At 38.1% G+C, this 72,089-nt stretch overlaps 1 protein-coding gene across 1 annotated transcript; it reads right to left on the reverse strand.

The window, feature by feature from the left end:
* Positions 1 to 4,042: 4,042 nt before the first annotated feature.
* Positions 4,043 to 43,006, reverse strand: LOC119823686 (retinal dehydrogenase 1-like). The gene is made up of 13 exons (XM_038343769.1): positions 42,874 to 43,006; positions 38,573 to 38,677; positions 34,196 to 34,336; positions 32,003 to 32,132; positions 30,065 to 30,126; positions 28,317 to 28,445; positions 27,055 to 27,168; positions 22,167 to 22,269; positions 20,372 to 20,556; positions 13,373 to 13,537; positions 10,838 to 10,995; positions 7,540 to 7,614; positions 4,043 to 4,861 (listed from the first exon to the last, which is right to left on the reverse strand). Exons 1-13 carry the CDS (start codon positions 42,937 to 42,939, stop codon positions 4,789 to 4,791), a joined length of 1,506 nt encoding a protein of 501 aa, XP_038199697.1. The 5' UTR covers positions 42,940 to 43,006; the 3' UTR covers positions 4,043 to 4,788.
* Positions 43,007 to 72,089: the final 29,083 nt, after the last annotated feature.

A 72,089-nucleotide genomic window follows, 5' to 3' on the forward strand; every position in this document is an offset into this window, starting at 1 on the left:
AGGGGAAATGCTGGGCAGAGTCCCTAAAGGTAAAAACACAGAGTCCTGGTGCTATGAGAGGGTCACACTCTAAAGGCTATGAGTAAGCAAGGGCACCCTGACATGGCATGCTATTGCCTTGGCTGTGCTAGAAAATCCTTCACACTGCTATACCCTAAAGATGAATATTTATTTTCTCTACATTCTAGAGGTAAAAGGTAAATGGACAATTATTTTTGTCATGTTTGTAAAACTCCCTCATCAAGTTGTAGAAGAAGAATATTAATTTTTAGAGTTTCCCTAAAATCTACTGAGTCTTTTTCCCATGTGTATGAATTTTCCTTTTTTTTAATATGTTCTTTGAAAGGCATCTGCTGCACTATATTAAAACCTACTTACATGACTTTGTTTTAAATTTGATTATTTCATTTTAAATGGGAATTTAACACGAGGTCTAACACATATTAAGCAAGTCATTTATCTCTCATCATATTTATAGTTTCTTTCCCTCTTTAAATTTGAGTGTTTGGGAAAACAGTTAAGTTCATTGTCATGCTGGATTTGGAAAATGCATGTAACAGTGCTCATGAGCATAGTTATGCTAGATCCATTCAATCAAAGAAGAGTGACTTGTATTATTGTTGTAATAAGACAAAAGTTCTGGCATAAAGAATGTTCATGTTACATAGTGTATTGATGGTATAAAAACATCAGCAATAGAAGTATCTGAAGAACAAAGAAAAAGTATCATCAAGAGAACTCAAAGTGCTCAAGGAAAGAAGACAAGAATACAAACCCTCTGAGAACTTTCACAACCACCAACTACTTCTTGCCCTTCCACCCCAGACTAAAGAATGAAAAATATGCTCAAGCAACTGGTAGATGATGAAGGCGTGGGTTATCCAAGAAAGGTGAACGAAGAAAACGTCATTCTTGATTGTACCAGTTAATCATTTTTGTATCACAGAAGCTCCCATCTGATCATGACAAATAGTGGCCAGGAAGTAAATTCTGAAACATTCCAGAGTTTTAATTATGATTCTTGGTGTGTCCTTGATATAATTAATGAAATATATAATCCTGTCCAGTGACTCAGGACCAGACAATGTAAAGCAGAAAGTTCTTGTTTAATCCTGTAATGACTTATTTATACAAAGAAGATTTAATTTTTAAATGATCAAACTCCTTCTGGATTTTGTCTTATTCCATGCTAAGCCTTCTCTGTGATATGAGAAATGATCTTATGGAGTACTTTGTCACAATATTTATGTGTCTGTTGGTTGGCATGTTTATACATGGTTCAAACACATCTTGTAAAAATATAGGTACTCTTTGGGTTTCAGAATACTATCCACCTCTATATATGCATATTTTTCATTCTCAGTTACAAAACATCTTTCAGGTCTTTGACAGACTTCCATTTCTTCAGCTTTCAAAATGTCAGTAATTTTGTTCTGTCTTAAAAGGCAGTCAAATTGCAAATCTTCTAAGTTTATGCAAGCTTAACGAAACTTGAAGTGGGAGTTGCAATGACTTCAGGAGCTGCTGACTTCATTCATTCTCACGTTGCTCTGTGTGATGGTAGCATCTGTTAGAATGCTGCAATATCACTGTCACATGGCGTCTATTATTTAGAAATGATAAGCTGTTTTATTACAAAATCTGAGTTTGTAAACTGTTTTTCTAAAGATTCAAAACCATAAGTTTTAATTCATCAAACTTTGCCTCAATTGTCCTGACTCACAGACAGGAAGTGGCTCTGCCCGAAAACTCACCCAGAAGAGGAGCTTGAATGTCTGACAAGAAAAGAACAGCGCTTGCAGAAACCAGCACACAGCCTATCCTGCGCTGGGCCTGGGAGATGCTGTAGCAGATCTGTCATGGACACAGAAGCGACATCCAAGTCCGGTGTTTCAATTTCTAATATTTTCACTCAACTCTGTTCCCCCTACAACATCAGCTGTAGCAAGATAACACTGTTCCCTCTGGTTCACACCTTTCTCTGATGTGTGCTGTCTCTCTACCATCTCTTCTTTCTTTTCTCTTATCACATTTCTTATCTTATTTCCTCTTAGTATTACATCTTCTAAAACCCAGAATGAACCTTGTTTATGATACCTAGATATAGATCTTACCCTCCTTTCAGCCTACTCCTAGCTAACATGCCAGTACATTAACTCTACCTTTTCCTTGGCCTCTCTTATTTCGACTTCTACATGTCTCTGTCTCCTATCCTTTCCATCTAACAAACTAATACTGCTCCCAAGTCTTACCTAGATTGCTTACCTCCTTTTCATTTCTTTTCCACTCATTCCCACAATATCTAACATTGTCAAGACTGTCATCTACTCACAGTGCCATGAAGATCCCTTTACTCATTTGTAAACTCAGTACTTCACAGGAAGCTGGTTATTGTCACAACCTGCCCCTCTGTTAATCAGAGTGGGGTAAGAGCTGGATAGTGACTTTTGCCGAAGACAATACTCAGCTCACTGAAGTTAGCTATAGACAAAACCTGCTACCTGGAGCAACATGGTAACAGAGGAAAACATAAGTAGAGCTCTCTCACAACCTAATCTCTTCTAAACACTATAAACTCCTGCACTGAAAGAAGAGAAACCATCCAAATAGAAATAACAATAACAAAAAAAAAACTGAAACAGTGATCTAACTCTAGATGGGCAGATCCCAATGCAAAATACTGGTAACAAGAAATACTAAAATAATTTTTTGCTCAGAAAATTATCAATCATGCACTAATGCCCCTAACAACTTAGATAAAATCCTAGATAATAAATTCAAAAAAATAACTATAAATAGGATCAAGGGGCTAGAGAGATGGCTCAGTGGTTCAAAGCACTGCTTGCTCTTCCAAAGGTCCTGAGTTCAATTCCCAGCAACCACATGGTGGCTCAAAACCATCTGTAATGAGATCTGGTGCCCTCTTCTGGCCTGCAGGGATACATGCAGACAGAACACTGTATACAAATAAATAAATAAATAAATAAATAAATAAATAAATAAATAAAATACGATAAAAAAAATCTGCTATACTCATAGGTTAGCACCTTGCTCAGCTGTTATCAGAGAAGCTTCTTCCTGTAACAGATAGGATCAAATACAGAGACCCACAGCCAGAAGTAGGCAAAGAGAGATAGACCTTGGAGCACTCAGCCCTAAATGGGATGTGTCCATCAAATCTTCCCCCAAATTGTCTTCATCACTGGTCAAGGCATCAAGCTGGTACTGCCTTAGAAACCTTCTACCTACTCTCATGCTTTCAAAGTAGCAGAAGGTGCTATGTACATGGTGTGAATCATGTGAGCCACAACAACAAACTAAAAGGATAGAGTATCAAACTTCCCCTAAAGACTTGTATCTTTGCACATATATTATTGCAAGTCTCTCTAGACACGTTGCTTTTTTAGGGAAGGATGAATAACATAGAGATTCACACCAGGCTAAAATGCAGAGAACAAATATTTGTGGAATGCTCAGCAATCAATGGGATTTCCCTGTTAGCATCACTCTCTCCAAGGCCCAGGGGACATCATGAAAGAGAGGTAAAAATGTTATAAGGTCCAGGGATCAGGAAAGATTGCTAAAAAAAAAAAAAAATAGTGCCTCCAGGCATGACAGGTCATTGTACTCATGGACTCATGGTGGTTGTGGTTAACTACATGAGACCTGCACAAGAAAAAGCCAGTCAACATTACAGCATGAATGCAGGAGCACAGAAGTCACCTTTATAAGAGGAGCTATTAGCAGCTGATGCTTGCTGATAGAAGGGAAGTCAGTTTTCTCCAGAGGTAGATTGGCTCCTGATAGATTGACTGTGTCCCCAGTGAATGGCTCCACACTTGTGTGCATATGGGCAGCATTAACTGGATTCAGTGAGGCACAATAAATTCAAAAGTACATAGAACTGAGAGGAGGATGTACATGGATGCAGATCTGGGGGGCAATAGGGGAGAGAAGGTTTGAATACGATCCTAACATACTGTACATATATATGAAATTTTCAAAGGATAAACATTTATTTTAAAAACAAGTTAAACAAAAATCATGTGAGATTGCCTTTATTAAGCTGCACATTCTAATTCCAACTAGGCATTCTAGAAAACATTTCACATCACTCAGAGGGGATAACCATAGGAAACAGAACAACATACTTTGTAGCAATTAGGCATAATTCAAGGCATCAAGCTGGTACTGCCTTAGAAACCTTCTACCTACTCTCATGCTTTCAAAGTAGCAGAAGGTGCTATGTACATGGTGTGAATCATGTGAGCCACAACAACAAACTAAAAGGATAGAGTATCAAACTTCCCCTAAAGACTTGTATCTTTGCACATATATTATTGCAAGTCTCTCTAGACACGTTGCTTTTTTAGGGAAGGATGAATAACATAGAGATTCACACCAGGCTAAAATGCAGAGAACAAATATTTGATGCCTTGAATAATTCTGTCACTGAGGGACAGAACTTAAATCACTACTGGTCCCCCTTACCAAGTAAATATTCTAAACAAGTATCTAACTGGAAAAGACCTGATCATAACAGAGCCACAAGGAGCATGTCCCAAAATCAATCCTTTTCATATGGAGCAGGAATTGGAGTCACATATTAGAAGGCTAGTGATTCTTTCAGATCAAGCTACATGTTTTCTATGTGTGACACTAATACTGATGAATCACTTATGTTTAAAAAGTCAGTAGAAGAACGAGTTAAAGGAGAACACCACTGTATTGGTGACTATAGGAGATGTGTCCAATTGCTGAAGGGTCTCTCCTCATCCTGTGGCTTCTCTATGAGTTCTTCTGAGATATTTTCATTGCGACTGTCTTGAGCTCAGTGTATTCATACATGCCATGCTCACCCCTACAGAGGAAAGAAAATTGCATATAAACATGATTGTACATGAAAATAATTTGGTACAAGTTTTTTTTGCTTATCTGAGTAAGAACAATATAAAATATTTTCTGAATACAGAATAGTTCATATAGTTGCTAGCAGATTATTAGGTTTAAGGCTAAACATAAATTCTCCAATGGAGAAAAATATTCTTAACCATGTCTTTTATTTGAAATAATTATGTGCTTGGCTTATTTTCAGATATCTGCTGTTTACATTACTTTATTTGGCCATATGACTAACTAGTACATAATTCAATCTGATTATATTTTATTGGCCCAACAAATAAGGAGGCGTACGCATCGCACTGTACTGTCACTGAAAAGAAACAGAATAAACAACCAGCTTCACTTGAGCCTGCATTCACAATCTGCATTGTCACAGAAAAGGTGAGCAGGTAGAAAAAGACGCAGATCCTCCTCCATTCAGCGTTCTGTTCTTCTGAAGCTGTAGTTTTAACAGGAACTTTTTAATCTGGGCCAAACAACCCCTAATCTTCATAGGTCATATTTTTGTTTCTTTGTTTAATTTTTTTATTTTGTTTTTGGATCACTTGTATTTCCTCCTAAGGAGGAAAGAAACTGAAGATTGGCTTGATGCAGGCTTTTCAGATTTTAGCAGATGTTGGTTTTCTCTATTATTCAATGTTAACAATACACTTCAAAATTATCAAGTCAATCTCAAGAGATCAGAAGCTAAGTTGAGTCCATGTGTAGATGCCACAGTAATTATTAGGGTTCTACCTGTATCCAATTTTGGAAATACATAATTTCTTTTTTTGATGGATGGTTTAATTTATAAAGACTACACTCAGTTGTGATCTGCATTGTTTGGAAGAGAATACATTGCATGTATATAGGAATATTCCCAGGATCATGAAACCTATACACACACAGGTTTGCTGGTTTCTGATACTTCTCTACCTACTCTGCTCCAGATTCAGTTTTGTATATAGACAATGTCTTATTCTCCTGAGCTATCAATAATGCTGTATATTGGAAGTTTCTGTGGATAATTTAAACTTTTGGAACTAGCTCTTAAAAACCTCAAAAGCATATTTTTCAACATAATTAAATGGCTTGACCCAGCTGTCTAAAATCCACTAAAATGTAGAGTTTTAATAAGTAGTTCATATCAAAGAGGCAGATAACTTAGTCCATAATTTTGATAAAGTTGCTTTCCATTGTATTTAGGGTTACTGGGACACGGGACACTCAAAGAATTCTGTGTATTGTCACACTGAGGTTGACCTGAGTCACCTTCCTCAGAAATGCCATATAAATAATTTTAATGAAGACCACAAGAGCATCTACCTCCTTAAATTTCTTCTTAGCTAAGAAAAATCTACATTACTGTCTCTGACTTCTAAGTCTTCTGCATTCTAATCATCCCCTTGGCTGGTCGTCACATGTTGATTCGGACTGAGCAGATCTGAGTGATCTCTAGTAAGCCTGCACATAACAGTCCTGCTTCTCATGACAGACCACCCAATACATAAAACAGTATGAGACTAAGTTGCGTCTGTTTCATTCCCGGCGTGAAGAGATGAGCCTTAATGAAGGTTCAGGGAAACATTTGCTAAGCTGATTTGACAAATACAATCAAGAAAATAAAAATTCATCTGAGTTCACTATTTGCGATTCTTTGGAATCCCTGTTTTCAAATTCATTAATATTGCTTTTCTGCCTTTGAGAACAACCCATAACTCTTGAAAGGAGTCTGGTGCAGGAGGTCCTTTTGTTTGTTTGTTGCTTTCATTGGCTAATGAATAAAGAAACTGCTTTGGGCCTGATAGGGCAGAACTTAAGTAGGTGGAGAAGACAGAACTGATTGCTGGGAAGAAGAGCAGAGTGAGAGACACCATGGATCTCCTGCCTGAGATGGATGCTGGTTAGAATCTTGCCAGTAAGCCACAGTCCCGTGGCGATAAGCAGATTAATAGAAATGGGTTAAATTAAGATAAAAGTATTAGCCATTACTGCTAATGGACCAAGCAGTAATTTAACAAATACAGTTTGTGTGTGTATTTCAGGTGTAAACTAGCCAGGCAGCCGGGATGACAAGCAGCCCGCTCAGGCTGTCACTGGAGTCATTCTAGGTAATGGTCTCAGTAATTCTCTGGGGACATTTTGCAGCAAATGCTTTATTTAACAGCTGCATCATAGTTATTAGCTAGACTTCACCAGAAGCATATAAGCTTAAAATGAGGCAGCTTTACATTATTTAAAAGGTATATTGAAATATCTTGAGTGTTTATTCAAATATCTTGAGTGTATATTCAAATATCTTGAATGTTTCAATATTTATTTTCATATATCTCACTGTTACCAGTTTACCATTTTGCTTGCTTTCTGAAAATAGCTTCTATTTACATATACCATAAGAAATCCTAAAAACAGGCAAAATTTATTTGCCAAGGTGCTGTAATTACCATGGCACTGAATGGGTAGGAGGAGCTTAATTAAGTATATTACACCTGCTATCTCTTTTCTTCACTTAGGAAGTACTTCCAACATCTAAAAAAATTATTTGATACTAAATATAGGTGAAGTTTACCCCCAAAGTAGTGAAAACAGAACAGTTTCCTGGGAGTGGCAATTCTTATCACAAAATGTGTATGTATTGTAATATAAAGTTTAGCTTACAGTTCTCGCCCATTTCCAGACATCTTGAATCCACCAAAAGGACACTGGGCAGCCAGAGCCAAATAGCAGTTCACCCTAAAACAAAGAAGAGGTAGCTACTGTAGATAATACTTAACACATCCCATAATTTCTAAGCAGGAAATTTAAAAATTCAGCAATCTCCCTAAGAACGCCTTTGTTTTGATCAAGCATGATCACTGAGATTAAAAGTTGCACTATAATCTAAAATGCAGAAAGTATCCATATGTATTACCTAGAAATAAATGATACAACTATGAGCATGAATTTGTGTGCGTGCATGTGTGCACATGTGACACACATGCACATACTGTTAATTTGAATCATAACAGAAGGAAGAATGAATATGCCATAAAAGGAAGTGTCAGAGGCTGCGATTGAATGGTGTCCTTTAATAGCTTATATGCATGAAGCTTTGTGGTAATCTTGAAGTTTATATATTTAGCAGTTTAATCAACTCTCTTCAGCAATTATTATATGTGTCAATACTTATTTGTTTATTCATTGATAAATAGACAGTTTAAACAGAAGTGGTGGCAGGAATCGGGCCCATTGATCAGTCTGGTAACCAGTTTTTATCAATATTTTGAAGATGTTTCTAACAAACACAGTAGAAAGTATGACTATAGGGGGCTGGAGAGATGGCTCAGAGGTTAAAAGCACCAGCTGCTCTTCCAGAGGTCCTGAGTTCAATTCCCAGCAACCACATGGTGGTTCACAACCATCTGTACTGAGATCTGGCGCCCTTCTCTGGCGTGCGGGCATACATCAAAGGAGAATGTTGTATACATAATAAATAAATAAATCTTTAAAAAAAAAAGAAAGTGTGACTATAACTAGAGAGGAGGTCATTGTAGATCAAGGCGATGGGAGAGGGCAATTGGAGCGCAGGTCTGCAGGCCGTGAACAATTATTTTAATACGAGTGCAGAGAGAATAATGTTCAATATTTGATAGAGCTGCTATTGTCCTCTGACAGATGATTTTTAAAACTGCATGTGACACAGTAAGACTTTAGCAAATATAGAATATGACAATATATAAGTTAGTAATGCTGAATTTACTAGTTCTTTTATCATAGAAAAATCTATGTTGATCATTGGTTATACTAACTAGATGGTACTTTGATTAATTTCCTTTAAAAAAAACTTTGGGGAAATGCCACGATAAGGAAAAAACAGGCGTTTGAGCTCCTGGGCTTAATGCTGATTGTATATTAAGATTTTATAGCAGTTTTAACATGTTTCATTGAGGAAACCCTGGAGACATAGTGATTGGGATGTCTCAACCGCATCCCTCGTTTGGTTGTTTATATAAATTTTTCATTCATCTAATGTGTGTGCATGAGTGTGTATGTATACACATGTGTGTGTCTGTTTGTGTGTGTGTGTGTGTGTGCATGCGTGCGTGTGCACCTGCACATGTTGTGCACACATGGGGAAGATACGTGGAGGCCAGAGAAGAGCGAAAGATAAAGTGTTCTTTTTTTCCTTTTACCAATTCCTCTTCTATCTTTCAGGCACACCAATTTTGCTAAATTGCCTAGTCAATGAAGTTCAGGGATTCTTCTGTCTCAGAGCACAGTGATAAACTTCCAAACACAGACCACCATATCTTGCTTTTACAAAGAAGCCAGGATGAAACTCAGTTTCTTACACTTGCACATCAAGTACAATCCTTGTTGAGCCATCTCTCTAGCCCCATGTTATATGTACTTAAGCTCTCAATGATACAGGCTTTGTATTTCTTCCCCAAAATTCAGGGGATCAGAAGTATTTCAGTTTGAGGGGTTTTTTTTTTGTCTCAATCACATTGACTTTACTGATTGAAAATCCATATTTGGAAATACAAAATTTGAAATACCCAAAAATACAAACAGTCTTGACATTATGCTGGCATATTTCACAGCATTTTGGATTTGTCATTTTAGTGTGAAGCTGGCTAAACTCACACTAATACAGACACATGTGGAGAAGGATGTTTTAGAGCGTATAGCGCTCACTCTGCTATTTGTTGTATGCTCTTGATATGTTGCTAAATCTCAGCAAGCTCCCGGTTTTGATCACAGACAAGGTTAGAGATAACAAAGAGTAGATGTTGAGTGAGATAAAATGAGGAGTGGAAGGAATACATTACAATTTCGAGTCAATAATTAGATGATGACTCTCACTTTCATAGGAGGAAAAGGTATTTCAGGTGAATAAGAGGGTCAAGAACTGCCTCCTTGTGTCCCTTAGGATGCTTCTCAGTGTCTAGCTTTCTTTAACTGGACTAGGGGAGAGAACGAAAAAACAGCTTGTGCTGTTTCCAGGACTGAGGGAAGGGAGGCTTGATGAGGAAAAAGTTGCTGAGGAAACAGTTCATTGAAAGGAGATGATGGGCAAAGATTTACGGTGAGAGGGACAGCCTGAGAATTTGTATTAAAGTTAAATTACAAAAACCAAAGAACAACCTAACTCAAAAGCTAAAGAAAAGGCTGGAGAGATGGATCAGTGTTAACTGTCCTTGCTGCTCTAACAGGACTTGAGCTGGGTCCCAGGAACCATATCCTATGGATTACAACTGTCTATGACTCTAGTTCCAACAGATCGGGTACAAGCTTCTGGCTTCTGTATGCACCTGGCACTCACATGGTGCACAAACATACATGCAAGCAAAATACACATTCACATATATTAATTTAAAAAATAATTAAGAAGCACCAAGTCTATGAATGTAGACCTGTGATCCCAGCCTCTCAGAAGTTTTGCAGGAGGATGAGAAGTCCAAGACTGGTGTGGGCCTCAGAGTGAGTTCAAGGTCAGACTGAGAAACTGAGCTCTTAACTTTTATTAAAAAGTATAAATCAGACTAGGCTAGAGCTCACAGGTGGAGCATATGCTCAGCTACCGTAACACCTTGGTTTGATTTCAAATATGGTAAATGATAGTAACAACAATAATGTCTAATGCATATAAGGTACCAATATACATTATCTAATACATAGTTGATTATAATTGAATTTAATTTTCATCATCATGTTTATATAGCAGAGTACCAAGTGCCCTGGCATTATCTAACAATACATAATTGTATAAATCAAACAGCTTACAATGGTCAATAGTCTACATAAGTAACTTGCAAAGCTGAAAGACAATAATTTGTTCTTAATTTTTATTTATAGAAATTATCTTTCTAGCAGGTCCTATAATTTCTAGGAAAGTTCAAGTCTACAGGTGGTCAACTCAGCCTGACCATTAGGCTAATACAGGAAGGGCACAGCTTACTTCAGATGCACTTACCACACTACCCCGGCCTGCAGAGCAGAAGACACAGTGACAGCCTTGTCCAGGTCTTTTGTGAAGACTCCAGCTGCCAGGCCATAGGAAGTATTGTTCGCTCTCTTGATCACATCATCTGTAGATTTAAACTTCATGATTTGTTGCACAGGTCCAAATATCTACACAAGAATGACACAAACACAGGTTAACACTATACACACTGCATATGCTTTAACAACATTTCCTATGCTTTCTTAGAAGCCATTCTCCATGGACTAAGATGCTGTCTCTCTCTGCAGACCTATGGGTAAGGATAAAAGCAGATAGCCATTCATGTGAACCCAGAAACATGCTCTGATCGTTTCTTTTCTCTATGGAGCAGACAGCAGTCTTCATGGCTGTGTTTATTCTTACACGATGTGGCTGAGCTTCCCAAAATGTAAGGACCGAAGAACAAATCAGGAAATGCATGATTTCCTTGCAAATGTTTTAAATCCTAAGCCTAGTTTTCTTCAAGTTCCTGAACAAGACAAGACCAAGAAAGCAGTGCTTTTCTCTCAGAGTAACAAAGAGACAATTATTGAAAACGATGTTTATGCCTTGAACACTGGCGTGACATTGATTTAAGTATCATCCATTTTATTATATTTGGATACTTTTATAATGATAAAGCAAAGAAAACCAGCCTACAAACCACAATCCCAGAGAACTTAGACAACAATGAGCACCCTAAGAGAGACTTACATAGATCTAATCTACACGGAAAGGAAAGTAGAAAAAAGACAAGATCTCCCAAGTAAATTGGGAGCATGGGGACCTTGGGGGAGGGTTAAAGGCTGAAGGGGAGAGGCAAGGAGGGGAGCAGAGACAATTGATGTAGAGCTCAATAAAAATCAATTAAAAAATTGTTAAAAGAACACAAAATTTTTATCCAGATTCTACTAGTTACCATATTCAAAATTACCAAAAAGCATATAAGGATTTATTGCTGGAACCCTAACTCCAGATCCTATCTATGCTAACCAAAACCTCTGGAGGTGGCTCGAGTTACAGGACAGGGAATGAGAGTCACAACTTGTCTAATCCAGGATAAGCCAGTATTTCATTTCTACTGGAAATGGTTAGTAAAACCCACACACAACTCAGTCTGTACCTCATGCCCCTCCAAAGTAATAGGAAACACCTGGATTTTCACATGGATTCAAAACTACTATATTTTTATAAAGTGTTTATGAAAATTACATAACAGGCTTTTCTGAATGCTAGTACAACTTCCTGAGAAATGTGGACATGGGTTTGCAAAAATCCTCAAGCATCAAATGGTTTTCTGGTTCCAAGTCAATTTGAGTGTCGTGGGGGAGTTAGAGGCCACTCCCTGAAGGGTAGGGGCAGACCTTGGGGCTCTAAATTCTCTCATGACTCTATAACTAGGAAGCATAGCAATGCAAACACTGTCAGTGGGAGCAGGTGGAGCAGGAAGACAGGGATTTGCTCAGAGCTGCAGTAACTCAGCTGACTCAGTAAGGGCTCCAGGATCCTATTCTGAAGCACCAAATGGATATTCCAGTGAGCACACTGCAGGAACACAATAAATGTTTCTTTAAATGAAGATTATTTTCTGCTTTGTTGTCCTTTGTAGAAATGTTAACCAAAATCCATAAGAGCAATAAATCTGATCGAAGAAGCATTGACCAATAAGTGCAGAAATGCAAATGCAGTTGAGTACTGAATTGATCCAGATGTCCTAAGTGTGTTGCATGGTCCACATACATTTGATTTTTATTTCTTCTCTTTATTTCATTTCCCTGAAAAGCTGGATATTCCCCCTTTCTCTTTATTTGTTCACATTATGGAGGTAAAGAACATAAACTCTCAGATCCTGTGCTATATCAGGGACATGTGTATCGATACACTGAATGTTGAAATTATGAATGAATGCCTTTGAGTCACTGTATCTTCCTATTTTAGTGTAGTACAAGACATTTTCATTGTCCAGGGAAGTACTCATATCTCTGCATATATTAAAAGCCCTCATACTTGTGAAGTATATTAGCTACCATTTTAATCAAAAACTAGTTCCTCTTAATTATATGTTGAATATCTGAGCACCGTCTTTATTGATGCTACCTAGATTGTGCCCCCCAGAACTCAATCTCACTTTTGTTACATAGCCAGTTCACTCTGTCTCTGTTGGTTGACTTTTTTATGAGGATAATATAGATAATTCAGAGGATGCTGTTCTGTGCCTGGCATATGTAACACAATATGTCCACTTTTTTCCTATTTTTACAAAGGACAGAGTCATTTTCCATTCCTTTAAGACTGTAAATTAAGCACCTACAAAAGCTGTTGTGAACACTGTTCTGGGTTTAATATTAACTATTTGCAGCCCATTGCACTCCTTACTAATTAGTCTTGATCACAAATTACTTTAGACTTTATCATCAAGCATTTCAGGGGAATGCTACTGAAGAAGCTGAGGGTTTTGGGAGAACATACAGCTTATGCACAGAACAACATGACAATACCAGAAACAGAAACAGGTAGGACCATTACCTCCTCTTTGGCAATGCGCATCTCATCGGTAACATTGGAGAACACTGTGGGCTGAACAAAGAAGCCTTTGTTCCCCCAGCGTCCACCACCACACTCCAGTTTGGCTCCTTCTTTCTTCCCACTCTCAATGAGATCAAGTATTTTATCAAATTGCTGTTTGTTAATCTAATTGAAAGAAATCACAAGAAAAAAGAGTGTCAATAAAGATAACATATTGCAAATGAAGACTTCCAAGTGCCAGGATATTCATATGAAATCTATTGTTTCAAAATAGGTGACAGATACTTAACTAATTCTTCGGTATGCTTTTTTTTTCTCATAACTTAGGAGGGAAACCTTAAAAATGTTTGTTTAGTGTAGTTAGGTAAGCACAGAATTTTGGTGACATTAGAATATAAGAAGGTTTCACACAACTGCTGCTTATTCACTTTGGAAGAAAAACATGTCAATGATTGGACAATTTGTCTGAAATCTTAGTCCTGAGTGAAATAAAAGAGTTAGGTGAGAAAGAAAATTTTGACCCAGTTACAGTGGGTATACCACTCGAGAAGCAGATGCTCTTGACTGGAGAAGACCACGAATCGTAAGAGATAGAATCTGTGTATCCTAAAACACGCTTCTCTCCTCACATCCTGCTGGTACTATACCTGACTTCTTAGTTCAGCTCAGAAGATTGTATCCCAGTTTCCAACAAGCCCTGCTTATCACCTTCATGCTTCAAAAGATGAATTATGTCTGAGCATGTGAATAATTACCATGGGCATGAAATGTTTTAACAACTAACTTGTAGGAAGATTTTTCTTTGGGCAACCAGTTCACACATAATGATGTGCAGATTTATTATTAATTATGACAGCTTGGCCTTAGCTTAGGTTTGTCCCTATACTAACTCCTATAATTTAAATTAACCAATTTATGTTCATCTATATTTTGCCTCATGGCTTTTTGCCTTTATTTCATTCTAAATGTCTCACGCCTTACATGTCTCTTGCCATCACTTGTTTCATGTCAAAAGATGCATCTGGCATGGAAGAGAAGTAAAAACAAAGTTAAAGGACTATTCTATTGCCACTAATCTCATAATCCTTTAGTTTTATTTTGATTCTTTAAAACTTTTCTTACGATAAAAGTATTAGTTCATATCGTATGAACTTTATTAACATATTAAACTTTTTCATGATATTAATGGTCATATTGAGAACTAATTCTAGAAAAAGGGCTTCATCTAGCTTCCTATACATGATTTCAGGTTTGAGTCTCTTTCTCAGGTAATTAGGAATTAAGTTTTTGTACTCTGGACATACATAACAAATTATGGTTCTTTAACCTCTTTTAAATCGGTTACATATAATATTTAAAATGTTAAGTTTTCTACAGTGAACCATGGCCATGCTTACCAATGACCCATGAAGCCTCCAAAAGTAGGATGGGGTCCCACAATGACAAGTCAAGTAGGAATATAATAATTCCACTATGCTAGCAAACACAACCCAAGGATTGGCTTTGTAAAACAAACACTCAATTCAGTTTCAGGTTAGGTAGTTGAGATAGTACAGCCTCACAGACTATTCTAGCCAGAACTTGAGATACATCCTTCACTTTCCCATTTCAGAGACTGGACAGCAAATGCTATAGCTAACTCTCCCAGAACTTGACAATTATCTCATTTTTTTTTCTTTTCAAGTTCCCCTAAAGATGCCATGAACCCAGACATCAGAAAGTAATTTTAAGAGCATGATATCTTCATTACTAAGTGGTGGGGTGGGCAGTTTTTCATAGTTCAGTGGGTTATAGATATTTGTCACCATTTAGGTAGCTTAGTTATAAGTTGTTATGGGTAATGGTTAGGAAAAAGTTGAACAAATGATATTAGACTCAAGGATCTTCTTCTGAAAAGAAAAAGGGAGGATATAGAAATGATAGGAAGAAAGGGTAGATCACTGAATCTACTTTTAAACCAAAAGAGCAACTATTCATCTTAAATATTTTATATTGGTATGGATCTTTTTATTGGTACAAATTTAAGGTTTTTCTTATCATAACATTTTGTGCATGTGTTTCTACTCTTGTTCAAGGTATTGTATCTCTACAGATCTTCTAAGATTATAATGCAAATTTCTAGTGCTTTAAAGTAATTATTACAAACTCTTTAAGATAACAAAAAATGCAGGTTAGTGGTTAGTCACCTATTACAATCAAATTGTGTCATATTAGGTATGTTTTCAAAGTCAAACAGAGACATATTTGAGATAGATAAGTGCGGGTCTTCAAACACTTCAGAGATCTACAGAATATGACATTTAAGACATTTTACTAACATAAGTTTCATTTTTTATGACATTTGTTCCTGGCAGCAGCAAATTACTTTAGAGAAGATGATGGGCCTCAAAGAACCTCAATATGTAGTTTACTTTCACTGTGGCAAAAAAGTTAGCCACTGGGCAAGGAACTGCCCTTTCCTCCACTCCTTACCCTATGGATATCCAAACTGGACAAGCAGGACACAAAAGAAAGTGACTGCTGAACTTGGACAAGGCAAGGTAGAACCACCCTTAGGAACATCCTGCTTCACAGAAAAGTCTGTTAGATATTCTAGGTCTGTATACTGAAGACGGATGCCCCAACATTACAAAAGATTTTTGGGTCCAGACAACCAGCTGTTTCTCTCATTTCTTAGGTTTGGCAGTTGTTTGTTCTGCACTTCCTATTTAATAAGGTAATATTATATCCTTTTCAGGTGTCTGATGGAGCTGAAGACTAGATAGTGATAGTTTTTCTTGTTAACAAAGTCAGAAAAAAATTCATGAGAGAGGTGTAATGTCTATAAGGTTGAGAGACATAAAAAGATAGTTTTGGGTTGGATAGAAGTGAATTAGATATAACACTTTAGACTCACCAAAATAGAATAGATTATGAAGCATATTGTCTGAATTTGTCAAATGCAAATAGACTAGACATTGTCATGGAATTCTTATCTTTATATATTTGTATATAGTTATTGCATTTATTTATATAGTTTTTCTATGTCAGTTATAAACTTTGCTTTTTATTTGGAATAAAGGGGAAAATGTGATATTTTGTTTGTGTTCTGACAACTAAAGCTTGCCTGGAGTCAGGGAGGAGCTAGCCATAGTGAACCACAGTGGTCTGGAGGCCTGTACAGAGAGGAGATAGGAAGTGATAAGGGGGTGGACACAGGATCTTGGCTCTTTTTGTCACTGGAATGAAAGGAAGGGACCAACCATGGCTGCCTCACTGCTTCTCTGGTCCTTCAGGTTTTCATCCCAATATCTGACTCCTGGTTTTTATTGATAAGATTAATTAGATTTATGCTTCAGTCATGGATGGATAAAATTGTGCAAGACTCTACATGAGACAAAGAACTATAAATAGCTGAAGATAGAGGGAATCAATTTTGCCAGAGAGAAATCACATGACAGGTTACCAATTCCAGGCAAAAAACCCTCAACATACAAGTCACACTAAATGCACTTTTCGGGGTATACTTACACAAATATACAGATATGTGTGTGGCAATAATTAAAGAAGAAAATGTCATTAACTAGAGGGAGAGAAGGGAGGAGACAGAGGGGGAGAAGACGAAGAAACAGAAATATATTCATATAAAATTTTCCAAACTTTTAAATAAAAAATACTAATCATTTCTAAGAGGAGAAGTTATGTGTTACCATGTATAAAGGCATTAGCTTTTTTATTTAATAGCCATTTATGAATATACAGCAAAATCAGCATGGTAGTAGATGTGTCACTATATCACACAGTTTTTTCTCATTTCAGTGTATAATGTGTGAGGCCCACAGTTGTGAGCCTGTTCTACCTTAACAGAAGGTCAGAGAGTTTGAGCTTATTTTTGCTCTTCCACAGTTGTTGAAACAGGTGTGACTACACAGCCTGACCTAGGGTGTGGTTACTTTGTGTTTTGGACGTTAAAATGGCCCATAGAGGTGATCCACTCCACCCTGACCAGATCAGAGAATTTAAGCATACTCCTGCTCCTTCATTTATAATAGAAGGTTTGGCATAGGGAGTAACTGCCTACAGGATACTTAGTCTAGGGTATGTTCACTGTATATCCTGCCCAAGACATCAAATACGTTACTCAGGAAATAATGGCCTTATGTCTCAAGTATTGAAGCAAGTAACTGTTCTGGTTGTCCTTTGTGTCGTGTTAAAGCAGTCTTTGGCCTTCTTTCCCTCGTTTCGTATTGGGGAATAAAAATGTATGAAAAATAAATATGGGCAAATTCAGTATTCAGTGTTCACTGAGTTGCCCTCCCCATACTATTCTGTGTCTCTGTATTTCTTTCATACCTCTTTTCCTCCTACCTAATATTTCTAATCCACAAACCTGTATCCTGGAATGTACAAACCATCATGGCTGGACCATGGCAGAACTCACCCCAAAATGTGGCTTTTGACATAGTGAATCCTCAAGACACATATTGCTATGTTCTCATTATTAATAAGAGAATTGAGTAAAGTACAAACTTCTTTTCAAAATGAAAATACTGATCATTCCAAGTATATGCACATGCATGCATATCCATGTATGTATGAAGGAAGCAAAAAGTGATTATTTTATAAATAAAAATGCATATAAAACTCTAATATGTAATATAAAGTAAGTAATACACCTATTATAACTGCTGAAAAACTCAATAAGTTGGTAATCATAAAAAAGAAGAAACTCCAAAATTGGAGAAATTGTTTTTCCTATACAAATATATATGGCTTTTGCCTTCTCCATATCTATTTGGTTGTAATATAGTATTAATTCCCAAATTCTCTTTTAAAAGAATTGATGACTAAACCAGCAATGGATGAACTGCTAGGCAAGTACCTTCTCGATGACTCTTCCATAAGCTCTTTCTTGTTACAGATAGAGAAAGATAAAGAGAGACAGAGAGAAGCATTGAGATGCCTGGAGTTTCCCCCAATGCTGGCCAAATTCCCAGCATGCCTGTCTGTTCTACTTGCACAGCACTACCTGCCACAAGCAGCTGTGAACTCACAAAGCCCTGTGCTAATAACCTAGAAGATGGGATGGTGTGCTTTCAACTTCTATGAGTTAATGTTTTAAGTCTGTTCTAATGCATTCCCCTTGTAAGTTATGAAATATCAAAAAATAGTTTTTGAGGCTATTGATTTATTTCCTGGTGAAGGAAAACATAGGCCCTCATCAGTATTATATATACAGATACCCATGGCTCCTCTTTTTCCTTATGTCCTCTAAGCATGCACCACTGTGCCGTCAGTATAGCACTTACCTGTCTTCCATTCATCCACTCTCACCGTCTTCTATGTTTTTATTCATATATCTAATGATAAACATATTTCATGCTATGTATACAGACCAATAGATACTTAGAATGAGGAACAGTAACAACAAAACCACTCAGAACTCTATATTTTTCTGGTCTATGCGAAACACAAATAGAAATCTGAAAAATTACCAAATATGATGAAAATCATAACTACTTCTATATAATCTTTGAACTCAGTCATTAAAAAGTACAATGATATTGAAACAACACAATAATTCCTTCACTTGATAGTTACCTTGTCAATGTATTTGGGGTTTCACTACTCTGCATTATTTTTGTACTAAAGCTTTTCTATTTGTATACTTGTGCTAAGTAGAAAATTATAAGACATTTTGCAAGCTAATTATGTCCAGAGAAAGCAGTGACCATGTCCACTTGGGTTTTAAGACTTTGCCAGGCTCCTTTCTCAGTACATAATTGGTAGCAATATACTCTAAGCATTTTTTAATTGAATTAAAGATTTATTTATTAAATAATAAAGTTGGGTTACAACCCAATAGTGAGGCACTTGGGGAGAGTAAACTCTTTGTTGTGAGGTTTCACTGTGCACTGTTAGCTGCTCAGTAGCATCTTTTCTTCTGCTCACTAGTTTGAGTAGATCCCTATCAATTTAATATGTCTCCAGATAAGGTCAGTGGCTCCTACTGTGATATCCAGAAGAAGGGGTGAGCTCAGAAGTTCCAAGAGCTTAAACAATGGCCCATGAGCAATAGTTGTGCAAGAGCAAAAGTTTACATTGGGGTGAGAGAGACAAAGGCATTCATATTTACAGTTGATGTAACTATAAAGAAGAAACTCAGAGACCCCATGAAATGTCTGGCTTTTGATAAATAGAAGGAGAAGCTTTTCTGGTCTAGAAACCAGGACCTTCTAAAGCATTTATGATATTGTTACATCAGTGAAACAGAGAACCCCACAGAGGGTTGGGGAGTGCTTTACTGCTTACAGAATGGCAACTCAGATGAAGAATTAATTATACGGTAGAATTTACAGATCTGTATACATTTCCAGACTAAAAAATGCATGTAGGAATTAAGAATTTTACCAATTAAATAATGCAAGAAATGACAGCATTTTAAATTTTTCTTCTTTTTGTGTTTATATGAGTGCAGTGTGCAAGGTGTGTGTTTGCATGCATGTATATATAGATAAGAGCAAATGCATTTACATGTGTGTGCACCTGCATGTTGAAGAAGTGCATACAGGTGCATATACATGTATGTACATGTTTGCTGATGCCAAAGGTTGACATTGAATGTCTTCCTCAATGGTTTTCACTTTTTGTACTGAGGGAAGCTCTCTCACTGATCTCAAAGCTCCAGTCTAACTAGGCAGCTTTTATATGGGGGTTAGAATCTGAATTCTACTGTTCAGAGTATTGTGACAAATATTTTATGTGTTGATCCATCTCATCAGCCCTTCTTTCTATGCTTAATTCCAACCATGGCTCCTAGATGTTTCTAGATAGACAGGGAAAAAATGGCCAAGACAAAACAGATTGATCTTTGCTGTTTGAAGTTAGATTCATTAAATCACCAGATCAAGATATCAGCTACCAATGAGCATGAATAAGAAGTTAATCTTGCTTAACCAAATGAGACCAAGAAACATTAATTTGACATTCAAAACACTTGCCTTTCTAATGTTTACTCACCTGAGGACCTTGATTTATTCCTGCATTCAGAGGATTTCCAAGAACACATTTCTTAGTCCGCTCAACACTCCTTTTCACAAACTCATCATAAATTGACTCCTCAACAAAAAGCCTGGATGCTGCTATACACATCTGTCCCTGGTTGAAGAACACTCCTTGGTGTGCAAACTCAATAGCACTGTCCACTGCAAAGGAAACATTTACAGCACATAAAGAATGTTTTCTAAAGAATACACACACACACACACACACACCCCTATATTTCACACACACCCCTATATTTTTCAGATGCAATATGGTGATAAGAAAACTGACAAATTATCTCATGAGACATAGATTCAACACATTACAGTGCATGGAAGCCATGAAACAAATAGTCCTCTTAATCCTTTATTTACCATGGAAAATAACAACAAGGGAATTCTGACAAGATGATGCCTGTTATGACTTCTGAAGAACATACATTTGATTAGAAAATAAAATATCACTACAAATAATTTTACAATTACTTCCATTTTATAATTCTTTAGTCAATTAAATTTTAAGTGTCAGTTTTTAACTAACTAATAAGAGAAAACTGAATTATCTATTCCCTTTAGTAATTTCAAACATTGCTGAATACTTCTCTCAGTATAAAATATTATCTCTCTGAAAGTGACATTCAAACAACTAAAACTCACCACATCAGAACAATTCACCCTTCCACCCTTACTCCAGGAAAAATACTTCTAAAATTTAACTAAAGCCTTAATCTCACAAGCAAACTAAACTCATAGTTTAGATGGTCCAATGTACCTAGAGTTTTATACTAGAATATCCTTAATTCTATGCAATAAGATGAGCCTTTTTGAGGTGTGTGTGTGTGTGTGTGTGTGTGCTTTAATTTTATAAATGAGGACTACTCAGTTCATGATTGGAGAACCAGGGTGAGAAACTGAGCTAACAGTAGTTGTTGAAAGTGCAGTGAGGCGAGGTGACAGAGAGTGACAAACTAGGCATTTTGCTAACCAAATAGAAAGTCCTAATATTTCCAGTAAAGATACTAATAGTCACAACAGTGAATTCCATGGAGCCTATGTTTAGAGCCTCATTTTAAGTATGAGCTGAGGAACGAGGTGTTAAAGGAATTCTTTTTTTACATTATTTATTGATTTTTATTGAGCACTACATTTTCCTCTGCTCCCCTCTCTGTATCTCCCCTCCCCCCATTAAAGGGATTCTTGACCACACATCTAAGTCGTGACTATTTAGGAAGTAACATGAGTATATCATTTGGTAAAAAAAATCATAGTTATCTGGCTTATTATTAATAGGGTCACATCAAAATGACAAACAACTACCCTTATAATTGAAAGAGAGAGAGAAATGTTTTCACAGGTTCAATTTTCTTCTGGTCCCCTCAAGATGATAGTCCAGAGTGAAAGCAGAGAAATAATAGGAACTTGCTGGCAACCAGGACAGGATATTTTTGGTTCCAAATGTCTCATGTATCTTGTGCCCTCGATACAATTACAGGTATGGAATTATCAAAACCGCATCATATATTCTAGATGCAGCCCATTTATATTACCTCAAATTGACACTGGGAAGTAGCAATTTATGCCAACCCAGGACAGAATCCTCTCTGTGTTTATCAGCTCTGTGCTATAGGAACAGTTTGAAAGTTCTGCAGAATCACCACAGACTCTAGTCAATTCCTTTGTACTTTGAATTTACTTTTACTCCAGGTGAGACTATGGCATCATCAGGCATCAGGAGGAAGAAAGGGAAACACTAGCAAGGGACTTGTACTCACAGTCAGCATCTGCAAACACAATGCAAGGACTCTTTCCCCCCAGCTCCAAAGTGACCCTCTTCAGATTGCTTTTCCCTGCAGCTTCTTTGATTAATTTGCCAACCTGAAATCAAACATCACAGAGGAGGAGACTTAGTTTGTTTTTGTGTGGATAGGTTGTTTTAATACTTTCCATTTGTAGGCCATTTGCAGAGCCTACAAATTAATTTTATTTGGAAAACACATAAAAATGTTCATGGGCAGATGTGAGAGCTGACTTCATGTATGAACAAATAAAAGATTATTTTCATTTTTGTCAGAATGTCCTCTCTGGATTTGATCAGAAATGCCCCCCATGCACCTCTTGTATTGACTTCTTATCATTTTAGTAATACTCAGAGAACTCTGTCCAGTCAAAATACTATTCTGTCCATCATCTAAATTTCAACCCTCTTCCTCTTTTTTTTATACCCTCCCAGCCTGGACTGCCTCCAGGTTGGTCCCTTACTTGGGATCAGCTCTTGGCAAAGATCCTCTTTGAGCCTTGTTCTAATGAAATGAAAAATGATTTGTTTCTCATGGTCTCACAATACTCATAACGATGTTTCTGAGTCAGCCTCAAATGATGTCATGTCTATCTGTGTAACTCTCATAAATACCCAGTCACCACCTAATTCCCCACTTATTGATCGCAGCGTCCTCACTCATTATTACCCTCCCTCCCTCCCTCCCTCCCTCCCTCCCTCCCTCTCTCTCTCTCTCTGTCTCCCTCCCTCTCTCTCTCTCTCTCTCTCTCTCTCTCTCTCTCTCTCTCTCTCTCTCTCTCTGTCTCTCTCTCTCTCTCTGTCTCTCTTTCCCTCTCCCTCTATCTCCCCTACCACTCTCTCAAGCACGTTGCTTTTCACAAAAAAGAAACTGGGTCTGAGCTCTTTGTTCCTACCACACTTAGCTGGAACCCTGCCATTCTCATTTGTTCTTTAATTCTAATTGTTTCCTCGAAGAAAAATACTTTGCTTTTGATTTATGTTATCTGTGGATTATGTCCTGTCTAGTGTATTTTCTATGATTATTTCTGGTTTTGACCTTTGTATCTTGTTTTGATTTCTATTGATTCTTCATTATATATATTGAGAGAACAATAAGCTAAGATGATCTACTTTCTCTTTTTGAGGCAACCATTGTATTTTGTTTCTTTTATTGACTGGCTTTCTATTTCATCAGAACAATAAGTTAATTTTTTTTAAGTCTAGGTATGTACATCAAGAAGGCTAACAAGGAGTGGGCTTGAATTTTCACAGAAAACAAAAAAAAATGATTTTTAGCCTACAATTTCATGTCTTTGCACAGAACAAGTAGTAAAGTGTTACCAGTTTCCTAAAGAGATCTTCAAGAAAGACAAAACAGGACTCTTAAAGCTGTGGTGGGAAAATGTGTTTATCATATTTTTACATTGCCATGTAGGGCAAATGTAGCCAATGCCTGCCACCACTGAAAAATGACTGTGTTTTACTTTGTGGCTGGAGGTCTATTTTAAATGAATGTAATAAAGGTTTCAGTAGAATGGGTATCGTTGCTGTTGTCACCATGAGAGACACTGTCTATGCCTCTTACACATTTGCCAGTATCTTTCAAGAAACAAGCACAATGAGTCTGAGTAGGGCCAAGGCTGTTTTTGTTCACTCTGGTGTCTACATACATGTAGCTAACATGTCATTATTCAGTATTCACAAGCAGTTGGACATTCTTTTGTGGTAACACAGAATAAGAGTCTTCAAGACTAACCAGGCAAGGGTGAGAAACTAGCTATGAGGCAAGGACATTCACGCCCATGATTACATCTTAGATAATGAGAACACAGATGGGAAGGCTTTTAGTTCATGATTCCCTCCGACCTAAAGATGCTAGCATCCAGGCAGTACAGAATCATTGGGCGTCAGGGTAGAGGAGATTATGCCCATATTCATGCCAAAGCCTGGGCAAATGTAAAAGACTAATCAGGAGATGAGAGGGCACACTGACACATCTCCTAAATTAATCTGAGAAAGTTAGTGGGAGTAGGAAGGAGAAGCTGAAGATGCTTCACAATCATTTTCCTGAGTGCTCAGCCGGGTGCTAAATACCTTTTTCTACCAGCTCAGACATTTTACTGTGTGGAACTGAATAAACTAGGAATTACAGTCCCTGTGCTTCTCAAATAAAGAATCTCAAATTGGGAAAGGATTCTTCTGTTTTTCTGAGATATACCCTTCTTATTTGAAGCCAGAAATTCCCTAGTCCCCTAATTTCACTGTTTCCTTTTCAGAAGGTAAATGGGCATTGGGATAACATTACAGGAGCAGCAAAATGGCACCAAGTTGAGGATTAGTTAAGACAATCACACAACAAAGCTGCTCCCGGGTTGAAGGAACACCAGGCTCTGGCACAGGCAAACTGGAGAAGTGAGCCTAGGATCTGGGCTCAGATGTGCTCATCGCATCCCTAGTGCAGAGGATGTGGAATCTAGGCTTCTTTTCGTCTGCCTGTTCTACCTTGCTATGAACCTACTACCTACTGGCATCACCATCGCTAAAGCTATCAGTATGTCTTGGTACCCTCGCATATTTTTTTCCAAAGGAAATCATGACTGTGTGGTTGATTTAACCTATCTCAATCAGAGATTTGCACTATACAATATTTTTCTACTGTCTATGACAAACAAATATACACACATATGAAAAATGAAGAAAACCAAAATTCAAAGTCTTATTTCAATTCTCTGTGCAGTTTAGCTATGTAGCTAACTGCTATTATAGGGACATTGACTTATTCTCAATCACTACATAGAATGAGCTTTCTCAAAACCTGGAACACGTTCCATGTTCACATAAGTTTCCTTCCCTTGATCCCTTAAATAGAACTTTGTAAATACCCAATTGCCTTCTCCATTCTCCCAGTTCCTTGTGTTGGCAGTAAGGTGTTGTTGGGAGCCATGCAGCCAAGTCTCAGTTAAACATATAACTATCTGTCCATCAGGTTGCCTCAGGACAAAACACCTGTGGAAATGAACTCTCACATGGCATGAGACAGCCTGGAATTTGCAAAGTTCATGCAGCTTGCGTGATCTTTTCCCTCTCTTTATATTGCTGCTTCTCTAGATGGTTTTTAGTTTGACTTTTCCAAGTCACGCATGTAATAGCTGTAATTTCCCCTAGAAATTCTGATTTTTTCTAGAATATTTTTCCCTAAGACTCCCCTAACAGGGGATGCTTCTCAAATCTCTTATCTGATTACTAACTACAATCCTGATCCTGAGAACTTTTCTGACTCACTAGAGACATTTGGGAAAACACAATTTGGAACATTAGCAATGGCTCAAAGTTCTGAAAAGGCAAGCAGTGCATGCAGACACAGAGTAGGGGAAAAACCTCAGGAACATACATAGTGCCACTGTTGAGGGTATGTCCCCTGGACACCACGTATAGAATCATTGGTAGGATCTGGCATGCTCTGAGAGTAAAAGCTGCAATTCAAACTATGTGATGGGCAGATCCATCTTTACCATATACCTGAGCTTATATTGGTGGAAGAAGCATGGTATAATGATATGGAAAAAGAGTACTTTATCAAAGTCTGCCTTTTACACAGAGATTGAGACATGGAACCCACTTGTAGAAAAGGGAACTGTATAAAAGCTTATCTTGCAGGCATGAGAGAATTGTCTGAGTTTGAATATTGTTATCCTTAAAGCATTTCCCCCATCTACACTTCTTAACTATGTAGCCACAGTCAGCCGCCAGCAGGCATAAGTGCTGCTAGAGCGGGATGTACCTGACTTGATATTTAGCTAAGGCTGCGAAAATGCTGACCTCTATGTCTAGAAGAAGGTTATGTAGGGAGTAGGAGGGTGTATTTGAAGAAGCATAAAGGGGAACATTTAGGACTTCCATAAAAATCACAATGTATTCCTTAAATTGTGATGTATTTCCTAAAGTCAAAAATAGAAGCCGATAATAAAGCTGTTCATGTGGCCCTGGTAGGAAAATCTCTGTTAAGTATAAATAAAGATGGCCTGAGCTATTGAGGCCACTGGAGTGCAATCCACTTGGTGGTCTGAAGTTTTCTTTGCACCGACACCCCTTCCCTGTCAGGACCTGAACTCATATTTGAGGACTTGTCAAGGTCTATTCAAGTTCACCTTTCCCACCCATGCCAATGCATCATGCAGTATCTTTTCTGTCAATAGTTAATAATAGTCTAACCTGGCAGGGTGACACCAGCATGGCTTTGCTAGAAACAGCTTAATATCCATATCTTCTTTTGTTTGTAATAGAAACTCCCTCGACCCCCAGAATTCTGTTTCACATCTCTTCCTCCAGTGCCTCTCTCCCCTTACTGAGTCTTGTTATGGTTGTGTCTGGTTCCATTCTTCAACTTTTATCTACTCAGGGCATAGTGAGGCACACAGAAAACTAAGGCTCTCCAGGCAGGAACATGGAAGAAATTGGAATGCATCACCATCTCAGGGTATGCTGGGTAGACAGAGTTCCGCACAGGAGCTAGAAGAGAGACTCTACCATTGACTTTTCTTAATCCAGAGGCAGTAATTACATTGACTCATACAAATCACTGTGCCCTACCTTGTATTTCCTACCATACACTTAACTAATTATCTGACTGCCTCAAAGGCTATATTTCTCCTAAGAAACAGTAGTGATTGTACTACAAATCCTTTATTGTAATCTTTCAGATTCATAGCAGCATTTTCTTACTATTCAAAATTCACCCACTTGTGCTTGATAAACATATCTGGAGTCTAGAATAAAGAGCAAATCATCAAAGCAACTTTTCTAAAGAGAGTGTTGGCTGCAAGATAGCTACAGAGAGCATATTTCTGCTTGTGAAAGACGAGATATTCAGAAAATAGCTCTACCGCTGTTGATCCCGTGAAGGCCACTTTGTCTATGTCCATGTGTGAGGAGATGGCTGCCCCTGCAGTTGGTCCATAACCAGGGACAACATTCACCACACCAGGAGGAAATCCTGCCTGCAAGTTAAGAAGCAAGCAGTTAATAATTAAGAACTTAATTCATAAAAGACATGAGAGGGAAACTGGAGCTATTTCTTTATGCTCACAGAGGGGGTTCTTCTCTCAAGAAAATGCACCAAAGTGTATCTGTCCTTTATTCATTATTGTCTTTAATTTCTTATCCATATGAAAATATCTCTATACATGGTAATCCCTTAGGACACTGTGTTCTATGGGCAAAGCAGTCGCCATTGGTGTATTAATTGCTTCTCATTTGCTATGATAAAACATTGACCAAAACAATATTGAGAATGAAGAAATTCATCATAGGTCATGTCTTTTGTTGAGGGAAGCCAAGGTAGGAACCTGAAGCCAGGAACTAAAGCATAGACCATGGAGTAATTATATGCACTGCCTTATTTTCTCTGGCTGGCTCAGCTATCTCTCTCATGCAGTTAGGCCAACCTGCCTAGGGATAGCACTGTCCACAGTGGGCTGGGCCTTACTACACCAATCAGTCATCAATGGAAAACCCCATAGTCTAATCTGAGGAGGACAATTTCTCAGGTGAGGTAGCCTCTTCCTAGGTTTGTCAAGTTGACAACAAAATTGCCACAACTGATCACTCCAGTGTTTAACTGCGTCAAATTTTATAAAAGGAACTCAAATTGATAGGATATCAGAGTGTATGTTAAATCACCTACACAGAAAGACAGAATTTACAGTCACCACCATCAAAACTGGAAACAGTAAAACAACAGGCATATTGGCAGAGTAGCCTCCAACCTTTAAAGATATTAAAACTAAAATAACTTCAAAGAAGTTTACAGAAGCAACCAGGCAAGTTATGAGCTAGATAATAAAGATAAAGCTCAGTGTTTCACCATTTGAAAAAATGCTCCATTTCCTGATTAACTTACATTTATGAGCTTTGAACAATGTAAATAGCCCGTTACAGGGTGACTGGCTATGATCCTCTGTCATTATTTAGATAGACACGCATCTTTGCTGACTGACAAATGCTGCAGCCTGTAGTTCTGCTGCTTTCATCTGCACAACTGGATAGCATCAGCGTGTGATCAGCGAAGCTCATGGTGATGAGAATGAGGTTGTAGGTGAACGGGGGACCCTGAATTCGCCTGCACGTTCAGACTCTGGAGACTTACCTCTTTTACTAAAGATGCCATATGAAGAGCAGTGAGAGGGGTTTGCTCTGCTGGTTTGACAATCACTGTGTTCCCACAGGCAAGGGCAGGGCCTATCTTCCAAACAAACATGACCAATGGACCATTCCACTAGAAAGCAAAATAGAATTATGGATTCTTTGTATCATTCAAAACTACATTTGTTATTGATGCTTACTACCTTGATACAAGTTGACTAATATTTTAGAAGTTGTGTATAATTTTCTAGTTTATTTTACCCAAGTTTACAAAAGAAACTATGAAATGATAAAAAAAATAGCTTGAATCAAATTATGTAGGAGAAGCGAACAGGAAAGAGCAACCAAATAACCAAATGCAATCAAGTCTTGTTATTCTGAACTCTTAATTTACAAGAAAAATGCTACTTCATGGATTCATATATAGTTAAGCATGTTGTAAATTGTGTTTTAAAACTGAAATCCTCTTCCTCTTTCCCTGAAAGGCACTATGGTATTTTATCCAAAATAATAATTCAGAAAAATCCACATCCAGGAGATTGTGTGTGTATGTGTGCTAGGGAGTGATCCCAAAGATGTAAATATTGAATGTGTTCTCCATACCAGTGAGCTAGGCTCAGTCCAGGACAAACAAAATTGTTAATGGCAGAGAGGTGTCAAATCCCCATTCCGAGGGTGAATGTTTGAGTTCAGATCATCCCAGCAAACCTGCTGGCCAGCAGAAGGAATAAGATATGTGACAGCTTCTTCTCTATTTAAGGCATTCACCACCTGGGAGTCCTGAAAACAGTCCACGTTACTTTAGATGGATGTCTTATGGATTAATCAAGAAATTCGGGGTTATGGCATAGCACACATCTCTCTATCATGTGTGAAGTCCAGTGTTCAATCCCCAGAAAAAAAAAAAAAAAAAAAAACAGGACAAAAGAGGAAGTTAAAGTTTATACTTTTCTCATAGTCCTAGCTGGTAGAGTGATGTAGACGTGTTTGAGTATTTTTTAAGCCTTTGAAGTACTGAACAGTTCCATGACTACATTGGTGTGTTCAGTCTTTCTAAAAGAGAGTGACTGTTCTTCCAAAGCCTTTGGGATACTTCATTGTGTTTTAATTTAGCCATTTAAACTATGTCAGCTGTATGTGGACAGAGTCCTGTGTTAGAAATCTGGTTACATCCAGAACAGAATTTTTGAAAGAATTCAGACTACCCAACCTGCTACCTAAAGGTAAATACAGGCCACATACTTTCCCAATTGTTATGGAGATTATTCCTTCCACTGAAATTAAAAAAAAAAATTTCTAGGATTTGAACCATTTTGCTTCAGTTACTACCCACAGTGGGAAGTCTCAAGGAGGAGATAGAAGTGCTGGCAGCAGTGGGCACTGCTGTGTCCAGTAGAAATGTTCAAACACAGATGCGCTGTGATAAACCTTTGTCATACAGTTACAAAGCACTGCTCATGAAACCAGAGCAAAGCACAGTTTCCAGAAAAAGAAAAACATGTAATAAACTCTTAGGACATATTTGTCAATATTGAAACATCCTCAAAGGGTAAAGCATTATATTGAGGGGTTTCTGGACAAGACAGCTCATATCTCAGAAGCAGTTATAGGAATGAGTCCATCAGGCAGTCACGCTTATTGAATTTACTTCACACATAACCATGACATAAGCTTCACTTGTGTGGGAATGGGCTTCAGATCAAAGGAAATTACAGCTTTATTCCCTTATTGGAGTCATGAAGTAAGACTTACAGGGATAATTTGGCCACACACCCCAATAGGCTCACGTCTTGTATAAGTGAAAATATCTCCATCTGAAAAACAGAGCAAACACACCATCCAGTAAAGGCAAATGTGTAATCCACTCAGGGCAGGGTCATGTGCGGTTGGTAGGAGAGGAGGTTCACAATGAATAGCAAAAGGGAAACAAAACATTCTATCTACAAGGTTAATAACATAAGCTACGGAGTTCTCAAACAGAAATTTCATTCTACAGACTGAGGTACAGGAAAATAAGTGACAGGATCGGGGAATTCCCATAATCTGTTAACTCCATTCCCTGTATTCCAAGATGGCTGCCTCCTACAACACTCTCATACCCAGAGTGGTTCAGAAAGGAACTGGGAGGTGAGGTCCCCTATGGATAAAGGCAGAACCATGTGCAAACGTTCCCAGCATCTCAAATGTCCCAGGAGCTCCAACTTTTAAACAGGTACTTGATTTAAAATAGTAAAACTTTTCCAAGGAGTAAGAACTCTTTCTTGTGGAATTTTTATGGTTTTGGGGTTTGCTTTTTCCTTCCAGACATAAATGCAATCTTTTATTCTCTGAAGGAAATATTTGAAATGAAATGTGGTTCTTTTTCATCTTAATTTGACTGACTCTTCTGCCTCACTATCAACACAAACCTAAATATATCTTGGAAGAGGAAACCTTAATTGAGAAAATGCTCCCATGAGATTGTTCTGTAGGCAAGTCAATGCAACATTTTCTCAATTATTGTTGGACCTATGATGGCCCAGCCCACTTGGAGTAATGCCAAACCTTGGCAGATGATCCTGGACTGCATATGAAATCAGGCTGAGAAAGCCATAAAAAGTAACCTTATAGTACATTGTATTTGTCCATGGCCTCTGTTTCAGTTACTGCCTCCAGGTTTCTGCCCTGAGATTTTGCCCTTATTTCCCTTAGAGAAGAAATATAGTGTGGAAATACAAGTGAAAGATATCGTTTGTTCACAAGTTGCTTTTATTCATAGTGTTTTATCACAGTAAATCCTCACTATGATGTGGTCCCGCTTAGAGTTTTGCTGTTATATGTTTGTTCTGGCTTCCACAGGATCCTACTGCTAGCACACAACTACTTTCCCTGTCCAGGTCTACAGGTATTTTGACCAGCTTCCTCAATGTTTCCCAAGAGAAGAGTAAGAACTACAAAATAGCCTGGTTCATACATAGTGCCCCTGTTGTCTCATTATCTTCTTATATCTTATAAGAGGTACTGGAAGCTGATATATCTTATACTGTATCTTCCAGTTTGAGTGGAAGTGCACATCAGAGGAAAAACTTGAAGTGGATTATTTGTGTTCTCGAAGTCATTGTAGATAGAGACGTGACACTGCCTCCAACCCTTCCCAAACTGATTCTTTTCTCACATGAAATATTTGCCGTGTGTCTGTTCTGCTGCTGGCATACCCCACTAAGCAATACACTACACTTTCAAGATTCTTAATCTTGCCGAATCGTAGTCTCATCTTGCTTTGATGTTTTTGGAACACAGTATATATTGGGTTGCTGAAGTACATTGGACTAAGTATGCTTGGCACAAATCAGCACAGCTTCTCATTCCGGACATGGAAAGTCTTAGGTAATAATATTACATAAGAAGTACAAATGTCATTATGGGAATGGCACTCAATAAATAATTTCTGTGGCCAGTTTTGAAAACTTGAGACTTGAAAACTAAGACATCTCACTCAAATTAGTGGGTGAGTCTATGAGAATGTTCTTACTTAAATTCTGTCTAAATTATCCACAATGTTTACTCTTAATGAAACTTCTAGCACCAGAACTCTATTGGGTCAACGTGAAAAGTAAAGTAATTATTTACCTAGTTGCTGAAAACATTTGTCAGGGAGAACATGAAGTACTCAGTTCTGCATGAATGGCCTCGCTTCAGCCAAGTACTTACCACTTGGTATTGTTTGGCCATGGATCTTGTCAGCCCAGCCTGCACAATACTTTAATGTTTTTATGCTGACTTCTAAATCCATCATGTATGTATGGGCGAATACTTTCCCACCGTTCATTGATTCCATTGTCTGAAAAATACGTAGAGATATCAAAGTCTAAACATTCAATAATAAAAATTACATCAAGAATATAAAGTCAATGATTTTAGTAATTACGTACTAGAGTTTTAGAAATATTAGGATTCTTAAATTGAATGTTCCTTTGAAAACAACTTAAGAAAGAATTAAATGTCTTCTTTGTGGTTACATAACAAGATCCTGATGAGAGGGAGTGACATTCTGATTGCCTGATCCCACTAAACTTCCTGTCCAATTCTAAATACCTCTGGCTAAGTGTGTCTAAGAGCCGGTTACATAAGTACTCAGCTGCGAAAATGATTCTTAGTCTCCACATCCTATCAGAGTTCCAACAAGCTTGCACTTGTCGTCTGACTTCAGCAACAATTCAGGGTCTGAACTATGCACAATGTCAGCGTCGCCATCCTATTCCTGTCATGTATAAACGGTCTGCTCGCACAATTGTCATACCCATACCTGTGTGTTCACACAATTGCAACACCTCCACAGCAGAGAATTTAACAATAAACCCCTTGTTTGGTAAATATTGTCATAAGTATTTAACTAATCCCTCCTCTCAGAGCTCAATAACCACATGGAAGAGAAGGCAGAGAAAGTATAAGAGCCAGAGAAGATGGAAGACACCAGGAGGACGAGGCCCTATAAACAGCCAAAACCTCTAAATGAGGTGCACATGATCTCACAGATTGAAGCAGCAAGCATGGGGCATGTATGGATCTGCACCATGTCCTTTGAAGATATAGTAAAGATTTTAGCTTCGGGATCCCCGACTGTGAGAAGGAGTCTCTGATTCTATTTATTTATTTATTTATTTATTTATTTATTTATTTATTTATAATGTATATGATATTCTGTCTGTGACTATGCCTGCAGGCCAGAAGAGGGCACCAGACCCCATTACAGATGGTTGTGAGCCACCATGTGGTTGCTGGGAATTGAACTCAGGACCTTTGGAAGAGCAGGCAATGCTCTTAACCTCTGAGCCATCTCTCCAGCCCTGAGTCTCTGATTCTTCATGCCTGCTCTTGGGGCTCCTTTGCTTCTATTTGTCTGCTGTGTTCAACTTCAATATGGTTTTTTACTTTAACTAATTATATTTTGGTTTTGTCATTTTTGGTTGTTATCTCTTAGAAACCTGTTCTTTTCTAATGAGAGACTGCAAGAGGTCCATCCACATTGGGGTGGGGGCAAAGAACTGGGAGCAATAGAGGGAGGGGAAATGAAGTCAGGATATATTGTATGAGAAAAAGAATATTTTTATAAAAGGAAAAATAAAAGATTATGAAGTTCCACATTTTCTTATCTTAGCAGTATCTTCTCCTCACCCCTTTGTGTAGACTTTAAGGGATGCTTTCAAATCATACAACCTACTGGGTGTCACCTGGCAAGATGCACAGGTTTGATATTGTCTGCTATCATAAATTGGTCACATTGTATCTATTCTTCTATCCCCATGGCTCTCAAGCTGACAGAGGAAGTTAAGACATTTCACTCTGCAATTAAGACAAATGAAAAGAACTAAGCTTTGGGAAATGCCAATTACTTTCAGCAGAATATTTCAGTTAGTATACATTTACTACAGAGTTATGGAATCTATTTTGGCATGTTCTGAACAATTAAAAATCCTAAAGGAATAGGTGATTTTTAATAATTGCTGAATTGCTGATATTTTTGATAAAATTATGGCTTGAATCTTGTTGTTGCTTAAGATTCTGAAGCTAATAATATTCACTCTGAATTGAAACCTGTGGAACACTTTGTTTTCAGTTGGCTTTACTAAAATTCATTGCTGAAAAGAAAGGAAATATACCCTTCATCCATAATCTATACTGACTTATCTAACTATTGAACTTTAAAAACATAGGCCCTGAAAAAATAAAGAGATTTCATGAGTATAGCAAAGCTGGGTTCTGGACTCTGAGAAATTCTAGAGAAAAGGAAGGAGCAAGTTTGTCAGTCTGGCTCTAAACCAAACTGACCAACATTCCAGTTGGAACATTGAACGCTCCCAGGAGATTTCCCACTGTCTCCCTTTGGTGTTGGTCAATACTCACAGTCAGCAGTAGACGGTCTCTTTCCATTAAGTCAGCCAGCTTGTTCAGCAGACGCCCCCTCTCTGAAGCATCCATGGTGCGCCATGTAGAGCCAATCTGAAAAGCCTGTCGTGCAGCCTTCACGGCTTTGTCCACATCTGCCTGGAAGTCACAAAACATTTATTTCAGGATTTTCAAAACTCTAGACTGGCGAGAAAAGCATTAAAATTTAATAAACTAGAACACAGTCCTCAGAGACAGACACTAGTCTACATTAGCCCAGGGTCCAGAACATTCCGCACACACTGCACCATAATATGAAAGAATGATTTCTCTTGAGTAATATTTCAAATAAGCTCCATATCCTTATCAAATAGTTAAACTCTAGAAGAGAAGTACGTTTTTAATAGCTTTTACTTCGTTTCATGTAAATAGGACACAGTGTTTATTTTATTTGAAATAATATTCTGGTTAATTTAAACACTTTATCACATTTGATTAAGAAAATGCTGTGAAAATTTATTTTACAGATGAAGAAATTAAAGCAAAAAACAAAAGGCTATCTCAAGACAAATAGAGTGCCTATAAACCATGTAACCTGATCACGACTCTACATCTGGCACTAATCTTTTATAGCCTCTCAGAACCACACCACCACCTGGTGACAGTTGTGTTAATTTATGAGCTGTGCTCATCATTTCACATTCAAACCAAAGCACTGTGTGTATGGTAAGCCCCTATTTCCCAACTGCATGCGAAGTGACCCACTCTAGTCCCGAAATAAGTAGAGGACAGTCTTTTCTTAATAAGATACTTCTTATAGCCTCATTAACTGAAGCCAAACGTAGTAACAGAATAAAGTCACACTCGCTCTATTTGGCTTTCTTGGTTTTGCTCATGTACTTTAACCACCGCCACATTTTTTTTTTAGTTCACTCCTTTAAATCTCCTGAGCCATGCCCCATCCACGTTGCCATGGTCACTCCCTGTAGAGCCCTCTTCACGCTTCTAGTCTCTTCCAGTGTACCCTGAAAGTGTCACTGCTTCTTCCTCTCCTACTTCGTGTGCTCTTTTAACTTCATCAGATCTACTGCAAATAGCATGCATGTAAGGACTATTGCACAGGTTTTTGTCTACGGGACTCACCAGTATAGGGTACGCTATATAAATCAAGATGATCAAAAGGACAGTGGGCTTGACTTGTTGTAATGCACCTTGTGAAGGAGAATAAAGTGGGTTTTAAACCACACATCTTTAAACTAGTGTGACCTCCTCCATCAGACCAAGGAACTCCACCATATACCACTGGCCTAGCACAGTCTGAGGAGTAACAAACTGTTAAGGATAGAAAACAAGCTGTCTTGTACATATACTAGGGAGAATTGAAAGTGTGTAGCCAAGTAGGCATATTATAATCAAATCAAGGTAATCACAGAAAGAACTTAACAGGCACCCAGAAAATGGTGCAACTCCCTTGCCTGGATCACAAAAATTGATGGACGGCTAAGACTGCAATGCATGGGCTCTGATCAAACTATGGTCTGATACCCAGTGTGTGTGTCAGTTACCTAGGGCTCCTTGGCTCAGGTGGGCCCCTGCTGTTGTCCAGCCTACTGGCCGGCCTGCCCATATACATGCTCACCCATCTGACCTGCTCTTTTCTGTTCTCGATCCAGTTAGGCCTTTGATCTTACAGTTGAGTTTTGTAGCCTCTCTATTTCCCCTGACTCCATCCACTCCCCAGCAGCTCTGCCCAGGCACAGATTCGTTATCATTACAGGTTCTTTCTAAACCACCTCTGAAGCCTCTGAACTCTGCTTCAGACTCTTTAACTTACATTCACTTAGTAATCCATATGTGCATATACAGTGGTCCAAATACTTTTACTATGTGATATGTGGTATGAGAATTAATGTTAGTGATTAATCCTGGGAGAAATAATTCGCATTCTCCTCAAGAAGATTACTAAGGTAGATGACTTTTATACCAAATTGCTAACATTGGAATGGCTAAATATTGTGAATTTATTGCTATTCAATACAGTTAGACATTATGGAAAGACACAAATATATTCATCTGTGCTTGAATATGACACATAAGCATTGTATGGCTTATTCTTATTGATCTTTATACAACAAATAATACTGTAAATAATTATTTTCCATCATGTGACAAACATTTTCATTAGCCAAAATTAGAGGTCTAATAAATGTTTTTGATAGCATTTTTGTAGTATTTTTTTTAACTTCAAGGTTCCTGTAGTGTAGACTTTTGTTCAGAGGCTGGCATTTTTAATATACTTTTGAATTAAGCAGAAAACAGTGACCAGGTTAACTGTGATTACTATCATCAAACCTTGTGACCTAGGGACATAAAATACTACAGTTTGAAGTCAGAGCCACTGAAGAGAAAATAAATGTATTTACTCTAGCCCCTGCCCCACTCTTGTGATACCATGAAAGGCATGATTTGGCCTCTTGGCAGAAACATTCTGCTTGAGGATGAAATCTCAAAAACCTTTAGCCTATGATCTAATAAGTAAGTCTAGCATACCAGACTTGACTGTGAATTTTACCAGGTTAGAACTGTCCTATAAGCAATGCTAGTCACTCTTCATTAGATCTCTCACAAATTGTTTGAACATCAATAATTCTAAAAGGACAATTTGATTAAAGATTCCAAAACAGGATACAGATATAGGAATGTGGCTGTGAAGCCAGTTCTTGCTTATCACTAACAATTTTCTTATAGCAGTGGTTCTTGACCTTCCCAGTGCTGTGACCTTGTAATACAGTTCTTCGTTTATGGTACCATAAACGAATACCATAAAAGTATTTTTGTTGCTACTTCACAACTACCACTTTACTACTGTTATGAATTATAATTTAATTATACATTTATAAAAACACAGATATAATTTAATATCTGTGTTTTCCCATAGTCTTAGGTGACCTTATGACAGGGTTGTTACACTCCCCCCACCCTACAGGTAGAGAAGCACTGTCTTCGAGGATTCATTTGTCCAGTCAACCAGATTGGCACAGTGACTTGGACTGCAGTTTTTCTGGGTATTAATTAGTCTCCTTGATCTTTCTATGAGAGAGGTACAGAACAGATCAGTGCTCACTGGCAAGGCTGCTGGGATGGTCACCAGTTTTCCCATCTGTGCCTTCAGAAGAAGGTAAAACCTCACTGACTCCCCTAGCAAAGTTCTCAGCCTGCCTGACAAAAATTCTGGTGAACCCAGGTAGAGAGTTGTTTTCCTGATGAAACTAACAACAGTATCAGAGCAAAATGTCCCATAGAAGCTAAATGTTCAAGGCCTCAATGTTAAAGCATCAATAATATGACTTTTTGTTAATTTATATCTACAGACTCATAGTCCTCTTTTTTAGTGTTATTTTATTGTCAAGAAGAAAGCATAATTAGCTGACAGATGACGTATAATATTAAAGATGTGCTACAATTTTTTATGCTATGTAACATTTGTTTAATAATACAAAGATGTGCTGCATTCTTCTACTTTGCATTTGTTTTATTATGTGAAGTTGTTACTTTGCCTGTCTAAAAGACCTGATTGGTCTAATAAATAGCTGAATGGTCCATAGCATGGCAGGAGAAAGTATAGGCAGGGCTTGCAGGCAGAGACAATAAATAGGAAAAGAAATCTCAGGGGAAAGATCAAGGAATGAGATCCAAGAGGCCAGCCACTCAGCTACACAGCAAGCCAAGGAGTAAGAAGTAAAGAAATGCCTATGGGATAAAGATAAAAGCTCAGAGGCAAAACAGAGCTGGGATAATTAAAGTTAAGGAAAGCTGATTAGAAACAAGACAAGTTAAGGCCAGAAAGAATTTTTGTATATTTATTTGGGAACTGGGTGGTGGGCCCCTCAAAGAACCAAAGAGCCAAGATCCAAAGAAGTATTAATTTTTTAAAAAAAAATTACAGTCACCTTAAATATGTTATTATATTAAAACTCCATGCACCATACTAAATGCTAATGCTAACCCTTAAGAAAAGAGACAAGTATTTAAATATTAATACTTCATTATGCTACAGTAGCCTCAGAACATCAACATTTTGAACCCCACTTTCCTAGTCTAGATTCCCAGGTAACATTAGAAATGCTAACATCAGATCTATAGCCTGTCAGTTTTTTTTTTTTATTGTTTCTTGGTCTCTTGATATTTTAAGTTCTTGTGTATTATGGCTATTTATTCTCTACCAGATGTATATGATGTAATTTCTTATGCCAAGGACAACAGAACATTTACCCATTTGTCTGACCAGCCACATTTTCAAGTCTTTCACTGAACTTGCAGTGGGCTGTGAGCTCAGAATGGTGAGAAACAAAGACTTCAGGTGTGAACTTGACCTGTGGGTGTTGGAAAACTTACCTTGTCCCCTTCTTCCACGTGACACATGATCTCCTCAGTTGCAGGGTTAAAGACAGGAAATTTCTTGCCACTCACTGAGTTATGCCATTCATTGTTAATGAAGATCTGAGAAGATGCAGCAATGCAGACAAAAAGAATTTAAATACTCAGTACGTTGAAGGGTTTCATAAACTAGAGTTGAGGTATTTAGTGGTGCCTAAATATTATGGGGGCTTTCCCTGTCTAAAATTGCTCACATGTGTATCATTTAACACCTAAATAACATACAGGTTAGACAACTGGGAATTTAGGTGTGTGTTAGTAGGACTTAGTAACTGGGAGAGTTACCTTTAGATCCTGGAAAAGGGTGGTAATTTCAGTGTTTGATCCCTGAACTCAGGTTTTATTAAGAAACCGTTTTTCTGTGCATTTGAATCCATTCCTTCCTCTGTATAAAAGAAATCTTAGCCTTGAAATAGGGCCATTCTGTGAAAGCTAACAGAAGCATTGTGGCTTATTCCATGTGCACAAAAATACTATTAACTAATGTCATGTTTTTTAGCATGGTTAGTATTGTCCCTCGATAACTTAAATTCTTTAATGATTGTGTATTTTTTTACTTACACATATGTGTTTTCCCATGTGAGTTTCATATGCATGCAGGTGCAGGAGGACAGAGGGCCTTGACTGCCTTGAAACTGGAAAGTGGTTAAGGTGTGTGAAATGAGAAAGGAGAAATAAGACCTCAAATCCCAGGAAACAAAATCCTTCAGCCCTGAGATCCTTGGAGAACCCTCAGAACTTCTCTCTGAAGTCTCTGTCAGGCAGGACATGACTGTGCAAGACAGACTGACAGAAAATTAGGAGAAAATGAGAGGAGAATGACATAGTGGGAAACAGATCTGGGAAAAGTCAGGCAAAACTATTCTAGAAGTTAAAAATGATTCAGGAAAAGTACACCAGGGCTAAGATAGCTAATGTAGACCATTCCCCATGAGCCAGCCCTGGCCTCAAGTGCTTCTTATAAATTAAATGTCTGGCTGATATACCCCCTCAGGAAATGGGGCTCCTCATCATCCTATATCAATGGTAAGAAGGCAGAGGCAGGTGGAGGTGACTGAGTGTGACCAGTGGCCCTGTACCTTTCAAATGAGCTCCTCATGCTAAGGGACTGTAGCAGGAATAGAGACACATGTAACATCTCCTCACCGCTCCTAAGGTGTTACAGACAGAAAGCTGATGGGTACACTTGGATTTATAGAGTTATAAAGGCTTCCAATACAAAAGGATCTTTTTTTTTTTAAGAAAAAAAGAAATGTTGTTCTCAAACACTGAACTCTGTTTTCCCTACTCCAGTCAAAGAGGAACTGAACTAGGGGATGAGACCTGGATAGGAGAGGCGATGATGCAGTGATGGCTTGTTTTGTGTGCACAAAACAAAAACAAAAACAAAAAAACACTCTGAAAGTTAAGATTATGCAACTCTCTGGATATACCTGTTATTCTTTTTCTTATTGTTATTAATCTGTCTTGTTTGTGCCTTTTCTTGTGCACTAAACACTGTTCGAGTAGGAAAAAATATTACTGGTCAAGAGAATAGAATCTCAGACCTTGGTGGAGACTTAACATTAGAGTTGGAAACTGGTTCAGTCACTTTGGACAGGGGACCACTCCTAGGAAGCTCCCCTTAAGACAAACTAAAGAGATGAGGAGAATAATTAGTCTTTTAATAAAATGCTGTACTTTTTCTTCCCAGAAAACCCACTCCTAATGCATAAGTTTGGACCACAGCACTATAGGATCTGATCACACTTCTGAATTATTCAGAAAAGAATAACTTTTCCTTTTCCTCTTTCTATGTCTCTTCTGAGAATGCTTTTCTTACAGTTTGATCCTTTCTCCCAACATTTTGAACTTCCTATTCCTTCTCCAAAGACTTCCCCGCCCTCTACGTGGCTCTTTGTTGTCCATGTGTTCCACTTCAGTGCCTGTCTGAATGATGAGAATGTTCCCCTCCTCCTCCAGTCTCCTACTCTGAGCAGCTGCTGAGGTTTCACATCTGGTTTGCCCTGGGGTTTTCCTTCTAAGTTCCAATAATAGTCCTCCAGATTCCATTTCATGAGACTGAGAACCCCAAGAAGTTACCCTGAATTTCCCTGACATCAATACCATATACCTCTTGCAATAATAAAGAAGAAAACTAAAACAGTGAAGAAAAATAATACAAAAATTGAGACACTGGTCAGGCAAAGCAATTTGACAAATACTTCTCACCCTTACCTTTCTGGTTTACAACTAGGAACTTAGTTAACAGTCATTATTTCAACCCCTCTTAAGAGTGAAAATCGAATATAATTTTCCAGGGAATGCAGTAAAGGAACACGCAGAGGGATAGAGAAAGTTCCCCCATTGAGATTTAATTGCATCCATAGCTGGTGTCTTCCCAAGTGTGACAATGCACATCAAATAATACAATGCTTAATAAGTAGACCTGACTTACATAGAAAATCAAAATTCACTGAATGCTGTTGTTTACTATTAAGTAGAGAACTATTTGAACATCAAATAAATGTGTTCTGGACTCTAGATACTTAGTCTCTCCATTCTCCCTAGGATGTCTTTATGAACTGTGTGCAGTCAAGAAGTTTCAGACTGGAAACGTCAGTCTCTGTTAAGGGGTAACTGGTCCTGCCTGCATTTGTACATGGCGCTATGAGGAATAGCTTATTTTTCTAGTACTTTCACTTCATTTTTAATTAGTAAGTGCTAAATGAAACAACCCAGAGAGAAGACAGCCCACTTTAAATCTTCCTTGAGATACACACACACGCGCACGCGCGCGCGCACACACACACACACACACACACACACACACACACACAAATATACTCATGAATGACAACTGAAGAAAAGGGCGAGGGGCTTTCTGATGACCTAAATACATTTCTGTTTGAAATCATGCAAACCAAATTCTTCTTAGTGATTAAACTGTAAGTATATAAACAGTGTGGACAATCCCCATATTCTTGGAATACCTGATTTGTAGATTGTGACAGGTATTTCTTCCAAATGAGAAGAGGGTCAGAGTCTATAGAGTGCACACACTTTGACACCTGTGAGCTGTTGGCGAGTGTGGACACATCCTAGTTCCTATAGTCACCTTTGTCAAAACCTAAATTGAAAGCATTTTCTGTCCAAGAGAGCCTGGTGAAATCATGCCCCAGGCATGTCTCATGGACCGTAGCCAAGGTCCACTCCTCTCTAAGGACTTTAGCCTAAGCAAAGAGCCCTTAAACCAGGCAGCTAACTCACTTCACATGCTTGGGAAAATGCAAAAGGCTTCAGGGATTTGAAACCAACTACATTTGCTAACAAGGAAAACAAAATAAAGAGAAGCCATCAGGTCTCCTCACTAACTTTAACACTCTCTGATTTCCTTGTTTGGGTCAGAACCCAGCACGGTTCTCCCCGGAGTTGAAAAGTTCATCTCTCACTTTGTTTTCTGCATCAGGCCATAACACGGCTAATTTTCAGTGACTTTCCTAATAACTTGATTGGGTGTGTGTGTGTGTGTGTGTGTGTGTGTGTGTTTGCATGAGAGGGGGGGGTTCTTTATTTTGAATCCTAAGATAAGTAACAGAAATAGACATGAAACTGTTCAGGAGGCACAATGACGAGAGTCGCTCTGGACGAGCCCAGCCTGATCATCAGCTCTCCCTGGCTGCAGATTTCCAAGCCTGGGTCAGATTCCTGCTCCTGTGTCTCTAAATATTTAGCAGTTAACAATTGTGTGGGTTTTTTTTTCCCAATAACAGGAAACCTGCCTGGAGAAATAAACAACTACTATTTATATCTCAAAATAAGAAAAATAATTCAAGTCCATTCGGGGGATTTGGCAGCAGCTTCTATTCAAGGTCCAGGGTTACGTCCTCCACCCTAGCACTGTCTACAAATATAAAGCCGTGTTCTCCTGTCCACTGCGCTATTTTGAGAGAGACAGTGAGAGAGACCTTCCCATGTGCCTGGCTCTTTCCAGTAAGTTCCTCTGTTTTCCCACCATAAGTGCTCACTGCACAGGCTTAATAGACCTGCTGCTCACTCTGGTTCACTGCCTCTGCCACAAGAACCATTCACACAGAGTGAAAGCCTTTTTCCTTGGATGTGTGTCTTATGTGAAGTTGTCTGAAATGGCTTAGAATTCACCACTGAATCAGGCCACTCGATTTGCAAGCTTTTTGTCTTTGTGTCTGCAAAGAAGCCACAATAGGCCATGCTTTAACCAGGACCCCAGGGAAAGCCCCACCTGCAAGTGTCTTTCTTACCTTGGTGTACTGAATCTTCAAGTCGCTCAGTGGAGCAGGGATTTCAGGTTGTGCAGGGGAAGACATTGCTGATTTGGCTCCTGGAACACTGGTGACAGGCTCAGCAATTTGGTTCTGTTGGGGCACTTGCTCCTTTTTATCTACATGTATTAAGGGTCATTTGCATATTGGGATATGATTGGATGGGCAGACTCAGAGCAGGGCAGAAAGAACACTACTCTCTTGCAACATCTAAGGCTGGCAGGGAGCCTTTGCCTTTAAATGTGAGTCCTTAAGGAAGCTGCAGCTCAGCCCTGAAGTTCCATCTGGAGACTGCTCACTATTTACAGATGAATTAATTTACCAGGCCAAACCTGCCTGTGCTGAGAGACTCCTCGAGACCAGGAGCTCTGGACCCTCGAAGCCGGTTATCATTTTCTGGGTTTTTCATGACTTTTAGGTTATCATGTAACCCTTCCTTCTCTGATAGAAAGGAAAACAGGGAATTTGTGAAGTAAAGAAGAAAAGGTTCTGTTGTCAATATAGCTGGGAGAGCAGACAGTTGTAGAATATTATTTTAAGATGTATTACATTTGTTTATGCTGTGGAACATTTGGTTTTTTTTCTTAATTTGTTAGATTTTTTAAAAAGTCCCAATCCAAGTTCCCACTTCCTCCCCTCCTCCCATTCCCTGCACACTTCCTCCCACCCCACCCACATCTAATTCTGAGAGGGTTGTGCACATTGCTTTGTGGAAGGTTCAAGGCCCTTCCTGCTACAGATAGGCTGCGCTAGGTATACATCCTAAGAGATTAGGATCCCAGAAAGCCAGTACATGCTGTAGGGATAAGTCCTGGTGCCACTGACAGTGGCATTTGTGTATAGGAGGGCTACTGATTTTTTTTTTTAGTTGATCTTGTATCCTGCCACATCATTGAAGGTGTTTATCAGCTGTAGGACGTCTCTGATAGAGTTTTGGGGTCACTTATATACACTATCACATTATCTGCAAATAACAAAAGTTTGACTTCTTCCTTTCCAACTTGAATCCCCTTGAACTCCTTTTGTTGTTTTATTGCTGTTGCTAAAACTTAAAAAAAAAAAAAACATATTGAAGAGACATGGAGAGAGTGGACAGCCTTGTCTTATTCCTGATTTTAGTGGAATTGCTTTGGGTTTCTCTCCATTTAATTTGATCATCAACTTGCTGTAAGATGTGTTGTGTTCCTTTATTATCGACAGCCAACACAGTCCTGCTCTTCTGGCTTCATCCAAGTGGTTGGTCAGGTTGCCTCCACATGGCAAAAGGGATCCTAGGATGGCTCTAATCTGAGGGTAAAGATTCACATGTTTGCAGTTCCAGTCATGTCTCTTCATTGTTCTGCATTAACTCTACTTTTCTTGCCCTAATTATCTATAATTTCTTAGCTCTAACTCTGTCTCAATTCTAATTCCAATTCTCTGTTACAAACTCTGTTCCAATTCATTCTTGTTCTAATTACTATGCATTCCTTTTTCTTCTTCATTTTCCTACATTTTTATCCTTCTACATTCTTGCTCTTCCAATCTTATTTTTTTTCCATTACAAACTCCCAGGCAGATATACATACATACATACATACATACATACATACATACATACGTACATACATACATACCTACTTATATGTATACATACATACACATATACACATATCCCTCAACATCAACAACTTTTAGTAATAAAAAAAGAAGAGGAAAAGAATATGTGGATCATTATATTTCTTAAGTGTGATAAATAATATCTGGACATGGTTAGTCAATTAATAGCACTTTTTATCACCTGAATCTCAGGACCTAAACAAAAACAATTACTCCATTGCATCAGAAGCTGGTACAAAGTGTTAATTGCTATTCTGAATCAGAGCAGGAAGGTGTGAGTGAAGGAAGCTTAAGTCAACAGAGGTGCAATTGATCTCTTGAAGGACTATAACAAGGACAGACACCTACAATATCAATCTAATTTGTCATAAATATATGAAGAACTTAGATCTAGGGAAGCTAGATACCTGCAATTCTGCTATGTGAAAGTTCCCCCTGTGATCACCCCACAAGGACTTCTGATTGACCAAACAATACCATTAGTGAGTTAATTATAAATAAAAGGCTCCCAAGAGTTTTTTTTTTTTTTGTCTGTTTTTTATCTTAGTGTGGGACAAAGGTTTGACTGTCTTATTTTATTTGCCAGAATTACACACTTTGGAAAAAATGTCATCCTACTAACAGAACACAGGAAGATTGTACCCAACATACGAGGCATACATTGCTTAAGAGTCCCAAAACTGGGTTAGAAGGGGACTATCTTATCTTACCACACAAGAGAATTTACAGTTAGAGGCAGCCAGCTACTTAAAAGGCAGCATTTTTCACAGGCCACACCTGTGTGAATTTATCATCCATCAGATGCGTAAATCTCTGGTGGGTTGGCCTTCTAAATGTCAGCTGATTTACTGTGTAACCCTGTGGATCTCATGATTTTATGCTGTGTTTGTTTAACTCTGTGAAGCTATGTTTCTTTGCCTGTCTAAAACACCTGATTGGCCTAATAAAGAGCTGAACAGTCAATTGCAAGGCAGGAGAAAGGATAGGTGGAGCTGACAGGCAGAGAGAGTAAATAGGAGAAATCTGGGAGACTGAGAAACAGGAGAGGGAGGAGGGGAGCATTAGGGTTCAGCCATTCAGTTGAACAGCAAGCCCAGAGTAAGAAGTAAAGAAAGGCGTATAAAACAGAAAAAAATAAAAGCCCAGAGGCCAAAGGTAGATGGGATTATTTGAGTTAAGAAAAACTGACTAGAAATAAATCAAGCTAAGGCTGTGCATTCATAAGAAAAAAGAATAAGTCTCCATGTGATTTATTTGGGAGCTGGGTGGCAGTGCCCCAAAAGACAAAAGGGTAAAAAAACAACCAACTACAGAAGACTATGAATCTTCAGGCCAAAGCTGGCAGAATATACTACGTCCCAGGTTAGAATGCTGCTGGGGAGAAAGGTCCTCTCTCTAGACTGTCTTTGGCCACCTTTAAAAATTCAGATAATCACATCTATTTCCAGTCTGAGTAAAATCAGATCCTCAGAGTATCTTTGCCTTTTTGGTGGGAATAGAAAATTGTGCAGGACTTTTCAGTCAGAGGTCACAGTCACTCATTGACCCTCAAAGAGCATTACACTAGTTGAAAATAAAAAATCTTTGAAAGTGAAAGGAATGTAAGATTTTGAAAGAATTTGTACTTGTGAATAATTACTCTAGGACAGCAGTTCTCAACCTGTGGTTACCCACCCCCTGTGAGGGGGGTTATGTGTCAGATATCCTGCATATCAGATATTTATATTACAAGTAATAAAAGTAGCAAAATTACGGTAATGAAGTAGCAATCGAATAATTTTATGACTGGGGGTCTCCACAACATGATGAACTGTATTAAAGGTTGCAGCATTAGGAAGGTTGAGAATCACTGAGTTCCACTACAGTCTACGTGGTGTATAAAGGAAGACTGTAATTATCACGCCCTAAGAGCTTGAATTCAGAATGTTTTGAGCCTGGAACTTTGTGTTTTGTTTTGTTTTGTTTTGTTTTCGAGACAGGGTTTCTCTGTAGTTTCTAGAGCCTGTCCTGGAACTAGCTCTCGTAGACCAGGCTGGCCTCGAACTCAGAGATCCGCCTGCCTCTGCCTCTTGAGTGCTGGGATTAAAAGCATGCGCCACCCACCCCCCCACACCAGCTCGAGGCTGGAACTTTGTAAAAGATCGTTTTGACCTCCTGTGTTTTCATTCTGAACACAATGCTACTCTGTATAAATGCTCCAGCAAAAGATATGGAAGGAACTAGATAACATTCTTTGGATGTTCTGATTATTAAGAATGAACAATGACAACCTCTTTGTAGTAAAGTTGTTCTCTCCCCTGCATGGGGACTTAGCAAGTGGCAGGAAACGGAGCTTGAGAAACTGTTTCTTTCCACCCTAACCGGAGCTCCTCATTTGGTAAACACAGAAAGGAATGCAGCTTATGATCATAGACCACAGGATAAGGCTGAAATCTCATTCCAGGCAAAGCATCCCAGTCTGTTATTCCTCCTTTTCATTTCTACCTTGATAACCATAAGATGATCCCCACATAGGCTTGTAGTAAGAAGGCTGCTTGTTTGTTCCTGGCTGCTCAGCCCTGAAACAACCACACAGAAACTGTATTAACTAAATCACTGCTTGACCTATTAGCTTATGTATATTTTTAGCTCACTCTTATCTCTCATATTAATTTATTTTTAATATCTTATATTTTACCACGAGGTTCCTGGCCTACTGGCAAGGTTCTGGCTGGTAGCTTGCGTCTTTCTCCTCTGGGCTCCATGGAGTTTCTCTGACTCTGACTTCTTTCTACAAGCATTCAGTTTAGTTTTTCCTGCCTATCTCTATTCAGCCTTACCAGGCCCAAGACAGATTCTTTATTCATTGACAAATAAAAGCAACATATATACAGAAAAACTTCCCACATCATAGGAAAGATCAGCTTGGTGTCTCCACATGAGTAGTTACACACACAGAAATTATGCTGAACCTTTTATTCATCTGAGCAGAGAATGGCGAGCCTTTCTTAATGGAACAAGTAGGAAATATTTTCATCTTTCTTGGTCATGTCAATTCTGTTGTAATTTAGTCTATGCTCATAAAAAGGAACAACAGACAACACATAAATAAATGTGTGATTATGTTTTTATATAGAATTTATTTATTTAAAAGAAAACAAACTATCTTTTTTTTCATTGTACATATCAATTCAAGTTCCCACTCAACTCCCCACTTCCCATTCCTTCTACACACTCTCCTACCCCACTCCCATCCAAGCCTCTGAGAAGGTAAGGCACAATGCTTTGTGGAGGGACCTTTAGTGAGAGGCGAGCAGGCCTGCTTTTCATCCCACCCGGCTCCCACATAGCTAGCTTAGCCACGGAAATAACAACACACAAATTGTATTCATTTAAATACTGTCTGGCCCATTAGTTCCAGCCTCTTGTTGTCTAATTCTCACATCTCAACCCATTCTAATAATCTGTGTAGCACCGTGAGGTGGTGGATTACCAGGAAGATTCTAGCGTACGTCCATCTTGGGCCAGAGCTTCATGGCATTTGTCTCAGACAGGAGAGGCATGGCATTTGCCCAAGGCAGTCTGCCTCACGCCCAGCATCCTGTTCTGTCTACTTCACCCACCTATGTTCTGACCTATCAGGCCAAGCAGTTTCTTTATTAATTAACCAATGAAATCATCAGATAGATAGAAGACACACCTATATCAGGGACCAAGACCTTCCCTACTATATCTAGGCTGAGCAAGGTATACATCCAAAGAAAATAGGTTCCCAAAAGGCCAGTACATACAGTAGAGATAAATCCTAGTGCCACTGCCAGTGTCCCCTCAGTCTGCCCCAGCCATACAACTGTAAACCATATTCAGAGGGACTAGTTTGATCCTTTGCTTGTTCCTTTCCAGTCTGGCTGGAGTTGGTGAGCTCCCATTAGCTCAGGTAGACTGTTTCAGTGGGTGTACCCATCATGGGCTTGACATTTTTGCTCATATTGTCATTCCTCCCACTCTTCAACTAGACTTTGGATCTCAATCCAGTACTCCGAACAGGTCTCTGCCTCTGTTTCCATCAGTTGCTGGATGAAGGCTTTATGGTGATATTGAAGATATTCATCAGCTTATGCTGGAGAGGATGGGAAGTAAGGGGAACACTCATCCATTGCTCATGGGAACACAAACTTGTACAGCCACTTTGGAAATTGGTATGGTGGTTTCTCAAAAAACTGGGAATCAACCTACCTCAGGATCCAGCAAAATCATTCTTAGGCATATACCCAAAAGATGCTCAATCATACTACAAAGACATTTGTTCAACTAAGTTCATAGCTCCATTATTTGTAATAGACAGAACCTGGAAACAACCTAGAGGCATTTAAACAAAAGAATGGATAAAGAAAAAGTGGCACATTTACATGTTAGAGGTAAAAAAAATTGTAAGAAAATAAAGACATCTTGAATTTTGCATGCAAATAAATGGAATTAGAAAACACTATCATGAGTGAGGAAACCTAGACCCTAGAAGATGAATATGGTATGTACTCACTCATAAGTGGATACTAGCTATAAACAAAGAATATTGAGTCTATAGTTCAGGATCCTAGAGAAGCTAAGCAATAAGGTGAGCCCTAAAAAAAAAAAAATATATAGATCCACCTGGAAAGTTGAAGTAGACCAAATTGCCTGACAAAATTGGAAGCATGGGGGTGAAGGGAGAATGGAAGGGAAAGGAGGGGAGAAAGGGAGCTATGAGGAGAACTTGAGGGAATGGTATAGTCAAGATGGACAAAAGACAGAGATGAGATCAAGGAAAGAGATATCTTGATTGAGGGAGCCTTTATAGGGTTAGCATAGACCAGGCTCTAGAGAAATTCCCAGTAATACACAAGGATGACCCCCTTAAGCAAAAGATGAGAGGGGGGTCTAACTTGACTTGCCCTGTAGTTAGAGTGATTATATTTTTAAAATAGTTGTATTTGGGAAAAATAGGAGACAAGTCAGGTCTGGAGAACAGAACAATCTTCTAAATTCTCAGACAGTATGTTTTGGATGTCCTTGAGTACCCTGCGCCTCTCATTTGAATTAAGACAGAAACTTCTGCTCCTCTATCTCTTGCTCCCTTTTCATTTTGGAAACATGTTTTCTACTTTGAGTTAAATGCACAATTGCACAAGAGCTATTACATAACATGCAGACTAGGGCTCTGGACGATGCCCAACAGCTGGGTTTTGCAAGCGTCACAGTTGTTCGTGGATCCAAAACTTGTTTATTTGATATCAAGGAGGTAAAACCACAGGTTGTAAAACATTCTTGGTATTCCGACCTACTCTCTGAGTAGGTACATCATTCACTGTCTTTCACTAGAAATATAGTAATGTACTCCTTAAACCGAGAACCACAGCATGTAATTAAAAGACTTTAGAGGCAGCTACAAAGACAGCTCATTAATTTTCAACAAGTTCTTACTAACCATTATGTGTGCCTTCCAAAACTTTAGATTCCTTTGCCAGGATGTTTTTTCTGCTCAGTACTGGGCTCTGGCAGGAATTTCCAAGATGACTGCTGCCAAGCCCAGAATTTACTTCATACAAAAGTTTATTTCTAGGGATGATTACAAAAGTCAAATACTTTTTCATTAATTTTTTTTCCCTTAAAGAGGGAAAATAAGGTGTTAGTAAGATGATGGGAACTGGTTAGGCCCTCCTCATGACTAGACCCAAAACTTTCATTTGATGACAGTACTGGTACCTTTTTTATTTTTTTATTTACATACTCTTTTTTTGGCATTTTAAAAAGGGTTTCTCTGTAGTTTTGGAGCCTGTTTTGGAACTAGCTCTTGTAGACCAGACTAGCCTCAAACTCAGAGATCCAACTACTTCTGCCTCCCAAGTGCTGCAATTATAGGTGTGCGCCACCACTGCCCAGTGCATGCTGGTACTTTTTTAACATCAGGTTCTTGCAAACAGTATTTAATCACTTCCTTCTCAGCGACAAGCTAAATTTCATGCTCATTCACATATGCATACAAAGAAATACAGGGTTATATTTAAGCAATGACTTCCAACTCTTGATAAACGTGTACTTCTAGCAAGAAATGTACAGACCATGGCTTCTGCCATCACTGAAACCAGCTCGACAGACAACACATCAGTACACAGTTCCATTGAACAAGCAGTTTCTTACAAGAGCAAAGGTCTTCTTTACATGGGTAGTTGAACCTTCTACTAATAAGAATAATAGAAATTAAAATAAGATTAGGTAATAAAGTGTAACTGAATAGTGGAATGAACTCTTCTGCAGTGGGCCAGATGTTTGCGTCCTCTCAATGTACAAGTGCTAAAGTCATAACCTTCAATGTGCTGGTTTGAGAAGTGGAATCTATGGGATAAAAATGGGTCATGAAGGGGAAGACATTATCAGTGAGATTAATGACTTCATAAAAAAAGAACCCAGAAAACTGACTTTATAAGAAAGAGCACAGAAAGGCCTCTTGGTGGTTTCCTGTTTTCTAGTCCTGGCCTCATTGGTTTGACTTTTCCATCTGGTACTATGTAGTGGACCCAGAGCCTCAGACATGATGGGCAACACCCTAACGCCTAACTATTTCACCAGCTTTTCTGGCAAATGTCTTCAATGTGAAGATCCAAAAGAAGTCAGGAGCCTGCTACCACACAGCCTGATCATGCTAGACTTCTGATGATTGACTTTTAACCTCCAGGACTCTTCTTTAAAAGACATCCAGTCTCTAGTCTGTTGTTAAAGTAACATAAATGGACTATGATGCCTTCTTTGCATATTGTCTAACTTCAGGATCCTAGATGATTCATGGAGCTCAGAATCTTGTTCTGATTCATGCCACAGCCTTCAAACTACTGCTTCCTTCATCTTCTTTGAGATATCCCCATGACAAATATTTCTTTACATTTTAATAGCTATGGTTTATCTGATATCACAACATTCTTATGCCTGTTCAGGGTTTTAACCCTTCTGAAGATTGTTATCAACTGGATGCTAAAAAGCACTCATGAAATTAAACATGTGCATATATGGATTAATTTCTATTTATCTACTAGTCTTCTTTATTTAGCCAAATTTTTCATGTTTTATTTTTGGATCCTCACATGTTCTATCATTGCCTTTCCATTTGATACCAACATACCATATATATCACAGGCATCTAATGCAATTGAACTATTCAATGGATAGTAAGGTCTCTACAATAATAAACTGTGAATTAAAACCTTTATAAGGTAATTATTTGAACTTAAAGGGGTTTTTGCTGAACCTTGTGAGCCAAGGTTGTCTCCTGGAACTTGGCTGGTGTAGGCTTTGAAATTACCTTGCCAACACAATATTCAATGTTTAATCTATACTTTCCACTTGGTTTCCTAATGGTAAAGACAGAAAGCAAAAGGATCAGTCTCCTTATGTTTCTGAGATTTATGTTATGCATAGATTACCCTACAACATGGTCATCATTTTGCTAGACGTAATTCTCCTCCTTCACTTTTCTGCTCATAGCTTCAATCCCATTAGTTCAGTCATTTGAGTGAATAAGGCAGTGAATGTGGACTCAGCCTTGGGGCTGAGCCTCACTGAAAGGTGTTGAGACAGAACTGATATTTAAAGGTGGGAAGGTAGTCTTTCTCTTTCTTTATGATTTGTTAAACTTTTTAATAGTAAAATTTATTTGAATTTAACTATTTATAGTTATGTGTCATTTATAGAATGTTTAAAAACAATGAGACTACAACCATTTACAGCCAGCTCTGTGAGCCATTTTCACTGCCTCAACTCCAGGGACAGAGGGGTTTTATGTCACCAGTAAGTAACTAGTAGCACGCTACCCTCAAATCCCGTTTAAGGGCAGGACCTCACAAAAGAGCCAGAATTTGAGCTGCCAGCATGATCCTGGAAGCTGTCTCTCAAGGAAGTTGAACACTTTTTGCTGCAAATGTCGAGTCAGAAAGACTTATCTTAATGGAGTCATGTGTCGCTCAAAGCCCATCTGAAAAAATGTCACTACCGAGAAGCTGCATGTGGCTCCTGCTTTTGTGCTTCTAGAAGCCTCCACGTTTTTTCTTAAGTTTTTTAGGTCTTATGTGGATCTATGCTCCATGTTGGGTGCCATTTTGTAAATGGAGATTTCTCTTTAGTTCCTGGCTATCCAGATCCAACTAACTACCCAAAAACCATATTAATTACAAATATTTTGGGCCTTTTAGCTCAGGATTCTTATTAACTAACTCTTACATCTTAAGTTAATCCATTTCTATGAATCTATCACCACAGGCTATGGCTTACCGGAAAGTTTTTAGCAGCACCGTCTTTCTCCTTCTGCAACTACATGTTGTCCTTTTGACTCTGTCCATTCACTATCTATATCTCCGTTTGGATTTCCCACCTGGCTTTACTCTGCTTAATCCTTGGCCCAAAGAGCTTTATTCATGTACCATTAAAAGCAACACATACAAAATACCATTGTACATAAATTTACATATGAGATGGTATATTTGGCATGGCCTAAGTCTGAATCTCTAGATCTTCTAAGGCAAAGGAGACAATAACACAATAATCAGGAATATAGAAACATCAGTGTGCTTAATCATAGTTATTAAAGAAAGTAAGCCGTGATTTAAAGTCTCAACAGTCTTATGTGGAATTGCCACCTAGTGAACAACAACTCTTTCAGGCCTTTAGAGTCAGGCATCCTACTGTACAGCAGTGAGTGTTGTCTAAGACAGTGCCAGCACCTGGAGCATTAGAGCCATTTCTGTGCAGGAGCATTTAGGAAGGTGAAAGGAGGAAAGAAATTGGGAGAAGATTGGGAAGCAGGATTAAATACCAATGACATAGGAATTCCCACGGATACAAGGAGGTGCTTTGAGGGCTTGAGGGTTTGGTGTTTTCAGGAATCTTAGGCAATAATGTAGATGCTGACATCTTGGCTCATGTTAATATCTCCATCTTGGCACCATGTGGTTGCTGCAAAACCGGTGATGTCAATAACTAAGAAAGTTATAAAATCGCATAGTAACTTTCAGCCTGTAGTGAGAGCAGCACCAAGGCAAGATGGGCCTGTCCAAATCAGGTCATGGATCCCTGTAGGATCCCCACATCTTACAGTTTAAATGTACATAGTGGGTTACTGCTTCCAAATCTTAAGTCTCAGTTTAGCAACCACTGTCAATGCACACATTTCTGAAAGCGGTCAGATCAGACCTTCAGACCCTAGTACTAGGATATTGTAAACTGAGGAAAGGTGAAGAAAGAAATTGAATTGCATTGAATTTACCTGCAGAATCTATTCTTTGTTTGCAAGCACTCAAGGGAATCAATAGATCAATAGTCACCAAAAGGAGGGAATTATCTATCAGTTAACTCTGTAAGATCTTGGAAGATGTAAATTTGACTGGAATCAAGACAGAATCCCGAAATAGTAATTAACACAATAAGGATTTAGCCAAAAATGTAAAGAAAAAAGAAAAGTAGGAGGAAATGAGGGACTTTGCTGAACATGATGGATCAGTCCTGTAATCCCAGAAATAAGGGAGATATTGAGAGAGGGAACAAATATGAAGGGAGGGAATGAGAAGTCAAATGTGCAACCTTCATGTACACCATAGTCTAGCTCATACACTCAAGAGAGAGACTTCTGTTCTTGGAAGGGATCTGAAGCTCAGCATTTATAGGGAAAGGAGTTGAGAAAGGAGCCTGAGGTGAGCCAGGCCTACCACCAAGCAGATTTAACACATGCCAGGAAGCTTACATTTTATCTTTCAAAAGGTAGTGGGAGCCATTGGACAGTCAATGGACTTGACTTCACAGAGTTTATCCTAATTTGTGAAGAAAGGGGGACTGAGGGGAGACTGGTAGGGTCCATTCTGACCTTGTGTTCAATATTCAATTCTCTTACCCCTGTATTACATATCAAGTGTTCATGAAGTATCTGGGGGAACTATCCCCTTAAATAACATCCTTTCTTATAGCTTGGTCTAAATATGCAAAGGCAACACTATCTTCAAAAATATCCATTTCCTTAGTTTTCTCTTAAGGCTAAATGTTTAACTTAGAAAGAAACTTCCTATCAATAATAGGCCATGATCAGGTTTCCAGATGGAGTAGAGAAAAGTATGTTAAATTTTATTTATTTTAATTAAGGACTGTCAAGTTGGGAGCATAGGCTCCAGCCCTTTGCATGTATCCCAGCCCCCAGGCCTGGTCTGTACTCCAAATCCCAGCAGGCCAGGTCCCCACTCCTGCAGGGTATTTAAGTGATCTCCCAAAAAAAGAGCAAAGTGGTTTCCCTTTCTTCCTCCCAGGGGTCACATTCCCGCCCCCTAGGAGCCAGATCTCCCATTAAACCTGGATATTTCATAATTTGGCTTGTTTTGATTTGGCTTGGTTGGGAATTTTTGCATTGGCAGGGAGCTCGCATTAGGAAATATTCCTAACAAGGACTTTAGTAACAAACTAGCATGACCCCAATCATTACATGTTTACAAAGCAATCTGAGTGAGTCATTGCTCAAGACTGGAGCAAGGATTTCCCACTATGCAATTGTCCCTGCTATCAGACTTTGTAAAGGTCAAGCAAATAGGTTCCCATCTCTTCCTTTCGCAAAGTGCTAAGTCATTGTGAAACCTGATCACAGAAGGACTCACTCTCAGCTTCACTGCACACAATGACAGCAACGGAAAATAACCAGCTACCTCATTCTTTACCTTGAAGCTCAAGAAAAGTGGCTTAGTATTAAATGTTTAACAGGGCAAGTGAAAATGTTATGTGCACATGGATATGGCTGTGGGCATAAACTGTCCACATTACATAAAGCAGAGAGTACCCTCTGCAGTTGTTACTGAACCATTCACACAAGTATTACTTACTGTTCTGCTGCTGTGCCAGAACCCCTGACAACAGCACCTGGAGACAAAAGGGCTTCTCTTGACTCCAGCTTCCTTCTCATTCAGGAAGTAAAGTGATGAATGCTGCTTCTCTATCCCTCCCTCCTTTATCCTCTCAAATAGCACCTTCATTGTCTTCCTATAGAGGCTGTACACAGATTTAAAGAAACCAGCATTTTTTTTATGTTCTATAAGATCTGTACTGACTTTCATGATTTTTAGAGTCCAAGTAATTCACATACATAGTTCAGTTATTTCATCTTACTTTACCTACTCTTCTTTTATCTTTTTCAATTTTTTTATTTGAAGATAAAGCAATCCTGAAATATTCAGGAATTAAAATAACTTAGCTGAATCATTTGTGTTTTCTACATTTCAGGGTGGTTCATTTCCAATTATTTCTAGGCAATTTGAGAAAAATAAAATATATTGTTTTTTCTTGAAGTTTATTTTCCATTCTAAATGATATTCCTCTTGCCAGATATATCACAGTTACATATCTTTCAAATGAGAATGTGAAGTAGAAAGGTATACAGTTAATACTAGAAACAAAAATAGGGACTCTAACTGTGTTGTGTGATGCTTACTACTTATAACATACACGTGGCTCATGTTTTTGTTGCACAAAAGAAACAATTTAACTAAGGAAAAATCTTAATAGAAATAAAATACAAAAACAACATATTGAAAATTAAAAATAACTTAGCATGAAGAATATTTATACACAAATAGGAGATGTCCAAACTTCTCTAGCATATTCACAACCAGATCTCTAGCCACGGGTTTCATGGCTATGAATTCTAGCTCCCTCAGATATAAAGTATGTTTGAAAATAATTACATTTGGGTCTGGGCAGATGACTTAATCAAGAAAACACTTATTGTACAAGCATGAAGTCCCAATCCCCTATCCTGAGCATACAGCAGAAAGGCCAGACACAATACTGCAAGTTTGTTGTCGCAGCATGGGAGACACAGAGAGGAACAGTCCCAAGATATTTTAGCAGCTAATATAACCAATCAATGTGCTCATATTTAATGAGAGACTCTGCTAAATAACAATCTAGATAGTGATTGAGAAAGAAACTTAACATTGACTTCTGGAATGTGTACACATGGACACATACACACACACACACACACACACACACACAAATAACCCTAACATAATTATGTCCACATCAAACATAAATGAATTTATTCCTGCTTTTCTATTTCTTTATGAATGCAGGACAACAATAATTTTATATAGGAAATGGTAAATCATTGGTGTAAAAAGATCAAGAAGACATTAGTAAATGGACAGATAGTCTGGTCTCTAAAACAACTAAAGGTTTTATAAAATTTCTCCAAAAATAAAAGCATTTTAAGTATCATTTATCAAAATTCTGAAGGCATTTTTCTTATAAAATATAAAGTCATCCTTAAATTCTTATGGAACCATGAGTGATACTTCACTTGGTACGTATAGGACTTCAGAAAGCATGTATAAGAGCTAAAGACCCCTCAGTGAGGAGAGACTCTCACTCAAGTCTCAGGATAACATGACCCCTCCCTCCTCCAGTAACTCAAGACAGACCATCCTTGCTGCAATCACACGAGGTTTATTCGACAAGAAAGGAACCAGTATACTGGGGCCAAGACTCATAACCCATGCAGGGGAGGAGTTCTACCCCAAGTAATTGGGAGAAGGGGTTTTTAAGGGAAGAAACCACAGCCCAGTAATCCAAAGGGGGTAGGGAGGGCATCATAGAAAATTCTAAAAATACCAGTGATGATCACAAGGGGGCAACTCCCTGTTTCTCAAGATTATTCTCAAGATTACAATTTAACTTTATCTTCAACTAGTTCCTGAAACAGATTCACTGAACCAGCTATATCTAGATTTCTGATTCTTCTCTCCCTGCTTAGATTTTTAGTTCTATTTTTTCCTGCTGGGGGGGGGGTGTGGATTTATTCAGGTCTTTCAGGAACTATTACAGACCCAGGTAGACACTGTGATCGGTCCTGGCTTAGTTGATTCAGAGAGCTGTGTTCTCCTGGTGTCCTCAATGCCTTCTGACTCTTACTATTGTTCCACCTCCTCTTTTGCAGGATTCCCTAAGCTCTGGTTGGAGAGATTTAATAGAGGCTTCCCATTTAGACTCTTTCTCAGCATAATGTCTGGGTGTAGGTCTCCACATCTCTTCCCATCTGCTGCCAGAGGAAGCCTCTCTGATAATGACTGGATAAGGCCCAGATCTATGAGTATACCAGAGTATCACTGGGAATTATTTTATTGATTTATTTTAGATCAGTTATGTTTGGGTTTACCCTAGATCTCTGGGCTATTTAGTCTCTGGTTCTTGACTACACAAACATTTGTTCTTAGATATATAAACAGTGTTGAGCATGGATTCCTTCTTGTGGAGTGGGCTTTAAGTCAAATCAAACATTCATTGGGTAGTGCCACAAATTCTGTGCCACCATTTCCCTAGCATTTTTCTAGTCAAGACAAATAGTAGGTCAAAGGTTTTGCTACTCTGTTGCTGTTTACATTTCTCTTTTGGTACCCCATATAGTATCTTTTTCACATGAAAAAGACTAAAATATAGTGATGAAGGTTTCATGTAAACACCAGCTTGACTTCTCCATGTTCAGTGAGTTATGTGTGGATGCTGTGCTCATCAATGGGTTCTTCTGTCAGTTTTCAGAGAGTAATCCTCTGTCTTAGCATTAGCCCGGGTTGTTTGGTGATTTCCATGGACCCCCTTGGCAGACTGTTCAATTTAATGCAATCTAGTTCCTCCCCTGGAAGTCTTGCCTGGCCATAAGAGATGGTGACTTGAGATTCCATATTTCTCATTACTTGCAGTCATCATTAAGATCACCTTCACAGAGTCAATGAAGTTTTCACTGCACTATGTTTCCATATCAACTCCCAAGATTCCCTCAGTTCCAAACATCTCTTCCCATCTCAGCCTGTTCCATCTTGCTCCTATGACTAAGATCAAGTTAAACGGAAAGAAACTCAAAGCATTTCCACTAAAATCAGGAAAAAGAAAAGACTGTCCACTTTTCTCTCTATCCAAACTAGTACCCGAAGTTTAGCTAGAGTAATAAGACTACTGAAAAAAATTAAGGGGATACAAATTGTAAAGAAAGAAGTCAAAGCATCATTATTTGCAAATGATATAACAGTATATACAAGTGATCCTAAAAGGTCCACCAAGTAACTTCCACTGAACAAACACTTTCAGTTAAGTGACTAGATACAATATCAACTTAAAAACAAACAAACAAAAATAGTAGCCTTCCAATATACAAATGACAGACTGAGAATGAACAGGGAAACAATACCTTTCATGGTAGCCTCAAATAATAAAAATATCTTAGGGTAACTCTAACCAAGGAAGTGGAAGACTTGCATGATATAAACTTCAAGTTTTTGAAGAAGATAACAAAAAATAGAGTAGTATCCCATGCTCATGGATCGGTATGATTAACATAGTAAAAAATGACCAACCTACTAAAAGCAATCCATAAATTTAAAGCAATCCTCATTAAAATACCAACAGAATTCTTTACAGATATTGAAAAAACAAGAAAAACTTAAACTGAAAAAGGGGAAATGATGGAGGACTCTCATTGGCTAATAAAGAAACTGCCTGGCCCATTTGATTGGCCAGCCTGTAGGTGGGTGGAGTAGACAGAACAGGAAGAAGGAAGTGAGGTAGATGGCTCAGTCAGATGCCATGCCTCTCCTAAGTTAGTCAGACCCCTATGCCTCTCCTCAGGGAGACAGATGCGATGAAGCCAGCCGCCAGGTCAGACATGCTGAATCTTTCCCGGTAAGACACCACTCGTGGTGTTACACAGATTTTTAAATATGGGTTAGTCAAGATGTTAGCCAAGAGGAGGCTAGATATAATGGGCCAGGCAGTGTTTAAAAGAATACAATTTTTGTGTTGTTATTTCTGGGGCTAAGCTAGCCAGGCAGCCGAGAGCCGGGTGGTGGGAAGTGGCCCACAGCTCCACACTACAACATAGGATAACTAAAACAATCTTGAGTAATAAAAGATTTGCTGAAAGTTTCACCTTCCCTGATTTCAAGCTATACTACAGAACTACTGCAATAAAAACCACATAGTTTGGCATGGAAAACAAATTATAGCGTCATTCGTGTCCATATACCCATGGACTCCTGATTCTGATGAAGTAACCATAAATACATACTGGAAAAGGACATCTTCAAAAATGGTGCTGCTGAAACTATATGTGTGCTTGTAGAAGAATGTAAGTAGACCCATACATATCACCCTGCATCAAACTCAAATCCAAGAGGATCAGAGACCTCATCATAAACCAGATACACTGAAGATGATAAAAGTGAAAGTGGGTAATAACCTTGAATACTTTGGCACAGGAGATGACTTTCTGAAAAAATACTGGTAGTGCAGGTTTATGATCAATGATTAATAAATGGGACCTCATGAAACTGAAAAGCTTCTGTAAGGGAAAGGACATTATCAAAAGGACAAAACAGCAGCCTACAGAATGGGAAAAGATTTTTACTAAGTCTGTATCTGATGGATTAATATCCAAAATACAAAAGGAACTCAAATACTAGATATCAAAAACCAAATAATCTAATTTTAAAATGGGACACATTTCTAAATAGAGAATTCTCAATAGAGAATCTCAAATGACTTGAAAACACATGAAGAAATGTTCAGCATCCTTACCCATCAGACAAATGCAAATCAAAACTCTCTCTTTTTTTTTTTTTGCTTTCTTGAGACTGGGTTTTTTTCTGTGTAACATCCTGGATGTATTGTAGCTCTCTTAGACCAGGATGGCCTCAAACTCACAGAGATGGGCTTACCTCTTTCTCCGAAGTACTGGGAATAAGGGTGTACACCACCACCACCTGGCTGCAAATCAAACTCTTTGAGAATCCATCTTACACCTGTTAGAATTACTAAGATCAATAAAACAATTGACAACACATGTTGGTAAGCATGTAGAGCAAGTTAAACAGTCCTTCACTGATGGTGGGAGCAAAATACTTCCTTAATGACTACAGAAATCTATATGATGGTTTTTCAAAAATTGAGAACCAAACTCCCTCAAGTTCGAGCTATATCACTTTTCTGCATATACCCAAAGGATGTTTATAATTCCACAGAGACACTTGTTCAAACATGTTCACTATGGGCATATTCATAATATAAAGAAGTTGAAAACAGCCTTGATTAACCTTCAAGAGAAAAATGGATTAAACATGAGGTACATTTACACAATGAAGTACTTCTCAGTTCTTTAAAAAAAATGATATCTTGATATTTGCAGGCAAATGGATAGAACTAAAAAAAAAAATCAACCTGAGTAACATAGCTCAGGCACAGAAAGACAAAAATGTATTCACTTATAAGTGGACATTAGCAGTTAAGTAAATAATAACCAAGTCACAATTGGTAAAGAAGAGGGGTCTAGGGGAAATATATATATATATATGTATATATATATATGTATGTATGTATGTATGTATATCAAATATTTCTCCCTGATAAGGGAGAATAGAAAAGATCTTCCAGGTGTAATGGCAAAAATTTTAAAGTCAACAAAAGTAAGCATTTAAAGTCAATTAACTTGGTGGTTTATTTAGATTTCACCTCTGGATCAAACAGCTGAAATTATGTCTGCTCTGGTTTGAGTATGAGCTGTCTCCCAGAAGCACATACGATGAATACTTGGTTGCCAAGTGCTGTCCTTAATAACTTCAACAGGTAAAGTCTAGTATAAATGGAAGTTTCTGCCCAGACCAGTCCTGTAGTCATTCAGTCCCAAATTATAGAGACTCATATTAATTATAAACTGCTTGGTCTATAAGTTCAAGCTATTTATTAACTAACTCCTACAATGTAAATTAATCCATAATTCTTGTCTATGTTTAACCCTATGGTTTGTTACCTTTTCTCAGTAAGTCATTCTCATCTTGCTTCCCCTATATCTGGCTGGTGACTATGTCTCTGCCTTTCCTCTACCCAGAATTCTCCTAGTCTTTTTGCCCCACCTATACTTTCTGTCTGGCTACTGACCAATCAGTGTTTTATTAAACCAATATGAGTGACAAATCTTTATAGGGTACAAGAGCATTATCCTACAGCATCCTTGAAACTTTCAGATAACATCTTTCAGAATGAATTAAATCTTCCAACAACTCAAATTTCAGAATTTCGTCATATAGTTCTGAGACCCATTGCAGAGCTTTCCCATTTTTCTGTAACTGCCTATATGATACACCCACCAATGTATCTGAAAATGTCTTGATTTATGACTTTCTTTGTTCTATAATGTTGTGTAGAAGTTTTCTCTGTGAATTAAACATTGTAATCTTCTAGGAAGCTCTTTAACACAGAAGATAAACCTGTCTTTAGGAATTTCCTGAAAATGGCCAGATTTTCTCAATTAGCCCTCCTCCCAAAAGTAAACATTTAAGACTGCTAAGAGTCACTCTGAGAAGCCAAGCTGGAAAGAAGACTCTCAAATGATACAAGTTGCAAAGAAGATAATGAGACGAGACTGTTGGGAGCAATGAGACCCCAGATCTTGAATTTCTTGTAATCCCCTGATCTGAGTGCCTACAGCTGCTCTGAGCACGAGACCTTCAGGAGTTCCTGATGGCAGGAGAGTGGTTTCTGGCGGGTTTGGCTGGGTCATGGCTATCTCTATATAATCTGCCCCTGAACACAATAAAGGGGGCATTCTTGGGGAATTCAAGGATGACCTGTGTCGCTGTCTTTCTGTCTGTGTGTGTTTGTGTATTTTAACCTCCTGCCCCTTGCCCGAATCTTGCGAACCGGGTGCGAGCACACCGAATGCAGACATGGGGGCACGGTGCACGGCAGGAGACCAGTTGCCTGGAAGAAACAGAAACAAGGACAGCTGCCTAGAAGTGATTTAACCAACTGAGTCACTTGGAAAGGGCACTTTTCAATCTGTTAAGCTGCTCACAGATCATACAGTGTGCTCCAGGTTCCAGGTTTGTGAGTTGTGACCCATACTAGGGTACATTTCAATAATACATCTGTCTTCAAATCATTTATGCTTCTATAAGCAACCTCTCATTCATATTCCTATACGTAGCCCCAAAAAGTCTTTGGTTCACCATGTTCAACTTTAGTGGTGGCTGTACTTTGGTCTGTCGTGGACTCCCTAAAACATGTACCTATAAAATGAAAACATTTTCATATTGGGGCTTGTTGTTTGGGTCAAATTAGGCCATGGCAATTTGTCTTTCACTTGAGAATAATCTGTCTCTTATTTTCATTGAAATGAGAAACATTTTTAGTTAACAGTTTTGATGACTTAACAAAATGCACCTTGACCATAAGAATAGTCTGGGCACATTTACCAGAATGAACCATTCTTTATTGAGAAGTCAAGCACATTGTCTTGAAGTGTTCATTTTTTAACCAAATAACCAAATAATGAAAATAATTATGAAAGAAAAATTTGGTTTCAGAGGATCAAATCAGTCAAATGGGTTAAGAACAGGATTTTGAAAAAGAAAATGCAATAGAATATGATATGTACCTGTGCATTTTATGTACTGTAATTCAATATTGTTTGTAACATGAGGACCTGCTTACTGGATTTTCTGTCCTGCCCAGTTCCTACAATCCATAAATCCCATAGAAATAACACAGAGATCTATATAAGTTATAAAACTGATTGGCCCATTAGCTCAGGCTTCTTATTAACTCTTGTAATGTATATTAACCCATTATTCTTATCTATGTTAGCCACATGGCTCAGTACCTTTATCAGTGGGGCAGGTAACCCTTCTTCCCAGAATATTCTTGTTCTCATTTCCCCACCTCTACTTCCTGTCTGGCTACTGGCTATCAGCATTTATTTAAAACGTAATTGACAGAATACAGAATTGTTCCCCACCAATCATTTCATAAAATTTTCTTCAAATACACTTCTAAAAACCATATATATATGCATATATATACATATATGTATATATATACATATATTATGTTCAAGAAGTCATGAAAATGTACACCTTATGCACCATCCCAATAAGTATTTGTTGGAAATAAAGTTACTGGAAGTCATTATCTCTGGAAAATAAATGTCAGGTTGATTAACATGCCAGAGTAGGATTTAAAAGAGATCACATGACACATTGAATGGTGCAAACTTCTGGGAAGGGATGTCACAGCTGCACAATCAGCATGGTGTTCTGGACTATCACAAATCTATCCGTCATAAAAATCCATTAGAGTCTACAAATCTCAGAATGACACATTTGATGGAAAGAGTCAGTGCTGTGTTCTTGGAGGATCAGTCCCAGGTTCTTTCAGGTCTTTTCTTCACCCAGATCATAGTGATGTTGTGGTCTTCAACATTCACAGATTTATTCCCCAGGATCTTCTGTAATCTCATGACTGAACCTCTTGTCAATCAACCCAGGCTGCTTTTTTTTCATAGACCTTTAAGAATAATTAGTCATCTTTGACTAGATGCTAGCTATCAATTAGAAAATCAATGAATGCACAACTTTGGTTAATATTTCCCAGAAACAAAAATACCACAAAGGTTATTTCAAAATAGATAATTTTAAGAATTACCCTTATGGTAATGATTTGTAGAGTCTAAGTACTGAACAGGGAACAGGGAGCAAAAAAGTCCATCTGATAAATGTTCACACACACTGTTGAACATTTACCTAGTTACTGACGCTACTCAACACAGAGGGATGTTAAAGCACAGGACCATCTATAGAGGTCAATGGCTACAATAAGTGACTAGAATACAGATGATTTCCAAAATGTTTGATATCAGCTAACTCTTAAAAATGTGATTTCTTTCTCAGAATGACCATTATAATATAAAGGTGCTACTGATCTTTATATTTTTATCCTGTAATTTGACGAATTTCTCTTTTCATTGATATGTGCGTATGTGCATGCATGCATGTGTGTGTTTCTGTGTGAGTGTGTCACTGTGACATTTTTATATTTGAGGTTTAGAAAATCATGATTATCACAAATAGAAATAATTTTACTTCCACTTTTTTTCTTCAAAACCTATAATTTATTTCACTTGTCCATGTTCTGGATAAGACTTAAATATGACACAGACTAAGAATAGTGGAAGTGAATATCCTGTCTGAGTCTTCTTCTAAAGAACAGAATTCACATTTCCACATACAGTATGAAGCTGGCTAGTAGTTTGATGTGTTGGGAAAGAATTTTCTATGCTTACTTTGTGTTGCAGGGGAAGGGCTGCTTGTTCATCCCAGCTACCTCGCAAGCTTACCCCAAAATAACCATGCAGAAGCTGTATTAATTAAATCGCTGCTTGGCCCATTAGCTCTATTTTTTTATTGACTAATTCTTACATCTTAATTTAACCTTAATTTTTATTAATATGTGTATTGCCACATGTCAGTAAAATTCCCAGCAACTGTCTCTAGTGGATCCATGACTTTTCTCTCTCTCTCTGCCTCCTTTCTCCCAGCATGCCATTTAGTTTTCCCCACCTACCAAAGTACTGCCCTATCAACAGGCCATATCAGTTTCTTTATTAGCAAATGAAAGCAAAACAAAGACAGAAGGACCTCCTACACCATTTCCCCTTTTCTGCTTAAACAAAAAGGAAGGCTTTAACTTTAACATAGTAAAATTACATATAACAAAACAGGAATCAAGCAAGAATTACAGTTGCAATATTTATATCTAGTTTATTTTTTATCATAACTAAGAAAACCTATAACTATAAATTCTTCAACTCCATCAAAGACTCCAGAAGGATATAATATTTAAGTAAATAGGAACTTCATTTTAAGCAACTTCCAAAACTCTAGAATTGAGAAACACATCTTGCTGACTGTACAGTCACCCAAAGTTTTTCTATACTGTTGTGGCATACATCTTCAGCCTTCAGGCCCATTGTATCAATCAAACATTTTCATTAAGCAGGAGATTTCAAAGACAGTTCAGTCATTTTTTTCTGTATCTTGCAGAATGTCTCACAGATGCTTTCATGAAGCCGGAATGGAACTCGGAAGGATCATTTTACCTTTAGGCATGTTCAGCAATCATTTCTCTGTGGGTCCTGCATGTTCAGGAAAGAACAGTTTCTTGCCCAAATGACCTTTGATGCCCACCTTCCTCTTGAAATAGATTGGTGTGGCTAGGAGCAGATGTGTCTCATTGTCATGAAAAGTCCTAAATTTTTCACACATTTAAATGCCATATTCTGAAGATCTCTGAATGATTTGAAGAATACCTAACTAACTGAAATATATCTCTCTACATCTAGAAATCTAACATGACTACAATCTTGCCTATTATAGATAATTATCTATTAACCTATATTTCTTAATTATACATTACTTTTTAAAATAAACTACACAGTCACAATACCTTAATCAAGAGCAGAAATACACATATAACAAAATTGACCTTAAATTTGTATCAATAAAAGAAGATCCATATCAATTCAAATCTCTATAGCATATTCCCCTTTAAATGTCAAAGAACACTTATAAACAATATTTGAAAATATGGGCATAGTTTTGGCCATTGGATCATTAAAAGATGCCATATTTTATCAAGTAACTTTTCTGAATCTATTAAAAGATCCTTTTTTTTGTTCTTTCTGTTAAATTATATTTATTGTTACTGTTTGTATATGTTGATACATCACTGCAAAAAATCTGTTCCAATCTGTTAGTAGCTCAAAATTCTGAATTAAGTAGGTAGTATTCCCATTCAAATAAGCAGTTAGGATTATGGGATGCATCTTACAAAGGGAGAAAATGCTGGGAAGAAAAATGGAAGAGTGAAGTTGTTTATTATTGTATGCTCCCAATTGTAAACAGTTTGAGCTGATGAACCTGTCATTTAACATCTCCAGGGGATTCATTCCTGTAGAATTCATACACTCAAAATGTAAGTATACATTTACTATAGTCATAATTCAATTATACATTTAAAAAGAACAAATTTAAGCACTAACGTACATTTTGCCTTCTTAAAATCTTAAGCTAGTATACATAGTGTGGCCATCAAACTTTATTGTAACTTGAGGAAATTTGAAACTAACATAAAAACAAATTTCTAGGCAAGCCTCTGTGGAAACGCCTAGATTAGATTCAGGTGAGAAAATGCTGCATGTGGGTGGCAATGTTCCAAGAGCTGGGTACCCAGAATGGGGGATGTGAATAAAGGAGGAAGGGGCAGAGAAGCTGCATTCATCACTCTACTTCCTGAATGAGAAGGAAGCTAGAGTCAAGAGAAGCCCTTTTGTCTCCAGATGCTTTTGTCAGGGGTTCTATCACAGCATGAGAACAGTAATACTGATGTGAATGATTCAGTAACAACTACAGAGGATATTCTCTGTTTAATGTAATGTGGACAGTATATGCCTACAGTCATATCTGTGTACACATAAAATTTCCATTTGCCTTGTTAAAAACATTTAATACTAAGCCAATTTCCTTGAGAAATCTTTGCTTCAAGGTCAAGAATTAGGTAGCTAGTGATTTTCACTTGCTGGCATTGTGAGCAGTGAAGCTAAGGGTGAGTCATTCTGTGAGCAGGTATCCCAATGACGTAGCACTCTGTGATATGAAGGGGTAGAAACCTGTTTGCTTGACCTTTACAATGTCTGATAGCAGGGACAATTGCATAGTGGAAGACCTTGCTCCAGCCTTGAGCAATGCAACACTCACATTGCTTTGTCAACATGCAATGATTGGGGTCATGCTAGTTTGTTACTAAAGTCCTTAGTTAAAATAAATGGGTTTGTTGCATCTGAATACCTGATGATAGACTATTATTGATAAGAAGTTTCTTTCCTAAGGTAAAAATTTATCTTTAAGAGAAAACTAAGGGAATAGTTATTTTCTAAGAGAGTGTTGCCTTTGTGTATTTATTCTAAGCTATAAGAAAGTAAGTTATTTAAGGAGATAGTTCCCCCAGATACTTCATGAACACTTGATATGTAATACAGGGCAAGAGAATTGAATATTGAGTACAGGGTCAGAATGGACCCTACCAGTCTTCCCTCACTCCCTGTTTCTTCACAAATCAGGATAAACTCTGTGAAGCTCAGGTCCATAGACTGTCCAATGGCTCCCACTACCTTTTGAAAGATAAAATATAAACTTTTTGGCATGTGTTAAATCTGCTTGGTGGTAGGCCTGGCTCACCTCAGGCTTCTTTCTCAACTCCTTTCCCCATAAATGCTGAGCCTCAGATCGCTTCCAAGAACAGAAATCTCTGTCTTGAGTGTGTGGGCTAGAATTTGGTGTCTTCTTATATGAAGGCTGCCCATTTGTCTTCTCATTCCCTCCCCCCATATTTGTTCTCTCTCTCAATACCTCCCTTCTTTCTGGGATTACAGGAGTGATCCAACATGCCCAGAAAGTGCCTCATTTTCTCCTACTTTTCTTTCATCTTTGTATTTTTGGCTAAATCCTTACTGTGTTCATTACTACTTCGGGAATCAGTCTTGCTTCTAGGAAATATTTCCAAAACCCTACATCCACAGTTCATTAGCATCCTTCAAGATCTTACAGAGTTAACTGATGGAAATTACCCTCCTTTTGGTCACTATTAATCTATTACTTACCTTGAGTCCTTGCAAAAGAAGAAAAGATTCTGCAGGTTAATTAGTAAAGGCCTGGGAAAATGCAACTCAATCTCTTCTTAAATTTCCTCAGTTTACAGTATTTTACTGCTATGGTCTGAAAGTGTGTTTAGACCACTTTCAGAAATGTATTCCTTGACAGTAGTTGCTAAACTGAGACTTAAGATTTGGAAGCAGTAACCCACTAACTACATACATTTAAACTGTAAGGTGTAAGGTGTGGGGATCCCACAGGGATCCATGATCTGATGTGGACAGGCCCATCTTGCCTTGGTGCTGCTCTCACCACGTGTTGAAATTTCCTATGTGATTTTGCAACCATTTTAGTTATTGACATCATCTGGTTTGCAGCAACAACATGGCACCTATCCATAGATGGTCACACGATCCAAGATATAAGCACCTATATTACTAATTACTAATTACTAATTACTGTCTAAGTTTCCTGATACCACAATGATGTAGGTATGTCTTCTATCTATCTGATGATTTCATTGGATAATTAATAAATTTAAATTAATAAATGCAACTTTCTTTCTATTTATTGACATCACCGGGTGGGTTTGCAGCAACCACATGGTACCAAGGTGGAGCTGATCACGTGAGCCAAGATGTCAGCACCTACATTATTGCCTAAGATTCCTGATACCATTAAGCCCTTAAGCCCTCAAAGCACAACTTTTCATCTCTGGGAATTCCTATGTCATTGGTATTTAATCCCGCTTCCCAATCATCTCCCAATTTCTTTCCTCCTTTCACCTTCCTAAATGCTCCTACACAGAACTGGCTCTAATGGTCTAGGTGCTGGCACTGTCTTGGACAACACTCACTGCTGTACAGTAGGATGCCTGACTCCAAAGACTTGAAAGAGTTGTTTTTCTCTAGGTGGCAATGCAACATAAGATTGTTGAGATTTTAATTCATGGTTTACTCCATTTAATAACTACATTTAAGTACACTGATATTTGTTTATTCCTGATAATTGTGCTAATGTCTCCTTTACCTTAGAAGATCTAGAGATTCAGACTAGGCCATGCCAAACATACCATCTCATAGGTAAACTTATGTGCAACATGCTTCTGTACGTGTTGCTTTTATTGGCTGATGAATAAAGCTGTTTGGGCTAATGGTTTAGCAAAGTAAAGCCAGGTGGAAAATCCAAACAGAGATATAGAGAGTAGACAGAGTCAAGAGGAGACGCTGCCGCTTGAAACTTTCTGGTAAGTCATAGCCTTGTGGTGATACAGATTAATAGAAATGGGTTAATTTGGGATGTAAGAATTAGTTACTAAGAATCCTGAGCTAATATGTCAAATAGAGTTGTTATTAATATAGTTTTGGTATAGTTACTTGGGTCTGGGCAGCCAGAACAAAAAGAGCAATCTCCATCTACAAAATGGCACACAACGTGGGGCATGGATCCACATAAGATCTAAAAAGCTTAAGAAAAAAAAAGTGGAGTCTTCTAGAAGCACAAAAACAGGAGTCATGTGCAGCTTCTTGGTAGCTGCATTTTATTCAGGTAGGCTCTGTTTGCTGGTGGTGAGCAGATGCATGACACCATTAAGGTAAATCTTACTGACTCAGCATTAGCAGCAAAAACTGTGCAACTTCTTTGAGAGACAGCTTCCTATAGCATGCTGGCAGCATGAAGTCTGGATCTTTTGGGAGGTCCGGCCCATAAATGGGATTTGAGCATAGGGTGCTTCAAGTTACTTACTGGTGATGTAGAACCCCTGTGTCCTTGGAGCTGGGGCAGTGAACATAGCTCACAGAGCTGGCAGTAAATGTACCTCTGTTATATTAAAGGGCCTTAAGAGGCAGAGTCAGCATCCAGGGCCAGTGTGAACAAACTTGTTACCATTTTAAAACCATTTCTGGTCAGAAAATGATTATTGATATGCAATAAAGATAGGTTCAGACAGAAATAAACCTCTGAATGGATTATAGTTTGTTTAAAAAATATGCATAGACTTTCTCCATGGAGTAACGTCCTCCCCAGAGCATTTAAAGTACCTAGAGCTGAATTCAACAGCTTTAGAAGACAAAATAAAAACTTTAGGAGAAACATAAAGCAAATATTACAAAAATTACATTTGAACAAGAGAAATCTCTTGATTACAAAAAGTGATAGTTTAACAGTATGACCATTCAATCTAACCTAATTTTAAAACTAACAAATGATTATCAGATGATCATATATAACTTATCATAAGAAAACCTCCTCAAAATCAGGGTTGAGGGAAGGATTTGTTTTTGTCTTTTCAGGAAAATGGAGACAACCAGCTAATAAAATCTGAAGACCATTAGGCAAATGAGACATCTGAAGGGAAAGGAATATAAGGTTCCTTTTCCTTTTAATGACAGAGAATTATGTGCTCCCGGCAGTGCAAATCTACTATAGAGATGATGGGTAGCAAGGAAATTCCATATGAAGTTTACTTTCTTTGTGGCAAAAGTTATACAGTGGGCAGGAAACTGCCCGTGCTCCAACTGCTGACAGTTTGCTGCCCAAATTTGATAATCAGGATACAAAAGAAAGTGACTGCCAAACTTTGCAAAGACAAGGTAGGACAGTCCTTCAAAATTTATGCTTCCAGAAAAATCTATCAGATATTCAAGGCCTGCAAGCTAAATAGGGATGCCCCAATGTTACAAAGGAACCTTGGATGACTATCCAGGCAGCCAGCTGTCTTTGTTATTTCTTAGTTTTGAATGTTGTTTTCTCTGTACTTCCTGTTTACTTTTGTTATATTATACTCTTCTCAGATCTCTGATGGAGTTGAAAACTAGAAAGTTTTAGCTTCCCTTGTTATGAAATTCAGAAAAAAAAAGCTCATGAAAAGAGGTATAAACTATATAAGGAAGAGAAACAAATAGTTTTGGTTTGGTAATAGAAGTAAGATAATAGGTGAATTAGGCACAACACTTTACAATGCTTTGGACTCACCAACATAGGATAGATAATGGGGTATTTTCTCTGCATTTGTCAAATTCAAATGGAGTGTACATTATTGTTGTAATTCTCATGTGTGTATATATGTGTGTATGTATGTATGTATGTATATAGTCATTGTATTTATTGTATACAGTTTTCTTATGTTAGTTAAATCCTTTGCTATTTATATAGACAAAAGGGAGAAGTGTGTAAATATTTTGACTCTGTACTGACCAATAAGGCTTGCTTGGAGTCAGAGGCAGAGTTGGCCAGTAGCCAACCATAGAGGTTTGAAGGACTGCAGACAAACAGGAGACAGGAAGTGGGAACCTGGGCTGAGCAAGGATCATGGCCCTTTTGGACAGAGGAATAGTAGAAGTAGGAGGTGACCATGGCTGCTTCCCTGCTTCTCTGATCTTTTAACCAGAGATCTGATTCCCAAATTTTATTGATAAGATTAATTAGATTATCACTTCAAAATACCTTCTTTTTTTAGGCTTAGCTAGAAGTAGAAATTGTACCTTTAAGATTCCTCTTTTTCAACATTTATATGTAAACATAGCTTGAAATCATGAGATGTTAATTAAGATATTCCAATTATAGCTAGAGAAAATACTCATTAATAAATAATTTGATTACATTCATTCAATTATGCTCATTGGTATTGTTTCCTTCATCTCTAAACTTAAACAAGGGATAGTTTTCTTTGTACCCAAAAAGATTTTCTACTAGTGTTTATTTATTGCATTTTAGGTAGAATTTTCTATTGATGGATTATATTTGCTTTTTCCTGTAAATAAGTATTTATTTTGCCTTTCTTCTTACAGTGTATGGCTGATCATATTAATAAAAGCAATGTGCATACAATTAACTCAGTTTTATATTTTATTATAATGCACTAGAGCTTCCTGGGTGAAAAATTCTGGGATGGAAGCCATGTTACCACTTTATCCCATGCTAGATTCTTCTTTTCTGTTGCTGTGTTGTCAACTGGTGAGATAAAGACTGGTCCTTTGAGCCTTTCTATTGTTACCTCTGGTCTTTTCTTCTCATTGGCTTCATTAGTACTGCTGCTTTTATTTTACCAGGATGTCCTTTTAATTTGGTTTGTTCTGCTTCAAGATTATA

The sequence above is a fragment of the Arvicola amphibius genome, chromosome 1 (assembly GCF_903992535.2).
Source record: "Arvicola amphibius chromosome 1, mArvAmp1.2, whole genome shotgun sequence".
NCBI lineage: Eukaryota > Metazoa > Chordata > Mammalia > Rodentia > Cricetidae > Arvicola > Arvicola amphibius.

Bases quoted from the DNA above. Each gene is read 5' to 3' on its own strand.
- LOC119823686 (XM_038343769.1), bottom strand. From the start codon at position 42,939: ATGTCTTCCCCTGCACAACCTGAAATCCCTGCTCCACTGAGCGACTTG. The intron at 38,678-42,873 runs GTAAGAAAGACA...GCATCTTCTCAG, and splicing joins TGAAGATTCAGTACACCAAG to ATCTTCATTAACAATGAATG. The intron at 22,270-27,054 runs GTAGAGCTATTT...GTTTGATTTCAG, and splicing joins CCTTCACGGGATCAACAGCG to GTTGGCAAATTAATCAAAGA.